Source organism: Xiphophorus maculatus, chromosome 19, assembly GCF_002775205.1.
Source record: "Xiphophorus maculatus strain JP 163 A chromosome 19, X_maculatus-5.0-male, whole genome shotgun sequence".
NCBI classification, from domain to species: domain Eukaryota; kingdom Metazoa; phylum Chordata; class Actinopteri; order Cyprinodontiformes; family Poeciliidae; genus Xiphophorus; species Xiphophorus maculatus.
The window spans coordinates 854,503-926,591 of NC_036461.1; the positions used below are offsets into that span (position 1 = coordinate 854,503).

Sequence of the window (72,089 nt, forward strand, 5' to 3'; positions counted from 1 at the left end):
CAATGTTTAAAAGTAAATAAAACTTCTTTAACTGACAGTTCTGTATTAACTGAATGTATTAAGGTATATGAGGAGTAGCTCTCCTGAAGTACTTCTAGAAGTGGAAACACAACACTGTACTGTTTTATTTCTGTTGTGGAGCAGGAATCCTGTCGTTTTTACTCCGTTTTCCATTCTTCCAATTATTATGTTTCTCTGCTGAAACTGATATTGCAGCCTACGCCCCAAACTTATTACAACTTTTATTTGGTATACGGGCTTAATACCCACAGGGGCGGGGGAAAAGTTAGGACAATTCCAAGGGCGGTTGACCAACAGGGGGCCACCCCACAAAAAATATGTATGTATATTTTTTACAGAAATAGAAAAAAAATTTGGGGTCCTGTCAGTTACTGTTATTGTGATTTTTAAAATTGTTTTTAGCAGTAAAATTTAAATGTTACCCCTCCCTGACCAAAAAGCACACATCCATATTGGCCCTGAATCCCCCTGCATTTGCAAGAAATGGTTCGTTCCTGTTTAGCACACTCGACGGTGACGGTGTTTAGCAGCAGTCAGAACAAGACCAGAACGACTGTGGTGGTTACTATGCTGCCAAGAAAAATAAGAAAGTCAGGTTTTCAAAAAATAAAGATGAGAGAGAGAAAAAGACAAGAGTGCGAATTTGTAAGTTTTTCTCCAAGAGAGGTGAAGGAGAGACTGTGTGAGATTATCAACCAGTCAGTATAGTTAGCTTAGTGACAGACTACTGCTTGTCTCCATTTTACTAACATTTAATGAATTAAGAAAAAGAAATACCAAGATATTAATATATTTAACTTGTCCCTGTACCTCTTACCACACTTAACAGATGAGTCAGTCAGCAGCAGCTCTAACCCCGATACCAACATGAACCCCTTACCTCTGTCCCAGTGATAAAGGTGAGCAACACTGTGTCCAATGACAAGCTAGTTCAGCTAGTTAGCGTATTTCCAGGGAGTCTACAGGGATTTCTCTTTGTCTTTGCTCTTTTTACTATTACACAACAAAAACAATACATTTGTTGCTGACAGAAATCCAAACAATCTTTATAAAATGATAATAAAAAACAGTCTCCTGTCTGGACTGCAGCCAGTCCACACAGATTTACCTAGTTGCTGCAACTAGTCTAGTTAGCATAGCTACCAATGATGGCAGATAAACATTTTTCCTGTAATAAATTGTTTCTCCACTATTAGCACATTTAGCAGTGAGTGAATGAGGTTGATTGACAGCACTAAGACCCTCCTCCTGGTTCTTATTGGTTGTTTTGGTCAGAATGTGGCATTACTAGCAATAGTAATTCAGGGAGCAGGAGGAGACTGATTGTTTTCACAGATTATATGTCTCATAACAAACTGTCACGACATGGTGACAGCTTTAACAAATATGGAGAAAACATATTTTTTATTAAAGTTATATACTGCAGCTCGTATTAAATCCAACTCATAGCATTTTTTGAGAAGTCTGGATTGCTTTATGTATATTTTGCATGTTGTCTATGACTGTTGCAAGTGGGGAAAGACATTTCAGTATCTAAAACTAATAATAAAAAAATTTAAGCAACCTATTTGCATACGGTTTGTGGACTGTTGCATGTAAAATTCACAAGCACTAAATACTGTGCTAGTATCAGTATTGGACCAAAGAAAGCAAGGCAGTTACAAGACTTTAAAATTGTGACGCTTTATATGGGACAAATACACTCAAGAAATTGTAACAGTATTTGAGCAGGGGGGGCAATTTAATTTTTTGTCATGGGGCCCAAGATTCCTGGCAGCGCCCCTGAACAGCCACACTGCTACTCAGATACAAATATTCAGGCAGGCTCACCAGTAGGTGGCGCTATGGTGGAAAATTTATAACTGAAAAACTGGAAGCCCCATTAACAAAATTGATGTCTGCAAAGTTTCCTAGAAAGATTCTCCAAAAGATCAGCCACTGTGCAAAGGATCAACTCTGAGCCAAATAAAACCTTGCACAATATACGCTGAGTAAGAAAAAAAAAGTTATGGTGGCAGATTTTTTCCCAATTAGAATGTAATAGCTAAATAAACAAATTGCTACGTAGCTACAAAATTAAACTGCCCTTAATTTTCAAATTGTAAAAAATTCCACAAATTCCTTAGCACCACCAGCTGCAAACACAATACTAACGATGTCCAGCTAGTTTTTGTCAACATCCACCACTAGATGGTGCCATAAAATTGTTACACAAAAACCACAGATTGTATTTTTGCCAAACTTTGCACAAACCTTCACTGCATAGGTCTTATCTTACCTATTTATTCAAGGTAAGCTTATTTACAAAATAGTGAAATATGCTTCATCTCACACTACTGAAATACATCAGACGTTCTTCATTCTTTAAAGTTTGGTAAGAATCTGTGCTTCTTTGTTTGAACAATACAAAATTAAACTTTTACACTGAGTGCTCTTGATGTTTAATGTTGTTTTGCATTTAACAGAACACCATGAAAAACATCCAGCATAAAAGAGAAGCGAGGGAATTTTAGCGACCTTTATAATAATGGAGGCAGGAGAATCATCCTTCCTCCACAGTGTAGTCATCTTATCTAGCTGAAGACACCGTTATCTGGGCCAGCAAAAGCTCTCAAATTTCAACCAAACTATGATTAATTTGAGCTCAAAGTGTGTTTAAACACATTTCTATAAACATTAATTTGGTTTTTCTACATGTACTTGATCGTGGCTCATCGACACACATTCACAATTGATTTTTAAAAATATATATCCTAAAATAATGCAGTCCTTTGCATTTTCCTTATTTGAAATGAGAAAAGCAGAACTCTGCCAGGAAATCTACTTTTTTAAATATGACCAGCCAAGCATGACTCTTTTCTCACAATAAAAAAAAATCTACTTCTTTCTATCGCTTTGACTGACAGTATAAGTAAGTATCTCAGTTGTATAACATTGAAAGACATTTTAAATGTGAATATTGCCATAAGTTAAAAAACTTTTGTCATGCTTTACTGTCAGTGGAGCTAAGCCTTGTCTGACTTTATCTGGGTGGAATTCCACATTAAAATGAACCATTTAAGCCACTGTGTCTAAATAAATGTTTATTCAGCCATTGTATAATTTACATACATGCAGTGCTGCCTGCATGTATAATGTTATAATGACTTATTATTATGGTTGTTTTTGGTACATTTTGTTGTGGTGTTTTCTACATTTGTTGATTTTTTGTAAAAAGTGCTTTTACATGACATTTTTCAACAGGTGAGGAACATCTTCCCACCAATCTTACAACCATAATGTAGTATTTCTTTTTGGCCACATGATGGAGCCAAATCTGGGTCAAAATGTTTCATTGGAGCTCAATGTGTGTTTATGTTAAGTCAACATCAGGTACAGATACTTGTGGCTCACTGCCATACCTTCACCATGAATATTTTTTAAATAAAAATGCTGCTTAAAACAATACAGTCCTCCACTCCCAGGCCACATGGGGTTTGCAGTTTCTTTTGTTGAAATGAGAAAGAGGAAGAACTCCAGAAGGAAATATTCCATGTCTGAACTGGGGAAGAAAGCCAGGTGGTTTTCTCCCAGTCAAAGCCCGTCCACTCCTTTCTACCTCTTTGACTCACAATCTGAGTCTCAGTAGTATAAGACCAAAAGTCATTATAAATGTGAATATTGTTAACGTTCAACAACTTTTGACATGCTTTATTGTCATAGTTAACCATTGTCTGACTTTATCTACATGGCTTTCCAAGTTAGATTGATAAATCAGATAAAAAATATTCACATTCTGCAGATTATTTAACCACTTAAGTTTATTTTTAAATAATTTTTTATGGGAAAATTAGCATCTTCATACTGAAAATAAATTGACAAAATAGTTTTAATGAATGCGTCATCATTCATAGCAAAGGATTTCTTTTCCTTACAGAATTTTAACAGGTGAAGCTAAATCTGCCACTAGAGGAGTTTTGTGTAGAGCAGATTGCAGACAAGCATGTTTTCTTAATCTAAAGCGAAAATGTTGTAGTTTCTTCTTAATTAGTGCTCTGTGTTGTTCTTTCGACAAATTGACTTTTAGAGCTTGTATACCCCAGTTAACAATTAATCACTTGCTAAATTAAGTAATGATTATTTCAATAATCAATTCATCCAATTAATCATTTTAACCAGTGTTGTATAAAGTACTGAAATCTCAGAGTCAAGTAAAAGTATAGGTACCTCTCCAAAATATGACTTTGGTAAAAGTCCAAGTCACTGACTGAAATGTTACTTGAGTAAAAGTCTTAAAGTATCTGAAACTTCTTGTACTTGAGTATGGAAATTACTGTAAAAATGGATGTACTCAAGTAATGTAATGAAAAGTACAAGTAAAAAGTAAAACAAAGCAAATGCAGTTTGAATGACATTTTTTATATTTTGGTAAACTTGTCAAATACACTTAAAGTAATGTACACAACCAAGTGCAGGCAAATTTAAACCTGCTAATAGATATAGCTGCAGGCATCATTTAGTTAAGAAAATTAGGTGCTTTACCTATAGCACAAGGTTAACTTAACCTGCTTTACAACTGAACCAGCTTCTTAGTAAACCCTCCAGGACAGAAAATACAAAGTTTTGTAAGCCTTAAGTTTTCCCTTCAAGTAAGGTCAGTGCTAAAAATGAGAAAAATAAATAGTACATAAAATGCGGCCAACATGAAGAAAAAGATCTGTTACGATTACTCTACTTCACAAATCAGTGAATCAGTCAATGCTACAGTCAGTAGGTGGTGCACACAACTGGTCATTATGCAGAAGAAAAAGAGAATTGGGAGGGAAATGCAGCTTATTGGCATCTGTAAACCTGGTTTTGAACTTGCATGCCTTTCCTATATTTGTTAAATTGAGTCTAAATTGCTATCGCTATGGCTTCTGTCCCCCCTTGAACAGAGGAGTCTAGGTAGCCTGCTACAGTCAACATTAGGCCTCAGCTAAATACACCACGTATGGAACTGAAACAATGCCAAACACAGTTCATTTATGGTCAACGTTTCACAATACAGTAGTGTCTAGTGACCAAGCTATAGTTACTGAAACAGGAGGATTATAACCATTTCATAAGACGTTACCTCGATGTGTTTCTTCAAGTTGGACGGGGAGTTTTTGTAAGATAGAATTTCCACATCTTCGGGCAGGAATAACATAAACTGCATGCGGTACGACGAATCTTTAACACCCACGAAAGAGTGTATTGTGTTTAAATAAGGCCATGGGCTCTCATCACCAGCTGGTGGTTCCCCTGGAGCCGTGTCCGACGTAGTTGCAGTCTGCTGCTGATTGCGAGACTTGCTTTGTGTTTAATGGGAGAAGCGAAACAGGTGTATCCTATTGGTGGTGATGAACAAGCCCAGGCAGGTAGTTCTACGGACTTTGTTCGGTAGCCTACTTGCTACTTGCTAATCAGTAGGTGGAGTCAAAACACTTTGTTTCTCTCTCGCTTTTTTGTAACGAGTAACTAAACCACACATTGAAAATGTATCGGAGTAAAAGTACGCGATTAAGTTCGGAAATATAGTGAAGCAAAAGTGAAAGTCATCAAAAATTTTCATACTCCAGGAAAGTATGAAGTACTCCAAAATATACTTAAGTAAAGTAGTGAAGTATTTTTACTTCGTTACTATACAACACTGATTTTAACCCTAGCTACAAGCATAGGTAACCACACTTTAATCATTTTCGTCATTTATTTTTACAGAGTTGATGGCAGTGATGCACAAAGTGTAACAAAAGTGGGTTGTTCTGTTATGAAACTATAAATTTGTTTTATACTGTAGATTTTTTCTTCTTTTCCACCCCATTTGGTATGGTTTTCTTAGTATCAGGATCACTCTCACAGCTGCAGGACTCTGTCTTCCACTCTGGTTGCTCAGTGCTATCATAACTCACACTGGTAGTGCCAACACGGTTTCGAGATTTCTTCTTCCAGCATACGGAGATGATGAGCATTACACACAGGACACAAAAAACAGCTAAAAAAGAGATAACTATAGCCTGAAGCCAGTTTACCCCACCCTCTGAAACTTTAACGTTGTACTGGATCACCGCCTTCTTGTGCTCTCTGCCTTTAACTACTTCCACTGTCTCACAGGTGTAAAGGCCTTCATCAGTGAAGGAAGGTGTTAAAACGAGTCCCTGGCTGAGCAGAATGTGTCGGGGACCGGGCTCAAGGATTTTACCAGAGAAGCGCCATCTCATGGGGAGATTGGTATCAGGGGAGCAGGGGAGGAACTGTGCGACGTCAGCTGTGAGGTGGATGTCGGTAATCTGCTTTGATACTGTGGGAGAAGCCAAAACAGACATTAAAATTATCCTACTTTTCTCCTCGCTAAGGTAAATGTGTGTAAAGAGCTTTATGTGGGGAATACTTGCAATGAGAGCTTGGGCACATTGTAGCATCACCATCAATGAGGTTCTGGATCCTGCCACAAATGAATTAAATCCTCTGATTATCAACGTAGCACATAATGAACATGTCTTGGTTAGTGTGACATACATGGAGAAGTTTGAAGCACCAGCAACAGCAGCACACAGGCCTTTGAGGTGGTCCCAGCCACAGTATGGATCTCTGGCTATAAGGCAGTCAGCACAGGATGTGTAGCGGCTGCAGTCCCTCACACTGAGCTGAGCAACAGCAGTTCTAGTTGCGCTGTACAGCTGACCCTGCAGATCATCAGAGTTCAAAGGTTAGCTCCAGGTCCATTTAGTCTACAGACATGTAGCTGTAACCTACTCTTCTAGAGAGCTGAAGGAAGCGAATGGGCTGAGGATCCTGAAACAGCTGCAACTCCTCAATGATTCGCCCTCCATCATCACCAGACCACACCGCCTTCTGCAGCCAACCAGAGTCTAGAGGACAGAACCAGATGTAAAGTTACAAAGAATACTAGCAGCAATGTTTTGGTTAAACACCCTCACACGAGGTTCAACATAAAATGAAATCCTTAGCGGAGGCCATTGTTTAGGGTGGTTATAACTGTGGGCATCAGGCTTCTCTCCAAATGCTCCCTTCTGCACCACAATGTCCTGTACCTGCACCAAGGGAACAGCAGTAAGGCTAAGTGTTCCTGTAGTGGAACGCTAGGACTTTTAGGATCCTGGATTGTATTGAGTTGTTATTGGGCTTGATTTATTCTAGCTGCATTATTACCTTATGTTCTATAGCAGGGGTCTCAAACTCCAGTCCTCGAGAGCCGCAGTCCTGCAACTTTTAGATGTGCCTCTGCTGCACCACACCTGAATAGAATAATTAGGTCATTAGCAGGGCTGGAGAACTGATCTACACAAGGAGGAGGTAATTAAGCCATTTCATTCCAGTGTTTTGTACCTGTGGCATATCTAAAAACTGTAGGTCTGCGGCCCTCGAGGACTGGAGTTTGAGACCTCTGTTCTATAGTCTCCTTCTTTGATTAGATCAGCCTTGTTTCTGTTACTTTAGTCAGCCTTCTATTTCCTGAAGAACATCTCCAGGATTAGAGATCTAATGTGTCGACAAGATCTAGAGAAACGCATCTATGTGTTTATCTTTAGTCACATCGATTACTGCGTCTTCACTGGTCTGCCTATCAAAACCTCCAACTGCAGCTGATCCTGAATGCTACTGCTGTTGTTCTGACTAAAACCAGGAAGATAGAGCACATCACCCAGTTCTAAAGTTCCTACACTGAGAGAACAGACTTTAAATTACTGTTGCTAGTTTATAAATTACTGAATGGCTCAGCAGCACAATTCATTAAAGATCTGCTGGGTTGTACCAACCTGTCAGACCCCTGAGGTTTTTGGTTCTGGTTCTGCTCTGAATCCCCAGAACCAGAACCAAATGAGGAAAATCAGCATTCAGTTTATATACACCACAAATCTGGAACAAACTTCCAGAATATTGCAAAACAGCTTAAACACTGAGCTCCTTTAAATCTCAACTAAAAACCCAGCGGTTTGGAGTTGGGTTTGAAATGTAATCAATTAAGAATTTAACGATGGCACTTGAATGTTTCAATTGTTGATTCTATGTTGCATGACTTTGCATTTTTATGATGTAAAGCACTTTGAAATGCCTTGTTGTTGAAATGTGCTATAGAAATAGAATTTGATTGATTGATTTAATAATTTAGTCATTTGGACCCTCTTCAATCTACACATCATGACATTGCCATGATGTGGCAATGTAACCAACATGTTTGATAGTAGTTTATTAAATGTTTAGTTTGAAAAATGAGTATTTGCACTGGACTAAATGTATAACAAATGAAATATTTACTTTGCAAGCTAAATATTTAGTTTGAAAAGTAAATATTTTTCATGTAAATTATATATCTGGTTTGGAAATATTACTTTTTAAAATTATTTTGGAACTATAAGCCTTTATTCAAAAGTGGTTTTGCAGGAAGGGGACAGAGAGAAGGGGAGAAAAACATGCAACAAAGCCACCGAAGAAGGGACTCGAACTCGGGATGGCCGCATTGAGGTCAGTAGCCTCATATTCAGGGTGCCCACTGTAACCACTGCATACATGACGTCATGAAACTTAGACATTTAGAAATTAATTAACAACACAGTGGAAATATGACTTTGAAAAATTTACAACCATTTTTTTCCTCTATGACAATATGTCCAAAATGTTGCTATTAGGTATTTACTCTTACATTCACAGTGAAACTGCATGTAGTTTTTTCCTGTTCATTGGTCAATACAGCTGTTGTCCAGTCTGATCCTGCCAACAACGCCAACATGTGTTAAGCCATTATATATGATCCAGTTACTTACTGTTGCTAATAAACATGACGTTGTGCTGCTCTCCATCCAGAGAGGTTACTTTGTCAACAACAATTTTGGAGAACTGGGCCATAGACCGGACCAGCAGGGGTTTCCCAGTGAGCGGCGTCACTGCTCCCTCCATCAGAGGATGGTTCTTCAGAAACTGCAGGGTTGAGTCTGGGAGGTCATAAGAGGTCTTCACACCACTGGCTCGCATTTCATCATTAATACACTGATAATACAGATCAGAGATCATATGAGGTGGATAATTTTCTTCACTACCATCTCATATTGTTCTGGTCTTGGTGCTTACTGAACGAGGATAAGGGGAAGGTAATGCTCCCATGAACCTCACCCAGGTGCCATAAGCAGTCTCAGTCATAAAGTTCCCCCTGAAAACTTGCCTGATGTCTGACAGCTTGTAGGCGCAGACAGCGGACTGACTGCAGGTACTGGATGGCTCCCTGCAAATTCAGAGAATCATACTTCTGAAAATGAAACGTATCAGCACCGACCCCAAACAACTGTCACAAATGGTGCAGGATTTCTCCCAGTGTATTATAAGCCTGGCTGGCCACTAGGCTTTACTGCCCCCCCACACCCCACCGCCAGACTAAGCATTGTTCGTTTCTGTTTTTATTTAAAAAATTCTTATTTTTATTTTTTAAAATAAGACAGCAAGCATCTTTGCTGCAGTGAGCATTTTACCAGCAGGGCAGAATTATTCCTGAAGGAAAGATAGGTATTGTTTTTTTTATAGTTTTATTAGTTGACGCATTGGACAGGGAGTGCAGACCATCACACCACCAGCGCCTCTGTGTGTTTACCGCCTCGCACTCTGTCACTGCTTGATCTCTGAAGTTTACCTTGGCATGGATTGCGCACACCTGCTTTCACTCAAACTGGACACAGGCTCATCTTTATGGACATTTACACCAACCCCGTGTGAGGATGAGGACCCTTGTTTCTTTAGGAAATTTATTAAGGTAGGAATCAAGTTTAAATTTACCGCATTTGCTATGCTCATGCAGCTCAATGTGAACTGCAAATGTTCACATTGAGCTGCGCTCAGTGTTCACAGGTGCGCCTTTAGAGGTGCACGTTGAGCATGCAGTCAAAATAATTGTTCTTTGCCTCGTAGTCGCGCAGCATGCTGGTTTATTTTTATTTTTTATTTTTTTGTGGCGACACAATCCCTATTGTCCTTCTATACTCAGCAGCAGAAATGAGCTGTGCAGTGGATTTAGCTAATTATGCAGGGCCGGTCCAAGGTTGTATGAGGCTTTGAGCAGAATTTAACTTAGGGGCCCCTCTTGCTGCTAAGAACATCAGAAACTCCAACAGCATTTCAACATGGAATTAGTAAAGTCTGGGACAGGGTCTAGTTTAGTTGGCAAAGTTTAAAAGCAGTCAGTGATAATTGTAGCTTACTCGTTTGAATTAGTGAACAAACAGCTAAAACTCAAAGATTAAACTCACAGCATCAGATTGTTGCTATGGTAACAAAACAATCTAACTATGATAATTGTTCTTTGAATTTTTACAAAGTAAACTTGCCAGCTCCTTAAAATCTTAAATGTAAAACACTTTAAGATATTTTAATTTATCTATGCTGAAACCATTAAATCAAATTTAACTGCATTGATATTCTCCTAAGTTCGTTTATGCCTTGGCCGGCTCTAAATGTGATCAGCATCACATTGTGTTTTTAGATCCACTGACTGATGACATAATTTGGATTTGACAGAAGTGCAAATAATTGATATTTTTTTAATTGTATGTTTGTTATTGCTTTCAAAACGGTATTTGTGGGTGTCAGTATTTTTGGCAGTGTCCTCCAGTAACACAATTACCCTCTAATGTTTTAGATTTCCTGTCAACTTATTATCTTTTAATACAAAAACATGGTGGCTCGCCTCGGCACCCCACCACCGGTTTTAGCCAGATTTCTGGGGAAATCCCTATGGTGGGTTCAGTTTTCAGAGATTTTTCTGTAGAACAAAACTCCAACCTATTTGTGCAAAATTTGCTCCATGATAAATCTGTGGTGAAGAATATCTAAAGTATATGAAAGAAAATGCATTTTGGTAAGCTGAAATATGGAGATATAATGTTACTTGACATGTTACTGGCTGCCATTTTCAAAATAGCCAATATTTATGCAATCTACTGCATAAATATTATGAATTGAAATGTGGGTTCATCTGTTCAACATCTACAGTGTGATCATGGATCCCAAACACATCAGTCAGACTGATACACATTGGCAGAGAAAAAAAAATGCCCTAGTCAAAGTCCATATGTCAGTGTGTCTGAAAATTATGTGGCGCATCTTTAAGAGAGCTGAGCAAAACCTTCAATGAACTAAAGCAACACTTTTCACAACATAAGCAGAACCACTGCTGAGTATTGTTGCTGCTGAAGGAGGTTCTGCTGCTGCTGGATCATAGGCTCTGCTTAGTTCTTCCACACAACTTATGTTTTGTGGAAATAAATGTCTGTGTTCCGGTTGGTCGGAGCGTTAGCGGTTAACGAACCAGCGCTAACCTCATCATGCAGGTTCAGCTGGTGAGGAGCTTTCGCTCTCGTCTCGTAGTCACGCATCATGCTGGTTTTATTTTATCATTATTTTTAGCATTATTTTTCCAGTTACACGATGCATCAAACCATATCAAATGCTTTGTCCACTTAGAGTTAATGAGCGCTGAGATCTGAAAAATTCGTCCCATAAACTGGAGCAACCAAAACAGTTTCTGTGTCTCTTGTTAAAAACTCAACAGAAAGAAATGTTAGAGCTGCTAAAGCCACATTAGCAGCACTGAATTAAATCTCAGCTTGTTGCTCATCTCTGCTCAGTGCAGCAGATTGAACTCATCCTGCAGGGCCGGTCCAAGGCTGCATGAGGCCTGGGGCAGAATCTGACCTAGGGGCCCCTCTTGCTGCTAAAACCATCAGCACCTCTAACAGCTTCTGGGTTGGATTTAATCTGGGAGAGAGAGAGTAGATTAACTGGCCAACATAAAAAAACAATAAGTTATTAATTGTATTTGTGAACAAACAGCTCAAACTCACAGCATCAGATTGTTGCTATGGTAACAAAATAATCTGAGTATGAAGATTGGTCTTTGAACTTTTACAAAGTAAACTTGCCAGCTCCTTAAAATCTTACATTTAAATGTTAAACAATTTAAAATCTTTTAATTTATGTTGAAACAAATTAAATCAAATTTAGCAGCATTGATAATCTCAATAAATAAATGTTACATTTATATATCTGTGTTAAAATATCAGCCTTTATGGCCCCTGAAGTCCTGGGGGCCCGATGGAGCCGCTGACTTCATTTGGATTAAACAGAAGTGCAAATAATTTATATTCATCTTAATTGTATTTTTTTATTTGTTGATTTTAAAACTAGCTGTGGGTTTAAATATTGTTTCACTGCCATGTTTTCCTGTATTATTATAAAAATATTACATGTTTTACAGTAATATTTTTACTTTTCCAACTTAACATCTTTTAATACAAAAACACGGCGGACGCATCGGCGCACTGACCAGCAGACTCAGCAGGTTTACTGGGGAACTCAGTAAACCTGAGTTTAGCTCAGATCCTCAGAACAGCAGCTAGCATCCAAGGTCTTTCTTGTCTTCATTGTGGGAGTTCAGCCAATCAGCATCAAGGAAAGTTAATAGCACTCCTTGACTGGCTGCTGTGTAAACACCAGTCTATATATTGTCAAGTAGCACAGCTCTAAGGTAATTCAGCTTTCCAAGCTGAATTTTCTTGTATCAGATGTCCTTTATGAAATAATCCCTGAACAGGCGAAGTTTTCCAAATATTTTGTCTTACCACAGAAAAGACAGAAGTGTTTCTACTCCAACATCATGGCAGTTGAGTAATAGAACTCAATTTATTTTATGAACAGCATAATCATAAAGCTGCAGATGAAGAGGTTAACAAAATCGGAATTCTTTGCACACTAAAACCTAAGGAGACATGACTTACGGGTTTAGGATGAATGTTGCGTAGAAGACGCTGTTCATCAAATTATTTTCATCTCGTAGAAGAAAGACATCCTGCACCAGAGAGGGAGAGCCTATGTCTCCGAACGGGCAGTCCAGACGGACTTTCAGGAAAGAGGTCCACTTTCTCCGCAACATTCTCATTCCTCCCACGTCACTCTGAATCGACACAAATGTCACTTTATTACTGATTCATGTGGTGTTTAAAGGGAGTTTAGGTAAGGAAAGGTAGGTAAAGTAATTTTATTTATGTAGCACATTTTCTGTAACAAGGCAATTTCACAGTGATTTACATGAATTAAAAGGAAATATAACAAAAAACAAACAAAAGGAAAAAAACAAAAATGTATAACCCTGTTTTGAATAAGTAGTCTGTGATTTACAAACTAATAGAAGTTTCTCTGGATTCTAAGCTTGTTCTAATTCCTGCTCTGGATTGAGTGAAATCCTCTGCATCTTTTTGTTCCAACTAATAGGTTTGATTCCTGTTCTGGGATTAGTTAATATATAAACTAGATGCTCCTGGTATAAGTATAAGTACTCCATAATTTATAAGCGAGAAGAAGTTTCTCTGGATAATAAGATAAATATTTGTCTAAAGTAACAAACTAGACAGAACGACAGACAGCGCAAGAAATTATCAGGGAAATACAGCACATGTAGCAACATTCATATACAAAGACATGAGCTGCAAAAGGCATTGAGGTCAGGGAGTGTGTGTTGTCTGTAACTATGGCGTGTTTGCAGATTAGCCCATGTCTCATTACAGCCTGTTCTCCCAAAACAAAAGTCCCTCATAAGGTGGTATTATCTCAGAGCAAGTCCTTGAGAGTTCAACCATAAATTTCACAGGTGACTTTGGGAGGGGGTGAAGAAGGGAAAGAGCAGCTAGTTTACATAAACTCCAGGAGATTTCAGATAGCCAGCAAGCCAAAGCCAGACAAGGGAGCCAGATTCAGAATAAATTCATTTTCTTTAGATCAGGCAGACTTAAAATGTCCATCTTCCCTAGAGTCTTAACTGATGCAATTTGTTATCGTTTCCAATGGGACAAAAACTAGCAAATTCTCCTAGATTGATTCCATTCGGCTATTGACTTTTAGCATCCAAAGTTTGCCTACGAAAGAATCGCATCCAACATGCACCTCAGTCTCACAGCATGTCAGTCTGAGTGTTCGCTAGTCGACCCAATCCATGACAAATTTGTCGATATGCCAGGTATCCACCAATTCCAAACAGCAGAAGTCCTGTTATCATGAATCCAAATAAATCCAGGATGTACACTCTGGGTGTACATCCTGGATTTACGAGAAGACTGGGCACAGGAGAGCCCACAGGACAAGAGGGCTCTCCTGTGCCCAGTCTTCTCATTGAAAAAATTTGATCAACTGCATTTAGAGACCAACTAAGCACAATTTGTAGATTTGGAGGATGTGCAAAAAAGGCTCCAAAAAAGCAGCAAAAACAGAGAGAGGAGGATGAGAATGGTTAGGAAGGCGTCCGCCTTCACCAAGAGCTGGAGCGAGAAAAAAGGTTTAGCATTCAGACGTACTTTACACACTCGTGCAACTCTCGACAGCCGCAGGTTGCGTGGTTCTTCAATACCGTTCTCGATGAGGAACAAGAACATGTTGTCGTCCTCATTGTTCTCTGAACTTTTGTTTATTTCAGCCATGTGCATGGAAATTATGGTGGGCTCTGAGTTCAGACAAAATAAAAAGTGAAGCGAGGTTTGACAAGAATATATATTTTAAAAGGGTCAAGTGGCCACCTCACCAAAGAACCAAATGAATCCATCTTCATTCTTGATCAGATTCTGTGCATGTTTTTGGAAAGCCATTCTTGTTCCCAGGAAGTTTAAGGAGCCAGCGGTATATAAAGTGTTTCCTATTGATAGCACAGGAAAATGTTTTACAATTTTTAAACTAATCATTACAAAACAATCCTTCAGCACGGGTGAGATCCACTCAAACCATTAACCTTGTTGTACAGATGTTCAGAACTGGAGAAAAAAGATGTTGTCTTAAACTGGATGTTGTGAAGATGTTTTCTGATGGATTAACACTTTAAAATGTTTAATTTATTTTAGTTTATTTGATTAGGGCAATGCACATTAATCAATATGACCACAATTCATGTAAATATGCAGAAGTTAGTACAAAAGCTCAGTTTCGTATTTTGTTCCAAGACAAGCGAGCACAAAAACAAAATACCTTACCATGCAATTCACTGGACAAAAGACAGTAACAGCACAAGACATTATGAATGAATATGAACTGGTTTGCATTCAACCAATGCTTGCGATGCTTTTTTAAAATTGTGTAGTTTTTACTGTCTTTGATGTAGGCTGATAGTCCGCTCCATGAATATGTCTAACAGACGCCACCTTCTGTCAAAACTGTTCTGTGCCTCAGCATGTTGCGGTCTCCTTTGGTTTGTTCTCTGGTTTTTATTTTGCTTTATTTGCCGTTTCTGAATAAAATCAACCGACGGTGGTGGGGCAAGCCCATTCAAAACTTTTAAAATAATACGGACTTCATGATATATCTGTCAAGAATCAAGGTTTAAAACATTATGCTTGTTAATAATTTTATAATAATGAAAATGGAACAATTTCTTGTCACAGGTTTTCATTGTCCTCTTGAAGAAAGACATGATGGGTTTTTACTATACTTACAGCTGCATATCACCAGCATATGAAAATAAAAATAATTGCAGAATGGGTGGATGGATGGATTTGGGTTAACAATGACTCCAAGATATTTACATTTTGCAACCAGACCAAGTCTCTCTCCATTAATGTTAGGTGAAATGTATATATTATCAAATATTTGTTGTTTCATGTATTCTAATAGTGTTGCTTATATAATGATCTGTCTTACATGCCTTTATTGTTTTCTTTTCTTTCAGCATAAAGAATGTTTCTGTGTTGTTGAATTACTTTGTTTCCTTTTTACAAGAGGGCCTCCCTGAAGAAAAGCAGTGACAACCGTGCTCACAGGGTTTATTACTCAGCAGGAACTTCTTCTTCTTTTGACCTGCTAGATAGCTATAAAACCGTCGCAGTGAAGATGTACAACTTGCTCTGTTTTACCCTGTGTCTGGAACCGAATAATCTAGTGCAAGATAACATGTGTTTAGTTAGTGATTGTCATTAGCACTGCAACTAAGTGATGAAGTGTTTTGCCCCCACCCCTTCAAATGCTTGACTCTGTGAAAATGTGAAAAGCAGTTCATTGATTCAGACAGCTTAGCATTGCCTTCAATCTTCAGGAGTTTTTCTTTTTTAAATTTTGTTCTTTCACACATCACACAAATTATCTACAAGTTAAGAATTGAGATGCATTTCTACTCTAAAATGTGCTAAGCAGAAAACAGAAAAGTCCCAAGCATTAGCGCTGTTTTCCCCCTCCCCGTCATGTAACAAATATAATCTCTTTTTGTTATTTGGAAGTTGCTCATCTTAAAATGTAAAAATAGACTTGCGTATTAAACAGATGTCAGATCTGCTTATTAACGTTCAAAGGCTAAAACAGGCTGTGCTTAACTTAGAGCTGCAGTGCTCTCTGTGATAGGGACTCCGAAAGTAATAAAAAGAGAGGAGCGGACAAATGTGTTTTCAGAGCGGTTGGAGATTTGTGACTGTAAACACATCTCTATCCGTTCTCCTCGCGAGATCAAAAGAATCTAACTCTCTTGTCTTTTCTGTGTTTGTTTAATTTGTCTTTAATAGGTGTCAAACCTGACAATTAACAATAATACTTGGTTCCTGGCCATCTGTGGGTGAAAGGGAAAAAGAAGCAGCAGGTGGGAGGTACAAAAGGTGCATAGAAGCATATTCTTTCTTTGTTCTGGCATGTACAGGTAACACTGAATCCTTTGCATATAACTGTACTTTTACATGCGAACAAAAGTCTGGTAGGTCATTAATGTAAAGACTGAATAGGCTGGGCCCCAAAATGGAGCTTTGTGGCACTACAGCAGAACAATTAAGGTATGTGAAGTTTAATTCTCCAGTATATATGGCTTGAATTCTATTTGACTGGCATGAGAGAGCAGCATTTGAAAAATTAAAATTAGACTGTTTTCCCAGCAACAGTTCATGGTTAATGGTGTCTCTTCAAATCTAAGAATATGGCCCTGACATTACCACCCTCGTATTCATGATTTCTTCTAGCTGTTACATGAACTATTCCTATGTACTTGTGAGTGCATGAAATAAAAAGTAAAATAAAATGTGAAAAGAAATTATTGCTGTTAATTATTGTTAATTACTTTACAAATGGAATCTATAATTAGGGTCATAAACATGTGGTGAACTAATAAACAGCCTGAGTTTAAAAGTTACTCTGAGTATCTAATCAACTCTATTTGTTTTGTCTCTTGCTGCTGTTTCCTCTGTTTTTCAACTGGTTACAATCCAGCAGCCCAAAACCCATAAACTGCTAACTTTTTTTACTACTCTGAAGGCTTTGAAGCATAAAGAGACTGAAATCTCTGAGAAGGAGAAGCAGTGCAGGTTCACTGGTTGATGCTGTATGTAGATCCAAGTAAATGTACAACCATGCAGATGCAGGAGAACAACAAAACTTTTCATAGGATGAGGTTTCTTAATGCTCACCTGCTGCTTGGTCAAGAACTTACGAATTTTAATCCAGAGAATGAAACACTGAGATACTGAGCGAAACGTCATTAAGCCTCGGATAAAAAGTGTTGCACCAACCATTCATCATGGAGGCAAATTTTTCTTTGGGGTCAAAGGGAATTTTCCCTCTGCCACTCTGAGTTGTGTCTTCCATGGTGACATTTTCTTCGTCGACTATCTGAAGAAACATTGAAGAATTTATAATAATTTAGAAATTATGTTACTTACTCTTCCATGCATCTGTTTTAATTCGGAGGGTAAAATGAGAAAACAATGCAAAACTCTAATACCTTAGTGCTCCATGATTTTACATCCTTTCCTGTTTTATTGCAATAAACTAAATTCTTCCTACACAGTACTGTAAATGCTCAGCCAGTGGGTCTGGTCCTACAGGACAACAACTCCAGCCCTAGTTATGGGAAGAACGTACCAGGTGTGTGCAGGTAGGGTCGAATGCTCTGGTTCCACAAACCAGTATTCTGCCATCACTCAGAGTGTGCATCATTGTGATGTAGTTGTCACATTCCTGTTAGAAGAACAGCTATTTCTACAAACAGACTATTTTAATTTAATGAGACTAATAAAACATTTCTTTATTTTAATGTGCTGTAGTGTACCTCTTTACTCTTGCCTTTATTCTGGCACTGGGATTTGTCTTCAGAGCTCACCGTCCAGTTAGTCTGACAGAAAACAAACCAACAGACCATGTGTTTATGAGGAGACGTTTGTGAAATTCCTTTATGTCTTTTTAATATGAAAAGTCAAATATATATCCGATGGGGTGCCTTTTGTAAAGTTACACAGCCAAAAATGAACAGAAATAATAACAGTCATTCAGTTAGTAATAAGAAAAAATAAACGGCTTCATTTTATAAAGTGACAGCTTGAAACTAAATATTCATAGGCTACATAGCATACTGCAAATGCTATGTAGCTATATTTATTTATGTATATTTCAACATGTATTTTGTCAAGTAAATGTTTTAGCTAGCTCAGAACTAAATATATTTAATTTGAAATTATTTCGTTTTGAGCTCAATATTCAAAACAGATGCTTAGAATACATAAATGTGTGGATGTGCCAAAACTTTCTCCAGCTGAACAGAAACAAAACTGAAGTTATCATTTTTGGACCTAAAGAGATATGATCTACAGTTATAGATCTAGAGTTATGGATCTAGAGTTATAGATCTAGAGTCAATGCACAGCTTCAGTTATTACAATTAAAACCAGCGATCAGCCCGAAACCTGGGAGTAGTGATGGACTCTGACCTGAACCTCCAGAGCCACATAAAGACAGTTACAAAGTCGGCCTTCTGTCACCTGAAGAACATTTCCAGGATTAAAGGACTAATGTCTCAGCCAGATCTAGAGAAACTCATCCATGCGTTCATCTTCAGTCATATTGATTATTGCAACAGCGTCTTCACAGGTCTGTCCAACAAATCAATCAAACAGCTGCAGCTGATCCAGAATGCTGCTGCTGGCGTTCTGACTAAAACCAGGAAGATAGAGCACATAACACCAGTTTTAAAGTCCCTCCACTGGCTCCCTGTAGCTCAAAGAATAGACTTTAAAATCCTGTTGTTAGTTTATAAATCACTGAACGGCTTAGCACCACAATACATTAAAGATCTGCTGTTGTTGTATCAACCTTCCAGACCTCTCAGGTTCTGGTTCTGGTTCTGCTCTGCATCCCCAGAACCAGAACCAAACGAGGAGAAGCAGCTTTCAGCATCTTTGCACCACAAATCTGGAACAAACTTCAAGAAAACTGTAAAACAGCTGAAACACTGACTTCCTTTAAATCTAGACTAAAAACCCACCTGGTTAGTTTTATTTGAAATGTAATAAATTACAAATTTATTGATGTAACTTGACTTAATGATTGATTCTATGTTGCATTGTGTTTCTGTGTTTGTTATGATGTAAAGCACTTTGAAATGTCTTGCTGCTGAAATGTGCTATACAAATAAAATTTGATTGATTGATTTGATATTTAGTTAATAATTAATCTTTAATAATTAAGCTTCAGTCTAAATAGTCAGTTAGCAAGCTAAATAATTGGCTTCAACCTAAACATTTAACTTCAAATTAAATATTTTTAAACTAAATACATTTATCTCTGAGCTAACTAAATATGTAGTTTGTACATTTCACATTAATCTTTCTCTGAGCTAAATTCACATCTTGGTCCTAAATATTTAACTAAATTTTACCATTTTGTTTTAGATTAATATGTAAATAGGAGCTAAACATTAAATTGGTAAATTAAGCATTGTGTGTACTGTCCAGGTTCTCCAACCTGTTCCACCCAAGCCCAGTTCCTACCTCGCTGGTCTTTTCAGTGATGTCATTCAAACTGAGCGTTATGACCTTTCCTCTGGCTCCGACGAAGAGCAGACCGATGTCTTCTCTAACCAGCAGGGAGCTCAAACCGTCAAAGTCTGGCTCCTTAAACAGCTTCAGGTTAATATCTGAGGGAAAGAATCCAACCGGCATCCTCAGGCTACTTTTGAAATCAGAGAATTTTCATAAACTTCTGAATTTAGTTTAGCTCTCTGCATTTTATTTGGAGATATCAGAGTAAGAGGGGGTAGACAGTGTCTTCATGCTACACTCGTATTATTTCCATCTTTTTAATGCACTTCTTTGTGTTTGTTTGCCATTCAAAGTCAATGAAACACTAGAGTTTGTGTTTGCAACATGACAAAATGAGGAAAAGTCAACAAGGTGTGAATACTTCTGCATTGGTCTGAACATTTCACTGCTGCTGCAGAGACGCCTCACCTGAGAAGAAAACGCTCCGGCGGGCTTTCAGGCTTTTTGCTGATCCTTCACTCATAATGATCAGGACACAAAGGAGCGCTACCTGACTCTTCATCATGACCTCACAGGAAATAAAGAAAAAAAACATGATTTCTATGACAGCTGTCATAGACAGCAGTTTATTTCTTGCTGTATAAAGATGATCTAGCTATCAGATAGTCTAGCTTCAGCTGAGGCGCTCAAGCGTCTCAGAAACATTATGGATTCATACATTATGAAATGAGTCTCAATTAAATTATTTTATTTCCCTCAGGTCTTTCAATTAGCATCTGAAAATGATTTACAGCTCAGCTTCAAGCACTTTACCATAAAACATGCAAGTCATGGTTTACATATTTTATACCACAAGGGGGAGCAAAGACACCAAAATCATCTCTGCACGAGATTCAAATGTGGAAAACTAATATATAATTCACAAAAAGTTTCTCATGTCGGAACATTTTTGTAAACATAAAGATGTTTATCTTTACAAACATGCATTATTTAAAAAAACAATAAAAAGTGCACTATCAAATACAGTTGATTAAGACATTTAAGATGTGATTGCTTACCTTTAATGGTGGTTATGTAGAGGCAATTTACTTCTGATAACTATGAGAAACCAAAACATGTTTATTTTTAAAAAACAAAACATTCCAATATTTAATGGTGAATAACTCTCCTTTCCAGTTGATACAGAAGTTTCGGTTCAGAACTAGAACTTTGTTGCAGTTTCTGTTTTCAAAAATGTTATCAGAAGTAAATTGCCTTTACATAACCATCCATCACAGGTAAGCGATCACATCTTGTTTGTTTTTAATAATTTAAATGTCTAAATCCAACATTTTTGATAATGCACTTCTTAAATATATTGATGTTTTCAGTAATGTAATATTTTATTGACAAGCAAACAGCTTAAATCCAAACAAAAATCTAAGGCTTCGTTCACAATGCAGCCTGAAGTGACCCAATTCTGATCTTTTTGATGTAATGCGACCCGTTTCCGATCTTTTCATGACAGTCTGAGCAGCACAGGTCGAATTCTTTTCAAATGCGACCCGGGCCACTTGGGTATCTGATACGTATCCAATTCAAACGCGACCGAACGTCCAGGTCGCATTTATCCGACCTGAACGTCACTGATACTCAACAAACGTCACCATTCTGCATCCTGATACGCGCAAGCAGGAAAATTAACAAAAACCATGGCGGACTATATGAGGATTAAGTTGTTAATATGCTGCTCTGATCAGACAACCACTTCAACTGTGTAAGCTATGCTCCACTGTTAGCATCCATGTTTACTTCCCCAAACACTGAGCACTTCTTCTTTTCATAGCGGTTGGCAGAAGACTGAGAACACTGACGTTATTGCGCCCTCTAGTGCGCATGCCGGACACTTCCAGGTCGTTTGCCCGTTCAGACTGCAGAACACATACAGGTCGCATTTATTTGGAAGTGGGAACGGCCATGGGACAAAAAATCAGATTGGACAAAAAATCTGAATTGGGTCACTTCATGTTGCAGTGAACACTTTTTGGCTGCGTTAAACCTGCAGCTTGAAGTGACCCAATTCAGATTTTTTGTCCAATCTCATTTTTTTGCCATGGCCGTTCCCACTGCTGTTTCCATAACAACTCTTATAGAAAATGCGTTGTTTCTTCATTTCCTGTGTGAGGTCATGATGAAGAGTCAAGTAGCGCTCCTTTATGTCCTGATCATTATGAGTGAAGGATCAGCCCAAAGCCTGAAACCCCGCCGGAGCGTTTTCTTCTCAGGTGAGGCATCTCTTCATCAGCAGTGAAATGTCCAGACCAATGCAGAAGTATTCACACCCTGTCGACTAAAATGTTTTCTACTTTTATTCTAATCTCAAAGTGAAATACAGGGACTAAACTAAACTCAGAAATGTCCTAATTAGTAGTCCTAATTTTAGACATTGTGACAATGTCTAAAACATTAAGAATGGCATACAGTAACATCAGTGTGATGTTACTGATATCTGATTTCAAAAGTAGCCTGAGGATGCCGGTTGGATTCTTTCCCTCAGATATTAACCTGAAGCTGTTTAAGGAGCCAGACTTTATCGGTTTGAGCTCCCTGCTGGTCAGAGAAGACATCGGTCTGCTCTTCATCGGAGCCAGAGGAAAGGTCATCACGCTCAATTTGGATGACATCACTGAAAAGACCAGCGAGGTAGGAACTGGGCTTGGGTGGAACAGGTTGGAGAACCTGGGCAGTACACACAATACTTACGAATGATGGAGGGTGCTGTTGGTAAAGTAATGAGTTATTAATCCTGTTTTAACAGAAAAAAAGCATGTAAACACTTAAAAATTATGCAAGTGACGCAATAACAAACACCTTAGTGCCAGCTAGCACAACAATTAACCGAGTATCTCCATCATACTTCATAATAAGAGAAAAAAAACTTTTAGATTCCCAATAGAGGATGAAATGTTGACTATTTACTGATGTTTATACAGTTTGTTCATAGGAGGCATTATAAGGTCAAAATCTATATCTCGATAACATCTTCAGGGATTTTGTAGTTGCTCATTCACTGCTACCCATAAAGCTTAATGCATTGTAAAAGGCAGCACTTTTAAGGTTATGTGCTTTCCAGCCACATAGTACCATTTTATAGCACAATTAAGTAATTATGTACTTCGGTTGTTATAAAAATGTTGTATATATTTCAAACATGACTTAAAAAAAATAGACTTTGCAACTGAATAGAGCAAACAACTGAATCTCCTGATCTGTTTTGTTTCAGACTGAATGGATGGTGAGCTCTGGAGAAAAATCAGAGTGTATGATTAAAGGCAAGAGCATTGAGGTACATTGCATTCACATGAGGAAATATATTTCCTTAAAATGTTCTGTTTGGAGAAATAGCTGTTCTTCTAACAGGACTGTGAAAACTACATCACGACGCTGCACAGTCTGCATGACAGCAGAATCTTCACGTGTGGAACCCGTGCATTCAAACCTCTCTGCACACACCTGGTACGTTCCTCTCTTAACCAAGGCCCCCGGGACACAAAGGCAAAAGCCTTTTGTCATTCAGGCAGTGGATCTATACAGATTCAGTGTCTTGGGAAACCAGAAACAATAATTTTTGAACCCGATTTCCACCTTTCAGAACGCCAGTTTCCGTTTGGACATTGCAGCAAACGGAAACCTTTGCTACAATGTTGTAGCTCCATCTTGTTCTCCATCCCGCATGCGTTTGAACTGGATATACAGTACAGACCAAAGGTTTGGACACACCTTTCTAATTCAATGGGTTTTCTTTATTTTCATGACTATTTATAAGGCAAGAAATCCCACTTATTAACCTGACAGGACACACCTATGAAGTGAAAACCATTTCAGGTGACTACCTGTTGAAGCTCATCCAGAAAATGCAGAGTGTGTGCAAAGCAGTAATCACAGCAAAAGGTTGCTACTTTGAAGAAACTAGAATATAAGGGCTATTTTCAGTTGTTTTACACTTTTTTGTTTAGTGCATATTTCCACATGTTATTCATAGTTTTGATGCCTTCAGTGTGAATCTACAATGTCAATAGTCATGAAAATAAGGGAAACTCATTGAATTAAAAGGTGTGTCCAAACTTTTGGTCTGTTCTGTATTTACACACATGCGTGAGGCGCCCAACACATACACATGAGGCGCAATGTAATTTTAAATCATGAAGCAGCACTGGGATTTCTGTTTTACAATACCACTATCTAGCGACACCTAATTGGCCAGTTGCCCAGGCATACTTACTACACCCTTTTTATGATGCTGTATCATGTCATGTGGACACATTTTTCTTAGTAAATTACAAAAATATACAGTGCTTGTTTCCATGTATGCGAGACTTAAGGCTGGAGTTGTGACACCAGAACCGTCAGCTGGGAAGATGCGCTGGGTTTTTACTGTGTTGGCAGAATTTTGTTTATTGTAATAAAATAATGGCATTAAAGGATTTAAAACATGCAGTACAGAGATTTTAAAGTGTTGCACTGGTTTTTTGATTCAACTGTCAGAAATAAAACAGATGCATGGAAAATAAGTAGCATTATTTCTAAATAATTCCAAATTATTAATGTTTCTTCAGTTGTACAAAGGAGGAAATGTCACCATGGAAACTACAACTCAGGATGGCAGGGGGAGAGCTCCCTTTGACCCCCATGAAGACTTTGTCTCCCTGATGTATGGTTGGTGCAACACTTTCTCTCATGTCTCTCAGTGTTTAGCTCAGCATCTTAATGTTTCCTTCCCTGGATAGCTAGTGTAACGCTGAACTGATGCGGTGAAGCTACTAGTAGCAGGAGAACGGAGCTGTGCCAAGAAGCTAACAGAAACACTGAACGGAAGAAAAGCTACCATTGATACAAGCATGATTTAATACTGCACACAGTTTTAGCAATTGCTCAAAGTCTCAACAGGTATTGTCAAGTTATTTCTAATCTATGCAGCTTCCCCACTTGAGAAGGGATGGACAAATCAATGTAAACTTTTATTAACAGGGATTTTACTCAAAGGACCAAGCAGTTTTCTTCATTTTTTATCCTCCATTTATTAAATGTGTCATGATATTCCATGAATGGTCCAAAAGCAGGTAAAAACCTTTAAACAAACCCAAAAGAAGAAAAATAATTACTAATCTGCATGTAAGTTTACATAAATTAATTCCACTCAAACTACAAAGCAAATGATGACAAACTATATAAACAATACTAAGCAAACCACTGTGAATCAAGCCCACAAAGTAATTAAAGTTAAATGAACAAGTAACTAAACTTAAGTTCTCTAACTTTAAAATACATTCAACATTAATATTTACAATTACATAATATTTAAATTTATTTCAATATACAAATATTCACCTTTCAATATTAGTCATAAATATTTACTTTATAAATATAAACAGCTAATGCTACATTGATTAATAGTTAACCTTAACACCCAATAACAACAACAATCAATTCAATCATTAAAATCAGTCAATCAGTTCCAGACTTCACCACCACAATCCACCGCTTCAGTTCAGACGCTGCGGTTCTAGGCGTTAATTTGCCGGTAAAGCTGGCAGCCTGCTGTCGGGATGTCAGTAACTTTGCAGTCCGATCTGTCTTACCGGCTGCCTCTCCGCTCGTTTACAGATTTGTCCAGATCTGCACAAATTCTGGGATTTCTGATGAAGCGTCCCCAAACTCCAGTCCTCTCTCTCTGGCTTTCTTTTCCACCTTTTTTTCTTTCATTGTCCGTCCCTCTTTTAGGTCCATATGGAACATAGTGAGCGCATGTGTTTTTTTTTCTTTCCTTTTTCTGATTTGACTTCACAGGTATTGTTGTGCATATGAGATGTAAAGTTTACCTTCGAGCAAACGTCCCCCAAAGGAATCGTAAATTTTTCTGCCAGGGCCCCCTGCTGTCCTCTGAACAATGCCTGAACTTTTGAGTTTTAAACTTTTTCATCAGCTGCTAAAAAGCCTATTTGAGTTTAATTCCTTTGCTCTGTTGCTCACATTTTGAAGCTCTGCCTCAACCTGGCTTTGACAAACAGAGGACGTCCTCACCACATTCAGTTCTGCCACTGTTGTCAGTTTACTAAACAGCTGCAGGTTCATTGTTTCAGTAGATCCCACCCATCCTGAAGGAATGTTTTTGTAAAGATCGGTTTCAGAAATTGTAAAACTTTTTCTTCTGCTCACAACAGAAAACACATTTTATTCGGCTGTTTCTGTAGACTTCATGGGAAAAAGAAAGCTTTTCCTGAGAACCGGACGCACTTCTCTCTCTACTGAGGACAAAATATCTTGGTTCAATGGTAAGGTGACTGCTTGACCCTGTTAAAGGTTCTTTTACTTCAAATTCTATCCTGTAAAACATAACCCCATAATTTTAAATGTTATGAACTCAGAGCCCATCATGATTTCCATAAACGTTGCTGAAACCAAGACAAGTTCAGCGAACAAAGAAGATGACAATTTGTTCGTGTTCTTCACTGAGATTGCTGTGGAGGAACAACGCAGCAACCTGCGTTTGTCGAGAGTTGCACGAGTGTGTAAAGTAAGTTTTTTTTAACATATTTCTTAAAATTGTCACCATGTCGTGACAGTATGTATGAGAAGGATAAGCTGTGAAAAGATGGATCTCCTCCACCTCTTTCCTGTGTTACTATTGTTATCTGAAGAAATGAACCGCTAATGAGCCATCCGGATCCAAAAGAACCAAATGGAGCCTGGAGGAAGGTCTTAGCGTTGCCAATCATCCTCATTCACATGCTCATCATCTACACCCATGCTTACTAGCTCATGGGCTAAATAGCTCAGCTGCAGCACTGAGAGCTGCAGCACAGCAGAGAGCAAGGAGAGAGGGTGGGCTTTGCTGCACCACACAGAGGGGTGACTGAAAGCACCAAGACCCTCCTCCTGGCTCTGAGCAGTTGTTTCGAGTTAGCAGTGGGAGCATTGGCAGAAGGTAGAGGAGTTTGTTTTTTTAACCTCCATCCTTAAAAGATAGGATGCAGCGGCTCATTCGAGATACAGATTATCTGTAAAATATTTTTATAAAAATTACATACTGCAGCTTTAATGTGTGATATTTGTGTTGATTCAGAGAGACATGGGAGGCTTCGTAATTTCGGAGAAAAAGTGGACTTCTTTCTTGAAAGCCCGTCTGGACTGCCCGTTTGGAGACACAAGTTCATTTTCTCTGTTGCAGGGTGTCTTTTTTCTCAAAGATGAAAATAATGTGACAGAGAGCCTCTTCTACGCAACATTCACCTCTAGCCCGTAAGTCATGTTTCAATGTGCAGAGTTCAGAATTTTTTAACTTCGTCATATGTAGCTTTGTGACTGTACAGTGATTAAAATAAATTGATTCTGATTGTTCAGTTGCCACAAAGTTAGAGTAAAAGACCCCCGTCGATTCTGAAGCATTTGTAGAAAATTGGCCTAATCAAAAATCAAAATCAAGGATTTTTCTGTAGAGCACATCTGAAATATTTGAAAAAAAAATTAAACTTATGAAGCTGAAATACCTGGGAGCAATGCTACTAGAGAGGGTCTGGACTGTCGGTTATGGAGAAACAACTGCTTCTTGGTGGCATGGACAACAAGGACCAAACGGCTTCCTTCATTTCCTCCGCTGCCATTACTAAAACTAAAAAACATATTTGGAAGTAAAAAGAGTGTACATACTTATAAAGTTCTACTTTCACTGATAAAAATGGTACTGTTTCTATTAGTTTCTTATAAAACATGTTCAGAAAAACAGTCACTATTAAAATCATATGAAGTTGTGTGGAAAAACTAAGAATAACCCCTGAACTTGCACCTGCAGAGGAATCTCCTTTGGCAGCAAGAACCCTATTATAATGTTGTAGAACGTGTTGCTTTCAGGTTTTTGCTCACCTCTATAAAGGTCTAGCCACATCATATTCAGTCACATTCAGGTATGGACTTTTTTTAGGCCATTGCAACTCCTTGGTTCTTTTTCCTCTGCCATTCTGTTGCAGATTGGCTGTGGTGTTTGGGATCAATGTTCTGTTGATGACCCAATTTGGTCCACACTTCAGATATTAAACAGATGGACTTACATTTGAATTTAATACTTTATACCGCAGACCCCAAATTGGATGCCAGTCAGTAAGGTGTCATGTAACATTCTACTTCTGTATTTCAGCTTCCTGAGATAAATTTTCTTTCACACATTTTAGATATTCTTCACCATAAAACCTACTAGTGGGACCATTTTCCACAAATGTGTTGGAGTTTTGTTCCACAAAAAAATCTGTGAAAACTGAACCCAAATGATCCACCTTCCTTCATCATGTTTTGCAATTGTTTTGGGGCTTTGTGCTGATATATGTAATTTTCAGAAGTATGGTTCTCCAAACATCTCTACTCTGGTCTCATCTGTCCACAGGACATTGTCCCGGATGTCTTGTCTTTCATTCAGATGCAGCTTTACTAATCTAGAGAGAAGAAACTTTCTCTTCTCTCTCCATACTTGCTAGGTCTTTTTCTAACTATTCTGTCATAAACTATAACCCTCCCCTACTAACTAAGACCAGAGACTGAAATCCAGCTTTACCGTCATTTCTTTGGATATTCCAAACTCAGACCGTTAGATTAACTTTCTGGAAAATTCACTCCTGGGAAGATTAACAGCTTATTTAAACGTTTTCCACTTGGGAATAGCTAATGCATATCATGCCCACAAGTGAGAGGTAGAATGGAGGGTGAGGGGAGATCTCTAAAGGTCTCTGGCAGAAGTTAAAGGTAGGTTTCTGTATAAACTGGGTAAGCACTGACACCCTTTATTCTGATGTCAGCTTCCACAGTGCTCCAGGGTTAATATTCATCAGGTATATTAAGGACACAAATGGGTCCATACAAAGATAATTTAAGAAAATTAAAAAAGAAAATCACATAAAAAGATAATAATTACATATACAAGTCACTGATTAACAGACAGGCTAGACTGCTAGTGATCCCACATTCTGGACTTAAACCTGACTGAGCTTTGTGAAGTATCTGGATGATTTTGTTTGTAAAAACACATAACCTCCACATAAACCTGTACAGAAGGTTTTGTAAGACAGCATGAAAAGTGGAGACACCAACAAATACCTGACTAGCACTAGTCCATCTTGGCATCCTGAGCAGCATCCTCATTCCGTCATTATATGCCACTTTGAGTTTCTGTAAACTGCTTTGTTTATATTGTCTCCATAAGTGAGCAGAATACAGAGGAGTACAGTATGCTTTAAAAAGAGCTACTTTCCAAAACTTGCGTACCAGCATGTTGGCTTGTGCATTAAACAACCTTGTCTGTAAATGTCCACATCAACAGTCAGATCATCAGTTATATAATGTCCCAGGTATTTGACAGCATTACACACTTTAAGGAAAACACCAGATAAGGAGAAGTCAGGAAATACCAACTTCTGATCCTCCTTGGTTTTTATAATCACGTTACTTTTCAATGCATTGTACATAATGTCATATTGCTGACCAGATTATGAGCAGGTCCTCAATAATTGTTGAAGACACGAACTACAAGGACTAAAAATAATTAAATCATCAGCATACATCATATGGTTAATTATAGTCCCACCAACAACTCATCCTGTCTTACAGTGCTGCAGCCACTTTGATAAATCATCTATATATACATTAAAAATAAGAGAACACAAAATAATTACCTGTCTAACCCTGTTCCTTATTTTAAAAGGAGCTGACACACAATTACCCCAATTTATGTACATTAACTGATGCGTGTACCAAAAGAACAAAATTCTAACAATAGATCTGGAAAACCCTCTATTGTGTAGCTTATAAAATAATGTTTCATGATTAACCTGATCAAAAGCCTTTGAGGCATCAATAAAACATAAAAAAATTGTAGAGTTGTGCCTATTATACACATCTAAAATCTCTTTCAAAGCAAATACACACATATCTGTGCCATGCTGATTTAAAACCAAACTGGTTATCTGAAGTAAAGAGAAAAGGTTCTATCTTACTTAATATAATCCTCTCCAGAACCTTGAATAGTATACTGGCTAAAGCTGTGGGCCGATAATTATCCCTGTTATTTATTTTTCCAGATTTATCCTTTATAATAGGCACTAATATAGCAGCTAAAAGTGAATCAGGTGAAATGCCACGGACTAAAAACCCAGTAAAACACAGAGCAAGCAAAGGAAAGAGTTTTCTGCTTGAACATTTGAAGTGCTCTGCAGACATCTCATCCACACCACAGGCCTTATTGTTCTCTAGGATCATGACTGCATTATAAATTTCTTGACCTAAAACTTTCACGTCTTCATCATGTGTAATACTGTCCGCCATAAACTGGGAACTTTTAACACAGTTAAATACTTCATAATAATGCTTCTGCCACATCCGAGTAATTTCCTCTGCTCCATTTACGCCATCAATAGACTTAGACTTAGACTGACGTTATTGTCATTTTTCATGCACAGGGTGTATACAGAACGAAATTTCGCTGCATACGGCTCAGGACAGTGTTTTGAGCTTTCAATGTTGTGAGGTTACTCCAGAATAACATAAAATACAGTATAAAATATGAATATAAATATAAATATAAAATATAAAGTGCAGGACTGACAGTAAAAAGGAAGTTATTTAGCTCTGTACATGTGCAAGGTATAAAGTGGAGACCAGATTTTAAGTGCAGTCCAGTTAAGAGTTCAGCAGTCTGATGGCAAGTGGGAAATATTAGTTGGCAGAACTATTTTATAATTATTAATATTCTTTATTTCCTTCCAGAAATCATGTGTGCAGTTATTTTGCATTTTTCTTGCAAGCAAATTAGACTTCATTGTATTCTCATTTCTTTTAATAAAACCTAGGGCATATTTAAAATTTGCATTTGCCTTACTAGATAGAACCAGACTACTATCAAGGCAGAATCGCATCAAATGATTCGCAAATATTTTTACCTTTAATCAGAAATATCTGCATTCACATTGCCCACATTTAAAAAACAAGTGATAGTGTTTTCCTGGATGACAGACATAAGATAACCTATGAAGATATTCGACTTCATTCCTGTGACAGTAATAAGGTATTGAGAATGATGACCTTCTGATCACCATCATTAACTCAATTCCAGTGACCCAGTCAACGTTTAATCTGACCACCTTAACCAGCTGATCATACTTTTTATGCCATAAAGTAGCAACACCACCAGGTATTCTGCCATAAACTATTTCATCACTCAAATCAGTGGTAGATTCGCCCACACCACAGAAGTCTTCATGCAGGAAATTAAGTCCTTCCAAGTCTTGCTTCAGCAGAAAAGTCTCTTGAACACACAATACATCACAGTTCACCAAGAGAGTATTTTGTAGTTCCTAGCTTCGCCACCAGGTGGCGCGGCCGTGTGTGGGTAGTATTCCTTTTTCATATACCAAAACATTGAGAAACCGTGCAGGTCAGTGGACGTGGTGTTTGAGGGTTGTTTTGTGATTTTGTTCAAGTGTGCGTCCATATGAGTGGTAGGTTGCAGTGTATTTATATTTGAGTGGCATATGTGTATTTTAGTACTTCGAACATTTTCTGTTAGATTTTTTTAGAATAAGCGAAGGCTAGGCTAAGCTAATTTCTATTCTAAAATGGTAAACCATATTATGTTTAGTTGCTTTCTTTAACTTTATTTAACTTTAATAGTAATGAAACAGACAAATAATATGATTATAATATGTTTGTAATGAGTATCTGCGTTCATAGTGGATTGTAATTTGTATTTATTCATTTCTTTGTAGAACCACACACCTACACACTTCGTTCCACGCAAATCCGGCCTGTGAAGTAGTTGTAACCGGCTGATTAAAGAGTCAAACCATCACCTGGCTTCATTATTGGCTCGGGGTCATCTGGGCATCTAATCGGTGCACATTCTGCGATCACCATTTTCATTCCGAACCCCAGACATGCAAACAACATTACAACCCAGTTAAACGGCGCAAGTTATTCGATTCTTTAGTCCTAACAGGTAATCTGTGTACATTGTAAGAAACAATGTTAATAGTCATTTAATGATATTGACTCAAGAGTTCAACAGCTCTCCGGCCGAGCGTCAGACACAGTAGGCATCAAAAGCTGAGGCTCACCAGTACACCCATCCTTGGATTCTCTGGACGTACGGGCCTCGTAGAAACGACGAACATAAATGCCAGCTGGCCACAGCTTTGGGTCACACATCCATCCCGTCTTCACATTCAACAGTGACATGAAACAAGCTGAACCTTTTCTCAGTGGAATCGATTTTGCGACATGTCACCGGTTTCCCCAGTTTATCAGCCAGATAGGAGCATAAGGTGTCAGTGTCAAGATTAGGTGAAAATCATGTTCCAAAAACACTCATCACCCTAGCTTTAACCACTGGGATGTTGTTATCCGCGCTGGTGCCAGTTATTGCGATCTTTTGGCTCTGTTTTTGTGATCCACCGTCACTAAACTCTCCGTTCCTGGGCTTTACAGCTTTGTTTTGATATTTCCGAGGCTTTCCTATCCCTTTCCTATCTCTACCACTTTGGTCCAGGGCGGGGATTTCGGCAGGTCCTTCAACAGCTGGACTTGCGAGTGGTGAGCAGATGTCCTCAGCTCCTGTGACGCTTCCTTGCAATGTGCTCGTATTACACTGGTCCGGTGCGCTTGACCGGGCGAGTCACACTTCTCAACTGCAGTCATCCGGCGATCCAGAGCTGTCACTACCGCTTCCAGGTTCTCATTCACAATGGCCTGAGGTGCCAAGATCTTCCTTAGATGAGACACCTCCAGGCTCACGTGCTCCACTCTGCTGAGTAGGGCAGAGGCATCCATGTTGCCAAAACCAACTGGTGGAAGTACATCCAGATAGTGCAAAACAAATCTTGGAATGTTTTCACCACCCTCGTTAAGCACCCTGAGATGGTCCTTTATGTTGTCAGCATCCTTTTGAGGGCCTCTGTGTTTGATGCAACGAATCGAGGTCATGTATAATTCAAACAATTGCCGCTTTGACACCTCAACCCACTCAGAGGAGAAATTGTTTGAGGCTAATAAAACAATTTTGCCCTGAGATAAAGTTATCATTTTTGTAACAATGAAGCTCAAGAACTCATCCTCCACTATCACTTTCCCATCACCAGTTTTATAAATGTAGATTTCGCATTTTATTTGAGAACCTGTTCCAGTACGTGACACACCCCAATATCGCACCACAGCCTTCTTTTCACAAAGATGCCGGTCGAGAAACAAAGTTTCTCACCTGGAATGAACAAGACTTCATTCACAGGTCATTCACCTCTACATCCAGTTCCTGCAGTCAGTCCGCTGTCTGTGCCTACAAGCTGTCAGACATCCAGCAAGTTTACAGGGGGAACTTTCTGACTGAGATAATTCCTGGAGGTTGGGTGAAGAACATAAGAAAAGAGAGCTACACCTACCCTCGTTCAGTAAGCACCAAACCTAAACTAATATGAAATAGTAATAATGAAAATGATCCACCTCATGTGATCTCTGATGTGTATTATCAGTGTATTAATGATGAAATGAGAGCCAAGGGTGTGAGGACTTCTCATGACCTCCCAGCATCAAACCTCCTGTTTGCAAGGAACCACCCTCTGATGGAGGGAGCAGTGACACCGATCACTGGGAAGCCCCTGCTGGTCCGGTCTATGGCCCAGTTCTCCAAAATTGTTGTTGACATAGTAACCTCTCTGGATGGAGAGCAGCACAACGTCATGTTTATTAGCAACAGTAAGTAACTGGATCATATACAATGACTTAACACATCTTGGTGTTGTTGGCAGGATCAGACTGGACAATGGCTGTATTGGTAAATGCAAAACTGTTACATTCACAGCTTCACTCTGTGAATATAACAGAAATCATTGGGGTTCCATTCATTACATTATATTCGTTAATTTAGTCAGTCATTGAGAAAAAAGTGGTTAATTTTTCAATGTCATCTTTTCATCATGTTATTCATTAATTTTTAACTGCCATAGTTCCAAATTAAATATTTAACTCAAAACCTAAATATTTTATTATCTACAATATCTACTCTTTAAATGGAGGGATCCATCCATTGCTTTCAATTCTTCTGAGGCACCCTAAGTTTTTTCCATTCTTATATAATTGCACTAAAGAGTAATTATTTGAAAAAGGTAAACAGTATGGTTTACAGATTGATGGCCGCTGTTAGAAAGAGAACGTGAAGCCTATTTCACTTGCAAATTTGTTCAAAAAAGTTTTGCTATGACCAACTTTTGAACCAAGTGCACCTATCACTTTAACACCCAACTTGAGATTTGAGCAACAAAGACAGTTGATGTTGCAACTTGAGCATGGCGAGTTCAGAATAAAAGTTCAATTGAATTCAGGTAGGAAATTAAATGCACATAGCTATATTTGGTCAAGTGAAGTAGCGCAGCTGGGGCTACACCACACTCTCCTTCAGTTAATTATCATGATGTGGATGTGGCGTGTGGTTTATTTTAATTTTATTTTTGTTTAATCAAAAACTTAATTATTTTTTTAATTCTGTGTCTCCATTTAATTTGGACCTAAACATTAATGATGTAAATATTTAGTTATTCATTCACTAAATATATGAATGAATAACGTGGTGGTTGTAGAGTTTCTCTGATAGGCTAAATAACCCAAAAATATTGCTGTTAATTCTTCACTGTAACTTTCCAAATGGCATGCAGAGTTAACCTCTGGTTCTGTCCTCTAGACTCTGGTTGGCTGCAGAAGGCGGTGTGGTCTGGTGATGATGGAGGGCGAATCATTGAGGAGTTGCAGCTGTTTCAGGATCCTCAGCCCATTCGCTTCCTTCAGCTCTCTAGAAGAGTAGGTTACAGCTACATGTCTGTAGACTAAATGGACCTGGAGCTAACCTTTGAACTCTGATGATCTGCAGGGTCAGCTGTACAGCGCAACTAGAACTGCTGTTGCTCAGCTCAGTGTGAGGGACTGCAGCCGCTACACATCCTGTGCTGACTGCCTTATAGCCAGAGATCCATACTGTGGCTGGGACCACCTCAAAGGCCTGTGTGCTGCTGTTGCTGGTGCTTCAAACTTCTCCATGTATGTCACACTAACCAAGACATGTTCATTATGTGCTACGTTGATAATCAGAGGATTTAATTCATTTGTGGCAGGATCCAGAACCTCATTGATGGTGATGCTACAATGTGCCCAAGCTCTCATTGCAAGTATTCCCCACATAAAGCTCTTTACACACATTTACCTTAGCGAGGAGAAAAGTAGGATAATTTTAATGTCTGTTTTGGCTTCTCCAGCAGTATCAATGCAGATTACCGACATCCACCTCACAGCTGACGTCGCACAGTTCCTCCCCTGCTCCCCTGATACCAATCTCCCCATGAGATGGCGCTTCTCTGGTAAAATCCTTGAGCCCGGTCCCCGACACATTCTGCTCAGCCAGGGACTCGTTTTAACACCTTCCTTCACTGATGAAGGCCTTTACACCTGTGAGACAGTGGAAGTAGTTAAAGGCAGAGAGCACAAGAAGGCGGTGATCCAGTACCATGTTAAGATGTCAGAGGTGGGTGGGGTAAACTGGTTTCAGGCTATAGTTATCTACATTTTAGCTTCTGTTTGTGTGCTGTGTGTAATGCTCATCATCTACGTATGGTGGAAGAAGAAACCTCGAAACCATGTTGGCAGTGCCAGTGTGAATTATGCTAGCACTGAGCAACCAGAGGGGAAGACAGAGTCCTGCAGCTGTGGGACTGACGCTGATACTAAGAAAACCAAACCAACTAGGGTGAAAGAGAGTTCAAAATCTACCGTTTAAAACAGGTTTATAGTTCGATAACGGAACAACCCACTTCTGTTACACTTTGTGCATCACTGCCATCAACTCTGTAAAAATAAATGACGAAAATGATTGAAGTGTGGTTACCTATGCTTGTAGCTAGGGCTGGGAATGAGGGCTGAAACTTTAAGACTGAGCAGCAGGTTAATATTAGCCACTAAGGCTATGGAGATAAGAACAGTGGCGATATTTAAGAATAAACTCACTTAAGAATACAATGCAAATGGTTGACGGACATAAAAGGCAAAGAATGAATAAAGAAACAACAGTGCTGAAATAGTGTTCCCTCTCGTGTATTTTTAGTATTAGAATTTTTTAGAAAAAGTCCTGCAGCCTCCTCTCTGGAAAGGAGGCAGAGGAAGTGAAGTGACACAGGAGGAAACAGACCTGCAACTGTAAGGTAAGTAAAGAGTATGATTTATGTCTACATTATCTATCCAGATGAGAATACTATCACGCAGATGGTGAAAGAGGCATTGGGCTAAATATAAATACTTGTTTTACTCTGCACTTTTCAGTGAGAGCAAAGGAAAAATTAGAAAACTTAATAAATGTACTTTTTAGCAGGTTATTGGCCTTTATTACAACATTCTACTTTATCTCTGATATATAGCACTAAATGGTGAGGAGCTAATGGCTGTTCTTGCTGAATTTTTTTAAAATACTGAAAAACTAGATGCTGCCACAAGATGGCAGTAATAGATAATTAATAACTTATTGGTAAACTTGAAATAATTGTCTTTGAAAAATACTGAAGAGTATATATAGCAACATTCAGAAAATTTTAATGTCAGTATGAGCATCTTTGGAAAACATGTATTAGACTTGATTTATTATGGCTGAATTTCTCAGTTAAAATATTTTTTATTGATTTGATGTAATATGTTTATCTTAAATATGAAATTTTAACTGGCTGTCCACCCATCCATTAGTGATGTTTTTGGACTTTAGGAGGAAGGAGGTGTACCTGAAGAATGGGTTTAAACGAAAACTGCACAAAACTAACTTTATTTTGTCAAAAAGCCTCCTATTAAGCACTTTTTGCTTTCAATTATTAATCCAAAAATTAGACAGACCTGCCATACACTGTATTGAAGAAAAGTAAAACAGAAAGAGCTGAGTTTTTCACATGATGTTAGAAGTATTTTTTAGCTGCAGAGGGGTCCGTTGCAACAGATGATCAAGCGTTCACTAAAGAAATGCTGTCATTGCATTCTAGGCAACAAAATGTTTATTTATAAAACTTATTACAATAATTTTCCTGTTTCTGGCTCTTTACAAGTGGTTTGTAAACCAACACTGCATTAATGAAAGTCCAACTACAAAAATGGCATCTTGAAGGTTCTTTCAGTATGGTTTGAATTGTCTAAATTTGAATCATTGCTAAGGTTTATCATAGCTCTTTTAGGACAGACACCAGGTTATCAGATAGATAGATAGATAGATAGATAGCATTTATTGTCATTGAACAGAATTCAATGAAATTTCCATTGCAGGGGACGTCTGCAGCCATGTGTCCCTGGCAGGTCCCCATGGGCCTGTGATAAGGGTCTGCAGATGGTTCCCCAGTCTAAGCTGAAAAGAGTGAGTTGTGACATCAAAATAAAATAAAGTATCCTGTGGAAAAAAGTTAACCACAGAAAATAAAACATAACTTAATAAAATACAAATAAATTGTTTGTATTAGTATATGCACAAGGATGTCTTGTATGTATTTGTTTTGTGTATAAAAGTTCACGGAATAAAAATATCTGGGTCACAACTTTTACCCAAACTTATAAAGAAAGAGACAGGTTTGAGTGGAAGGGGGGGCGGCAGGTGCACGGTGCAAGGAGACGCCGAACATTGGACTGGTGGAGCTCCAGAGATTAGCTCGGAGAAGCATTTTCTTGGATTGTTGGGGGAAAGCTCGACCCAATGCTGATGGAATTAAAAGGACTTCTGGATGAAAAATAAAGGCCACACAGGGAAAGGACCGGACCCAATACCTGGAGCAACTTGGGCGAAGGACGCTCCAGGCCTGACGAAGGAGACCATCCCGGTATACAGACGCCGACCCAGTGAGACGTTTCCATATTTTGCTTTAGTTTTCTGGACAAAGACTGATGAAATATTTGGGCCCCAACGGCATTTTTTTTGCGTGTCCACAGATCCTTATTTTTTGAGCGCAAAACTGCGGACTTTACGTTGGACATTATTATTGAAAGGTCTCTTTTTGTTTTGTTTCAGAGACTGTGTTTTAGATTTGGTTGGGTGTTGTTTATTCATAAAGAAATACAAAAGTGACTGATATAATACGGAGATTCCAGTGTAACAGCTGATTTTTGTTTATTAAATATAGTGTGCCACTCCCATCTGAACTCTTATACTGACGTGTCCGTTTTTTAAAATTTCATTCACATCGTTCTTCCTGGTTGTAATTATGATGGGCAACAGACATACTCATTTCTAAATATTTATAAAATAATTAAAAGAACTCTCTTTCGTTTAGACGGTGATTTGTTACAGAGTGATCAGTGGTTCGAAAACACTGAAATTCTCCTTTGGACTTGAGATTGGTGGACTCTGTGGTCTTTTTTTAAATTAAGCTCAAACAGATCTCTCCTGTTATTTAATGCATTGTTGGCTGCTGTGTTTTTTTGTATTTCTTTTAAAACATCTATATGAATGAAGGTTTATTTTACTTTTTATTTATTTTTAATGTCAAATGTTTTCCTTGCACTCTTCTGCGGTTCCTCAGCATTTTAGTGATAGACCAAATCTTCTCTCTGGCTTGTTTTTGTGTTCCCTGAAGTTGTAGTTGTTGGAACTTTTGTCTTGCAGTGGTTCAAAAACCAGCCTGGGTCCGTTACGTTTTGTCGTTAATGTCTTCTTTAGATATGTCAAACTCATTTTTTTACTGCTCAGCACTTTGGTGTAACTTAATGTTTTTTTTTTAAAAATGTGCTTAAATATAATGCTCTGGACTTGTCTTCTAAGTCCGTCGTCCCAACCCCCGGGCTGCGGACCGGCATTGGTCCGTGGACCAATTGGTACCGGGCCGCACAAAAAATAATTAAATATTTCTGTCTAATGTATTATATGAGTCTGAAGGATCTTTTATTTTGAAAATTCTTTAACCAAATTCGGTCGGTTACATCTTGCGTGCCAACATTGAGCCCACAAGCAGCAAAATGAGTAAGAAATAGATCAGATGTACCAGAGTTAGAGAGCGTTAGGGTCGAGACGAGATGAGAAGAGTAGAGCTTGAGTCTTAAGTCTGGTTCACACATCCTGACTTAAGGATTGTCGGCCGATTTTCCAAACCTCTGTGACCAAGCAGGAGCTGATAAAAGTACAACAGGTTCGATTGGTTCTTATGTCCATCCACATGGCAGGAGCAACACACCACACAAACCAATTCCACTCACGAACATCCTGGTGACAGAAGAAAATCCCATAGGACCCCCAACATACCATACATGAATTTAGAATAAACAAACACGGATGAATGACGATGTAGAAACAATAACGATAGTCTGTGGACTCATTTTAAGCGATAAAAGACATAACAAAAAGAAAAAGAGTTGGATAAATGATGGAGGGTGAAGCTGCTCTATTTGCTGCATTAAGCACTAGACTGGGCTCTTGTCAACAACTTGCACAATGTTAACTGTTTGGGATTCCCCTCCGTGCTTACGTCACGGCGCTTTCTGATTGGCTACCTGTCACATTCAACAGGCTGCATCCTAGTCGGGCCAAGACAATGTTGAATATACCCAATTTTAGATTGGAGCGCTCCCAACCTTCTACCGACTGAACCAGATCAGTCATGACACACCTCACAGTACAGGAGGTACTGAAGATTGTCGCGCACCCCCCGGCCCCCCAAAACTTGACTGGACCGTGGTGATATAAAGGTTGGGGACCACTAACTGAATCACATCATATGTAAAAATGAGACTGTGACTCCCTCCTTCCCATGTATTGCCAGATGAAAAGTACACAACTCCACCAGGTGAGCACAGCCATGTTTACAATTAATTGTGAACATTTTTTTGTTTGAGAAACATTTATGTCAGAGCTTGTTGAAATGAAAGGAAATGCAGAAGACAAGCAGAAATAATGATGAGGAAGAGAGTCAGTCGAAAAGTTGGCGTCTGTGCTGCTGCTGCTGCTTGGAAATGGCAACTTGAAAGGAGGTCGTATGCTGCAAAGAGCTCTAGTTTCTAACTCAAGCTTTCTATGATCTGCATTGGCATAAACGTATTTTATCAAATATATCACAATGGTTGATTACAAAGACTAAAAGATGCTACATTTTCACCTTAAATGTCTATTTTAGTGGCTCTTTGGTATAGTCGTCTTGCGATCAGAAGGTTGTAGGTTCAATTCCAGCTTCCTCCTGCCACATGTCGATGTGCCTCTGGGCAAGGCACTTAACCCCAAATTGCCTACCGGTCTGCGTATCGGTGTATAAATGTGTGTGTGTGTTTGTGAGTGCGACTGGGTGAATGTGACTAGTGTAAAGCTCTTTGAATGGTCAAAAATGACTGGAAAAGCGCATAAGTTCAGTCCATTTACCATTGGAATAAGTTGCTCTTCTAACACAACCAATAAAAAATAAAAGTACCTTTTTACCCATCTACTGACTGAATGTGAGGACCCTCTTTAAACTTGAAAAGCAGTATACTAATTACTGATAAGTCTGAACTGAATCCTTTGTTGGAATAATTTTTCTCCCTTCGTCTCTGGACTCTCCTTGAATGTGTTGCCCTCCTTCTGTCCCACTTTTTTTCTGCTCTCTTCAAAACCACAACTCCGTCACTTTGATCCTGTGTTTGAAGTCTTAATGTTCTCCCACTTGAATCAAGGGCTCGCTGTAACCTTCTTTTAAAGTGATACTCTTAATTTCTAAAGAAAGTGCTCACCCATCTCCAACAGACAAAACCTCCAGCAATGTTTGAGACCTTGCCAAGAGTGGTTTTAGGTGCCAATACTGAGCTTGACTCCTAATTGATGCATTTCCTTAATCTTTAAGTATACAATAAGCAGCAGATGAAGTGAAACATGTTATGAAATATACTGCTAGTATTTCAGGTTTAGCAAACCTGAATTACCACAGTTAAATGGTGTAAAACCAGTTTTAATATTTCTTTTTTCCATCATATTTCTTCCTCATGTCTTGTATTTTTACAGCCTGTATTACTGCATCAGGACCAAGATTTCTCTTGAATAAATAAAACAAATCTCCAGATTTTCTACTACACAAGATGTATTTTGCAAAATACAGTCTCAGAGAAAGCAAGCACAAAAAAGGTCAATAAAAAGTCTGGAGCTTATCCCTTAGAGGTAGGGGAGAGATGATGTAACTCCTGGACATACCACCATCATTCACAAGATTCAACATTAAGACACACAAAGATAAAAAAAGTAAAGAAAAAAGACAATTTCTAGTACAGTATCTGAATTTAAAATAAAAAATTATACAAGATGTGATATATATATACTGCTCAAAAAAATAAAGGGAACACTTTAAGTGTTAAACACTTGTTTAAGTGTTCCCTTTATTTTTTTGAGCAGTGTATATATATATATATATATATATATATATATATATATATATATATACCACACCAGACAAGACCCAAGGTGCAGGTTGTGCAAGGAGGCCCCTGAGACAGTCCAGCACATAACAGCAGGGTGCAAGATACTGGCAGGGAAAGCGTACATGGAACGACATAACCAAGTTGCAGGCATAGTGTACAGAAACATCTGTGCAGAATATGGACTGGAAACCTCGAGATCAAAGTGGGAAACACCCCCAAAGGTGGCGGAGAACACCAGAGCTAAGATCCTGTGGGACTTCCAGATCCAGACAGACAAAATGGTAATGGCGAACCAACCAGACATTGTCGTAGTGGATAAACAACAGAGGAAAGCCGTTGTGGTAGATGTAGCAATACCAAGCGACTGCAACATCAGGAAAAAGGAGCACGAGAAACTAGAGAAATACCAGGGCCTCAGGGAGGAACTGGAGAGGGCCTGGAAGGTGAAGACCACAGTGGTGCCTGTAGTCATCGGGGCCCTCGGGGCAGTCACCCCCAAACTGGACCAATGGCTACAACAGATCCCAGGAACAACATCAGACATCTCAGTCCAGAAATGTGCAGTCCTTGGCACAGCCAAGATACTGCGCAGAACCCTCAAGCTCCCAGGCCTCTGGTAGAGGACCCGAGCTCAGAGGATAAGAACCACCCGTAATAGATGTAATAGATGAGCAACAGCAGTGTAAATATGTCTGCAAATCTTATGTAGAAAAACTCAGTCAATACCAAAATCCTATCAATTGGTGCAGAACATTGTTTACAAAGCTAAACTGCATGGTCATTTAGGGAAGAGTGTAATAAGTTAAAGTTCGTAGTACTGTCAGGGCAGTGTGTGTGTTACAGTTAGCTGGTGTTTTCAGCCAAGATGCTAAAGGTTGTAGCTTGCAAATAACATTTTTAATAAGATTAATTTACTCAATCAACTGTGGAAAAAGCATTGCATGAGCTAAAATAAGCTAAGAAACATCAAGCTAGCTAAATTACTGATGACAGCAGTTATGCTATAATTAGCATGTGGACCTGGAGTAACATACTCATGTCAAATGATAATAATGCATCAATAGCATGTGGGCTATAGCTAGGATGTTATAACTAACATGATGTCTCTATTCAGCTTGTTTAGATTAGCTTTTAGGTCAACATTAGCTGATGTTAGCTAAAATGTTCTCAACAGCATTATCACCAGCATGTTGATTAAGGTTAGTTCATTCCATTCAGCCTGTTAGATGTAAGGTCAGAGGGTCAGACTGGGCCCCCACACCTCCACTGCTCTGAGCCTGAACACTGGATCGCCACAGGGTTTCGTGCTCAGCCCACTTCTCTACACCCTCTACACTCATGACTGTGTCTCTAACCACCTCAGCAACAAGATCATAAAGTTTGCAGATGACACGACTGTTGTTGGTCTCATCTCAGGCGGGAAGGGGGAGCTGGAGTACAGGGATTAGGTGAAGCGGCTGTCAGAGTGGTGCAAAGTCAATAACCTGCTCCTCAACACCTCCAAAACAAAGGAGCTGGTGATCGACTTCAGGAAGAACAAAACGGACATCCAGCCTCTCACCATCAGTGGGACCTGTGTGGAGAGGGTCCCAGTGTTCAGGTTTCTGGGCATGGAGTTGGAGGACAAGCTAACCTGGAGCACCAACACCAAGGAGCTGTTTAAGAAGGCACAGCAGAGACTGTACTTTCTGAGAATACTCAAGAAGAACCGTCTCCCCTCAGACCTGCTGCAGGCCTTCTATCACTGCTCCATAGAGAGTGTGCTCACGTACGGTCTGTGTGTCTGGTACGGCAGCAGCACATCTGTGGACAAGAAGGTGCTCCAGAGGGTTGTTAGGGCAGCAGAGAGAACCATAGGCTGTCCCCTCCCCACTATGGAACAGATTTACACTTCCAGGCTCCACAAGAAAGTTTTCGACATTTTAAATGACTCTTCACACCCTGGCCATGGTCTCTTCCAGCTGCTGCCATCAGGCAAGAGATACAGAGCAATAAAAACCAGGACAAATCGCCTAAAAAACAGTTTTTACCCGATGGCAACCATGGCACTAAATTCAAAGGCATAAGAACTTCTGCTATTGACACCACTTTGTTAAAAATGTCAATTCTGTTGCGACACCTCCAGGCGCTGCAACCATCTTCTGATGTCTAAGTTTATTTCTCATTTTGTACTACTTATTTCTTTATCTTTGTATATTATGTATATGCATAACCTGCATCTTAACTCGAGTCGAGCAAATCTCAATCTCGTTGTAATCTGTTGATGACAATGACAAATAAATCTTATCTTATCTTTAGCTTCAGTATCAAAATCGGCTAAAATGCTAATTGTTGGTAATATGCTAAAGTTAGCATTTAGCACATTGATCTGCAGTAATATTCTCAATTCAGCAGGCAAAAACATAAAACCAGCTAAATCTAATGTTATCTTAAAAGCTAATTTTGTTAGGTGGCTAACAGTAGCAAGTTGGCTAACAATGAAATGTGTTAAGACCTGGATTGCTTTGGGCTTTATTCTTTGTTCCTTAGTCTCTTTCTTTAATTACATCACTCTTGTTTCTGCTTATTTTAGTTGAGTCCTTCTTAGTAATTCTAGTTTATTTCTTGTCTATTTATTCATTGTTACTCTATTTTAATTGTTTCCTACATCTAACTACTCTTCAGTGTTACATTTATTTCCTAGTCCCCTGTGTACTCTCCCTCACCCCCATTCCTCTTTCTCTCCTCTTCTTCTTTTATACCGTTTCTTGACAGTTTACAAACTTTGTGCATTACCACCAACAACTGGACAGAGATGAAATTCAGAAATTCATTTTTCCTATATATTTTCAAATCTTAAAATAACTAAATGATATACATACTTATACACTCTCATACACACATACATACTAAATCCTCTTGGCTAATTTTGTATCTTTTAAATATTTAATAAGTGCTTGAATTATGTCATACTTTATCTCTCTCACCTCTGCCTGCCTTCTGCACTCTCCCCACATCTGCAATCAATTAACCAATCAGCCCAGGTCCATTGTTCCACATTCACTCTCCCAGTACTTTAACACTTCTGCTGCTCTCACCCTTTGCTGGTTCTTCCAGCTATTCCCACGTTATCTCTCTGTTAAACAAAGTTTTTTGTTTAACATTTTCATTAAATCACCAAAAATCTGCTCAACACCTCTGCCTACTGCATTTGAATCCTTTAACGTAATATGACAACGTTCTCCATTTGTAGGTCTTTCAAACAGTCTGTATCCAGAAGTCTGTAACAGTGCCCTTTAAAAATATTTACTGTTGTCCAGGCGTTTGAACTGGAACAAAAGGACACGGCACAAATTGGTACCTATTTTTATTTTTGAAATCAGGCATAGTTGTGTTTTAAGGAGTGCATCAGTTCCATTAGTCATTAAGAAGGCTCCAAGCAGTGTGTTGAACTGTACAATAGCAGCAATAGTTATATTAATTGCCATTATGACCTTAAAAAACTGCATCCCTTCTTGGGACAGCCACTCTTCTGTTACTATGGTCACCAGTCTTTAAATAGACTTGTACGTGTCTGATGGTCAAAGTCTACAACAGGCTGCCACTTTAGTCTGTTAAACTACAAGACTTTAAAACAGAAAATGATGCCTCTGAACAGCTTTGAATATCTCAAGAATCGGAAGGGCTGTGAGCATTATACACAGACCTTTTTTATCAGACCATGATTTATGGGATTGTTCCTTTCCAACTTCATTTTTTGAAAATATAACATCACGGGCACAAAGTTATTTCATACTATTTGATACCATTTTATGCTCAAATTTGTTTAGTAGAAATTTTTCTCTAATTGTGACTGCTGGCCAGCCTCAGCGGGTCTTCAGGGTAGAGGTTAAGTGTGCTTAGAGCAGCAAGAGGAATGCCAGGTTGTAACATTTGGCACTGCTCTGTTCCCTCAGGGTGTTGATGATAAAGAGCTAGATTGCTCTTTTCTCGTGTTGATAAATATGAATTTGCCACACAATTCTGAATGGGCCAGCTGATGCTTACTCTGAGATTCTGATGATGATAGGTGCAACCCCAGGAAATGAATTTCCTCTAGGATTGTTTAGAAGAAAATAATAGTAAAATTAACTACTTGACATCTCTTAGATGAAATTTTGATGATCTTAGTTAAAGAGGCTTATTGTGTCTCCAAACCTCTCTGCTGCAACTTGCGTCTCTGTTTGTAAATCCGTCAGACACTCGCTATATTAAACTTTCATGGCTGCTTGGTTTTGAGCTGCTCCTTTCCCCTCACAGTGTATGAATAACTTCAGTGTGTATGTTTGAGTGTGTACGGGTGCGTTCAAGCGCATGAGACAGGGTGGGTGAGGACGGCCGTGCATACTGGCCTTGTTAGAGTTTGTGTGTGTACATGGCAGTACCAAGTGAGAAGGGAGAGTGTGTGCTATGAATATTTGATGTGCTGCTCAGTATTCATGAGGGAGAAAGATAGAGAGAGGCAGGGACACAGAGAGGTGGAGGGAAGCAGGCATGTAAATCACTCTGCTGCAACACACGGTCACCATCAACACAACAATGCTGTCCTTTAATGTGATTATGGCTTTTATAGATTATGGTCATTCAGGTCCTGCTGTAGGATAACAGGAGGAAATGTTTCTGCGTTATCGGTGAATGGCTAACTTAGCAGGGTTTTATCGCTTTAAATCAGGAATTCAAAGACCTGGTCTGATAAGGATGTAATTAAATAACTTTGGAAATGTATTAAATTAAATATGGCTAAGCATGAACTGCCTGCTGAATCATTCAGTCTCGTTACATAACACTGCAACTCAAAATCTAGCTAGTGGAGCTAAACTAAATGGTTACAATGCTCATTTGTATGTTTTCAATAGCACCAGGAATTTAACACATTTGCTTTAATTCAAACATTATGTAGGTTTTAATGTAATTAATTGCATTTTTTTTAGATACTAAAGTCCTGAACCAGAACCTTTGTATTGTGTTTTCTGGTGTGCCAGTAAATCCGACGCACAAGTGACATCTACGCACAAAAGCAATGGATGACAAAGCCGTTTGTCTCTGCCCACTGGGGGTTCAGTTTTGGTTAAAAAAATATATCTGATGGGACTCTGAAAAAGACTATTGTTGTGCTGAAGTTGTGCTAAAGAGTTTGCTTTTCATAGTAACTATTCAAGCCTAAAATACCATCTTGATGCTAAACATGTTGCAGCAGCATAGATACCCACAATACTAATGTCAGCACCCACAGTCCACATTTCTTAAGAATTCCTCAATCCTTGGGACAAGATTAAGTCCCAAGTATTAAGTCAGTCTTACCTCGCAGGACCACCAGCGGCCTGTTTAAGCCAGTTTGCTACATGCATCATCCATTTCTCACTTTCTCCAATATGAATGTCACATCCTTCCTAAGCTTATTATCTCGGAGCTTGGACAGTAAGGTCCAAAGGTGTTTTAGTATTTTGACTAAAGCCAACCAATAAAAACCTCCAAATCTTTCAAGTCTCTTTAGTCACCCTGCTTACACATCCAAGGGAGCCAATGTAGTGACTGTAAAACTGCTGTGATGTGCGCCAACTTCCTGGTTTTAGTACGAACGCGAGCTGCAGCATTCTGCATCAGCTGCAGCTGGAGGATCAAATTTTTTTAGGCACTGGGGGTTTCATCTTATAACCCAGGTGTCAGGTGATAAAAGCATGGATTAGAGCCTCTCGGTGGCATCTAAACATGAGGAGCTTGACTCTGAGTACTTAACATTGAAATGTGAGTTAACCCGCTTGGATTTTTCAAGCGAGTTAAGAGAAGAAAGATCAAACAAATGTATACAGCAGGAGCTGCTGTATCTAAAAGGATCCATGATTTGTTGTAACACATTATTTAACAAATATTTATTTCAAAACTAAAAACAGTAACAGCAAAAAATCTAGTTTTAATAAATTTAAAGTATTGTCATACATATGCCCCCAAGTTGTCTACGTTGCAATGTATTCCAGATAGATAATGTGCGTGAGGTATTATGAAGCTAGTGCTGTCCAGCCAAAAATAATTTTTACACAATATTCAGAATATGAACTGAAACACATTGAAATAGAAGGCAATCCAGAAATAAAGATGAAGAGAAAAGACTCAGCTGAAAAAGTTGATGTTTGTGCTGCTGCTTGAAAATGCCAACCAGAAAGGAGTTCTGTTGGCAAGATCTCCAGTCCCAAAATGTCATGAATTTTAGGACTTATAACTAGCAACAGGATTTGCTTAACCATATTAAAAATGTATAAAATACATTTTCTTAAATATATTAGAATGATGTGTTACAATGACTTAAAGTTGCTTCATCGTCACTTTAAACATCTAATTATTGCCTTCCAATTTGTTTTGATTTTGTGATAGCTCTTGCAAATGTTGCTAGCTCCTGATAATGGTGTTAGTTGTAGCTAATGGTTGTTAGCTCTAGCTAACGTAGTAAACTTGTACTTGTGACAGTGCAATGACAATAAATTTGAATTCTATTCTATTCTAAACAGTAAATCACGTTTACTTTTTCCCCAACAGAAATCTCATGTATAACATCACATAAGGCAAATGTTACGAGTTGCCTGACTTCCAGTGTTTTTACCCGCGTTATTAGCCTAGAATGCATTGCATAGGTGAAAGTACATTTTTGAAATGTACTATTTTTGAAGAAATTAATTTTTACTTATCACAAGTAGCAACTTTTAAGTCAATAGTAAAATCAAAACATATTAAAACATTTTCAACTAGTTAGGGACCCCTTTAAAAAGTATGACTGTAGTCTTTCTTTTCATCTTAATAAAGGACATTTAGTGCCATTGATCCCCTGATGTTGGACAATCAAGGAGAGGCTAAAGAGGACAATGTATTTCCAAGATAAATAAACCAGACAGTCATTAGCACATAAATGATGATGGTGCTTTAAAAAGAAATAGTGCCAAGTTGAAGCAAATAAAGAGGACATCAAGCATGGAGCCCTGAAGTTCCCACTGGGGCAATAGAAGCAGAAATTTCCATCAGAGTTGAACTGATGGCCGTTAAAATACAACCTAGAAGATGTTCAGGAAATGAAGGAACTACAGCGAATCCATAAATATCTAGATGACTGAACTGGACTGGACTTCCCTGAAGAGTTCTGCTTGAATGTAAACGTGGCACCCAGTGGTGCTGTTTTCATTAAGCAAACAAGAACAAAAAATCTTACTGATCAGAACAGAACAGTCAACAAAGTTTTAAATGAGGAGGTAACTGTCTGATAGTGGTTCCAAACTAAGATGGGAAAACCCTAGTTTTTTCTGGTAGGAAAAAAACTCCAGCACATTTATAAGTATATGAAGCCTCAGCTTTCTATTATTTGTTATTTTTGGCCAAAAAAAAAAAAATACAACCAGAAATACAAATGTGATATTAAAATTTTCACTGTTCAAACTGTTAGCTACATATTTTGGGTTGTTAAGTATAACAAGCCTCTCCTTGTTCTGACCTATAATAGGATTAACATTAAGACGTCAATGTCTTTTCTTCTGCTGGAAATCCTTTTTGCTGGTTCAGTAAAATTAACAATCAGCATAAAGCTCAGTTTCACTGCTTTAACTGCTGAACATACTGTAGAAGAAATAAAAAGGTCCAAATCCATTTTTAATGTTCCCTGTGGGAGGATTGGGTTATTACAACGTTAGAGTCAGCAGAGCTGCAGAGAAAATTAATAGAGGTAGAACAGATTGGATGTAGGCATCTAAAATGAACTAGTTTAGGAATTAAATGTTTTTGGTTGAGCATGACAGAGTTGCTGATTGATGGAGTACAGTTCCTGTCATTTAAAGGTACTTTGAGTTGATCCCAGCTTGGTGGCTTCGGTTTCTTGTCTTCATGGGGCTCTGATCTGGGAGTTTGTTGTTCTGATTTCTGAGCAACTTCTTTGACACTATGATATTGTGAAATGGTGTGCCATTCTGCTGGAGATTCTTTTCTGTTTGTTGTTGAACTGAAGAGTTTCTTCAGTGACAGACTCCTGTATCCAAGATGCACACAGGAATGTTATAGGAGGTCCTTCCTATCAGCAGATGTCTAGAACCATCACTGTTCCAACAAACTCAATAAGGGTGTTTTCAAATTTGATAGTCTGGTAGACCCCATTTGTTTAGAGACATTGCAATATTTGTTCCATTTTCAGTGGCTGTGGCTCACCTTCACACTGTACTGTCAAACGTCAAGCGATGTAAGATTTCTCTTTTCTGACGAGTCATTTCTCCAACTAGCTCTAGACTCACACATTTATTTGCTTGTATTTACCTAGAATGCCATGCGCTAAAGACCCAAACACTGGGTCTGGTATCCAAAGCAGAACTGATGCAGGTACTAGAAATGCTTAAAACAAACACAATGTGGAGAAAATGAAGCAAGTCACCAAAAGTGGAGGACAAAGTTCTCCATTTACCAATGATCATGAGACATAATTTGGAATCAAAAGAACAAGATCCTAGAAACAGGTCGCAGACTTGAACTTCCTTTGCAGGGTGGCTGGACCTTAATCCTAAGACAAAGGGTGAGTAGCTACATCATCTGGGGTGATCAAGGGGAGGGAATAGCAATGTCTCCTTGGAGTTTCCCTTTGATGGTTCTCCAGGCATTTCACACTTTAATGTGCCTGGACACATTAAAGTAGACACATTAAAGTGTCCAGACAAGTGTCCTGAGGTTAACCCAAACCCACATTAAAGTGGACACAGTTTAATGTGGTTTAGGGTTAACCTCAGGAAGAACCAACTCCCTGGAGGTACTCTATATGCCATCTGACCTGGGAACGCCTTGGATCCCCAAAGTACAAACTGATCAGTTATTGCAGTAAGGTTTAATCAGTCTTTATAGTTGAAGCAGAGCAAACATTGTATATTTTCAACAATTGTTTCCTAAAAGAATGGGCTCTTTGCACCTCAGCTTCCGCGTTCGGGGAAAAGCGGTTCAATCTTTTCCGATCTATTGAAAAAGGCTCTTTACACTGGGTATTTGCAGGGCTTGTCCAAGGTAACAATTAATGATGAACATGGATCCGAAGCCCCGACAAGTAGCTGGAGAAAGGTTTTAAGATGTTCGCCTCGTTATACACAAATACGAAGGTGAGTTTTACTTTCTTTAAACTTTGTGGCTAACATTAGCTTTAGCTAGACATTTTTCTTATAAAAATGTGCTATTTAAGTATCTAAATATTTTCCATCATTCATAAACGGACAATGTTTTTACCTTGTGTTCAAGTATATTACGTGGTTTATTGTCAGTGTCAGAGACCAAGTAACGGGGATTTTACGGTTCAGGCTTTTTGCTTCTGAAGCCTGAGGAACAACAAGCCCATAGCTTAACAGTAGAGCAGCTCTGGTGTCGGAGTTCTAGTTCAGCTGACTGTTCAGGTTCAAAGTTGTTGCTTTTAGAAAAATATAACCGTGTTCCTTAAGGTCGCTGTTACTTCGCTTTATTAGTTTTGCATGTTTCTTGTGAAGCAGGACGGTGTTTACAGCAGTGTGTACAGGCGGATCAGTTGCTCGGCTGTCTGGTTCTGGTCTGTTCTCTGGTTCCCATAAACTCTCTTTCAGGCTGAATACAAAAGTGATTCCATGGAAATAACACAGGAGGCTCCTTTACCTTCTTCTTTAGGCTGAAGAAGTTGATCCGGAGTGAAGTGAAGGCTGCAAACTTTGCTGTGCGGCGTTAGCTTTAACTGGTAGCTACGAATATTTACAAGACATCTTCTTCTTAATTCAGGACCACTTGGAAATCCATGAAAACTTAAAAGCACATTATATTAGGAAGACAATAAAGTTCATAGTATTGTTTTATTTGCGTCTGAAATAAGACTTTGTCTTTTCTAGCTGTCATGGTAACTCAAAGCGGAAAAAAGAGCCGCATTTGCGCATGCGGTTGTGACGTCAGCGCGGCAGGTGCAAAGAGCTCATTTATTTGCAAAACAAAATCCTAAACAGTCAGATACAAAGGCTTAGGAACAGTGAACCACATAGTTGTGAACAATTTAAAGTGAATTTAACCAAAACCACCAGCTGTAGGACTCTCTTTGGACCTCTACTTCCAGTGACGTACCATCACCATCTGACGATATTACGCTCCAAACCAGTAGATGACAACAAACGTAATTCACTTTTTGTTTTAAAAGTTCACAGGACAGTTGGATAGAAAAATAAAATCGCTATAGTGTTTGATGGCACAATCACTGAAAGGATGTTCTCTCAACTGTGCCACACACTGTCATGTTTCAGCATCATCAAAGTTGATTATGCTGATCTAGGAAAAGGTGAAGATCTTTTCCTATATCTTCAACTTTCTAGGAAAGCTGAAACAGCAGGTATTCTGTTAATTGACTAATTATAATCAACATTCTGATTTCCAAAATTCTGGAACTTGCAAGCCAGACAACTAAAGTGAATGTTTAGCAGCTCCAGTCAGACTCCACAAATAACGGCTGGCTTTTTCACCCTGGCTGTTCACCCTCCCACTCACGAACACACAGAGTAAACCAACAATGAAGTTAACATGGCAACCTTGTCAATACAGGCAAAGAAAATGGACATTTAATTGTAGGGCAATCAAGCCTCAGAGCTTAATGGGACTTTTATAGCTTTCAGCTGCTCCACCATCCTCCCTCCTTTCTTCCTCATCCCATGTTTTTTTTTCTCTTCCTTTTTTATTAAACAGCTACAAGACGTCGGCACTGCTCTTTTCCACCACATTTCCATTTCATCCGCTCCTCAAACTAAAATGACTAAACATCAAGCATCTATTTCCCATTAAAAGCAACTGTTTCTTAGTTGCTTGTAGTTCCTTAGTTTTCGAGGAACTACAGAAAAACTGGGCCATTGTGTCAGTACCTCTGACTCGTTTCTCAGACCTTCCCCTCATTTTATCAGGGACACTCACGGTATGGACACTACCGGATATGGTCTTGTAACACAGAATTTACATGGAAAATGCTTCTAAAGAAACAAGCCAAGAGTCCTTACTATCCTTCTGGCACCCTCCTGACTTCACCATGGTTGCCCCCAGCTCTCAATTGGTCTTTAAAATAAAAGGAGAGGAGAAAGAAGACAGATTTCCGCTTCTATTTTTTTTTTTTTTTACATTTACTACCAGAACCAGAGACTGTTTTTATTCTCTTCTGTAATTGTACAATACGTGTCATTCAAAAGAACGTAATCAGAGCTTCTTTATTGACCTCAAAAGCATGAAAATATTTAATTGGTAAACATCTTATTCGTAAATCACTGAAGCATTTAAGACATCAGAATGAAGCACCATGGCATTCATTACAGGAACTGATCTAACACAGCGGATACATTCACACCATCAGTACAATACATCTGTGGTGATAAGCATGAATCCAGTCAGTGCACTTAAAACAATTTATGCTCAGTAATTGTTCAGACAAAACCACTCACTGCTTTGACATTTTTATAATTACCTTTCTGTTATGTTGCCATTTTCTCAGGCGAGCTGCCTTCAGGGACTGAAGGGTTTTTCACAGAATTAAGGTTTTTCTTGGCTGCTGCTGCAGTGAGGTGTAGGAAAACCAAACAGTAAGTTTTCAGTTTGGAGCCGAGATGCCTTTTAATTGAGGAAAGTTTATGTTCAACAAGCTAAGACGTACTGCTTTGGTTTGTGTAAGCAGAACATATAAAGATTTTATAAATATCTGTGTAAGTGATCAAGAAAGGTAATAGACCATTCTAACCCACTACTTGTTTGGATTTACTTGGTCTCTTTCTCTCTCCATGAAGCTATCTGCCATTGGCTCCACTTTACCTTCAGGCTTTGGACAGTCCTTCACATCGCCACCATGATGTTTGAAAGAAACAATTGCAGTTTTACATCCATCCATGCATCCATCCATCCATCTTTCCATCAATTCATCTATTCACTCATTGGTCCAATCATTCATCTATCAATTCATCTATCATTCTATCTGTCTGTCCAACCATCTTTGCAGAGTTCCAGGGGGCTGCTGTCTATGACCAGGGGTCCTCCCTGCATGGGTCTACAGACGTCTTAAAGCAAGTTATATATTCATAACTGAAGTAATAAATATTACTCACACAGATTTTATGTTCAAAGTCACATTCCTACATGAAACATACAAGCCTTCATTATAATCTAGGTGACATCTAGAGTGGTACATTAGCTTGTTCAACCTGTCCCACCCACAGCCATAGTAAACACACAGCAGGACAGACGATCACTGTGCTGCAGAGTCCTGACTTTGACACAAGGACATGGCAGGCACAGATTTTTCACAGATGCAGCATATTTCTGCTTTGTTGATCCTTTCACATGTAATAACATCAGAAAACCTCCACAAAAATGAGAACAGTTTTATAGCTTCCATCTGAAAGTAAATCCAGATTCTGGATTTTAGTGATGTAACAAAAATCATTGTTCATTAACATTAAATATATGTTTTTAAACATATTTTATCAACTACTTTGCACATTAATGCCTCGATTTTATATTTACTGTACACCAATATCTAGGCATTTACAGAGGTCTTTAATTCCAAGTTTTAGGTGTGTTTCTGCTTCAACACACCTGAGTCAAATAATCAGGTTATTAGTATAACCACTACTTAATTTAATTAGCAATAAATTCAGTAGGAAAGTTACTTTTGTTCTAGGGTCACACAGGAGGATGATAAGCATATAAGTTTTAACAACTTTAATGTGGAAAATAAAATCTGATTTTCCAGCCCATTAATTATTTTGTCCTCTTCCTAACTTGTAAAAGTTGTTCATCTGCCTTGATCACTGTTTACTATGCTGCTGTAAATCACACGACAAAACACTATCCATCTCCAAAACAAATAGCCACCCTTCTCAATACTCACATACAGATACACTCCCCCCTTTCCCATACAAACTCACACCCTTTTGTCAACCCTCATACACATACTGTACATGCATACATCTCCCCACAAACTGAGGACTTATTTACCTCAGTTTCCATTTTGATAATGCATATTGAGCATTCCTTCTAATTTATTTTACCTTGTACTTTTATGAATCCTTTACATGCTCCCTTTAATTTCCTTTTTTGGATAAATAAAGGTCTTTAATTTAGTTGACTTCTGCTAAAAGGGCAGCATGATTCTCATTCCCACAGTATGATGGCTCTGAATTTTGCTTTGTCCAGTCCTACAAAAATGTTATATCTAAGGGTGAATCTGTTCAGATGAAGTCATGGAGTTGCTCTCTAGGGTCTTAAGGTGGTTGTTTCTGTATCAAGACATGGGTGATACATCACTTCCTTCCTGGGCCTTTGTGACCATGCCTGCTCAGAGCACACAAGGGAAAAAATGTTGGGATGATAACTTGTATAACACTGACCACAACACAGTAGGGTAGATAAGGAAGAGGTTTCTGGCATGGTCAGTAATATGAAAAATGGGCTTTAAACCATCACAGTGTGTGCAAATCTAACATTGCTTCCTAAAACAGCAAACTCAGTCAAGTACAGACATAACATTCTTCCTTCACCAGGAAGGCCCTCCTGGAGGTTTCCTTATTTAGTTATGCGTAAAAGAACCACATTCAGCAGCCATGATTGCCAGCATGCATTCTCTGTGTGGAAAAATCTTTACTCCCACTTCTTTACCATACTCTCTGAGTGTTCCACTGGATCACCTCAGTTCTTCATTCAGCTGAAGATCTGCTTGGATCATTGTCCTGTAATTAGAACTCTGAACCACCTTTAGGAGGTCATTTATCCCCACAGCCATCAAAACACAACTGTGGACACCCAATAGCCTGGCTGATTGCACTGCTCTGCTTCTTGTATGTTACAGACATGGTAATTTCTAGTATTTGCATTTATTCAGTTTCTGTATTTTTTTTGAATAATTTTTGTGCTATTTGGACAAAATTTAACAAAATAATCTTGAATATTGAACCTTGAAGACAAGCACAGGTGAGGAACTGTTTACTAAAGCTATGGCTAAAGTCTAACAAGTTGTTCTAGTTTTGGCTACTTCATACCTTTCTGTGTTACCCGAAACCCTATCATGAGTATGGAATCGGGTAACACATACGTATGTGCTATAGAAATCTATAGAGTGCCATTTGTAAAGTTACACAGTCAAAAATTAACAGCAATAAATTGGATTATTTAGTCGATTATGAGATAAAAAAATGAAAGTTCATTTTTCAGTCATATTTTCACCAAGTTAATCATTTATAAATGTCACAATTACAACTAAATATTTAGTTAGCAAGCAGATATTTAGCCTCAAACAAAATATTTAGTTAACTAATTATTTAGCTTGCTAAACGCATATTTAGTTTGAAACTGTGACATTATAGCCAAACAAATAATAAAGAAAATCTGACTGAAGAATAAACCCAAGTTTCTCCTATGACAGACTAAATAACATAAATTATTGCTGTTAATTTTTGTCTGTTTAATTTTTTAAAAAACGGCACCTCATAGATAGCTAAAGTAGTCCAAGAGTCATTGTTAAATGAGCATCACAAATTTACTTCCACAAAATTTTCCATCAGTTCTGCTTTGATTGATCAAAACAAATGAAGTTTCAAAAGATTCTTCCAAGCAATCCAATTCTTCAAGGGGAAGGTGGGAAGCAAAGCAGAGAAGATAAAGAATTGTCTGCTTGCATCAGTCACTGCCAAATCTCACAAACAGGCATGTTTGAAATGTTGCATTAATAACTTGGTTATCTTGTGAAGCTCTAAGGACAGACAAGGTCCTAATGTCAAGCCTGGGATGAGTTCTCTAAGCAGAAGTCTAGTTAAAGAATCACTGCACAATGAACATGAACTGGTAGAAGTGTGTTTTCACTGACTGTTCCTTTACGTTTCCCTATCAACCATCTGGAAACAGAAGAGGACATTAACCACAAAATAAATGGCTCCTTTATATCTGAAGAGAAGAGAATGAGTTCAGGTTGGTGCTTGAAAGACAGGAGGCTTTCCATTTTCTGCACCTGGTCAGTGTGCAAAAGCCCCCCTGAGGGGATTGAGGTCTAAATATAATGTGCGACAGCCTTCCTTCTTAGGACCAGCCTTCCTTACAGCAGCCCTTCATTGTCACCCCTGTCTTTGTCTAGGCAGCAACTCTGCGGTGTCATTCCCCATAGCTGTACATTAGATTTAGTCCAAGTCCCAAGGTGCAAGGAAGCTTGGTGGGAAAAATCAGATTTATCCTGAATTAAATGAATCTAATTGGTGGAATATTTTAAGATTATGTGTAATATTGTATCCTATGTTGTTTTACTGTCTTTTAAACTGTAACGCATTGCAAATTAGCAAAGGCTATATAGATGTTATAGTATTCGGTATTAAAAACTAATTTATACACTAAGTAGTGTTCTATAGAAACATTGAACTCAAATACATTCATAAAAGATCTTAATTTACTAAATTTACTGAATTTAAGAGACTTTGAATAACAATATTTATAGAGAACTAAAAAGAATAAAAACAAAGATAGAAGACAGAAAGAAAAAGTGAAAAGATACAAAATGGGAAGAAAAAGACAGACAAAAATAGTATGGAAATAAAAAGAAGGGAAAAAATGTTTTTTTTTTTATTAAAGCAAGGCAGGATCGATTCATTTCAACCACTCAATGTGCCTGAGATATTAAAATCAAATTTAAAATCAATTTCTCGAATGCAAATGAAAACGAGACTGATATCATCTATTGTTGGAAATTTGTAGCCTTTTATATTCTTGACCCCTTGGCTTCATACAGCTGTTCTCATAATAGTGCTTTTAAACTAGACAAACAAATGTTCTGAAATTTTTTCTTCCCCAATGTGAATTTTTTTCATTTCAGTCTCTGTAGACTGATTTTGAAAAGCCCCCCTGAGGGGGGCAATCTATTCCCTTAAAATTAATCCACATGTACATTTTGTCTGCAAATGTCTATCCAACAAGTCCAAAATTAGCTTTATGTTCTCCAAGGAAGGTTTGTTTCAGCCTTTCCTGCAGCATGAAAACACCAGCTTTCCCCTCACTCACTTTGTGATGCCAGTTTAACCACTTGCCAATTTCAGAGCTTAAGAAGCAAAACCTCAAAGACTCGTGATGAGAAACTTATGAAACCAAACAGTGTTACAGCATTTTAAGTCCTGCAGGGATTCGTATGGGATTTCCTGAAACTCTTTATGCAAACCTTCCTCCATTTTTTAGCACAAAATATTACTTTGGTCCTGGTGTGTGTTTTATGCACATACATTTGCGAAATGTTTCAGTTTGGGACGTAATTCAGCCTAAAATTTCCAAGAAGAGTAATTTTAGAAGAGAAAGACTTCAGCAAGAGAAGAGCTCTGTGATCAGATGGGAGGTTAAAATTTCAGTTTGCTCAACAAATCAATGTTAGACAGAAGTCCTGGCTCTTGGCAATGACTGGATATGAATTCAGTCATTCATCGGCTTATACTGAGCTCTAATTTTCCCTCATTAAACAAATGCTTTTATTTAAATTTTCATCTGAGCATTTTCATCTAATGCAAGCAACCTCATCAATAATATAGCATCAGTTCACAACTCACATCAATGATGTAAAAGTTATTTAAAAATGCAACATAACCATTCAGATTGCAGATAATTTTAAAACAATGGGATATGATTCATCTCCAGATATGGAAGTGGCAAACATCTTGACTTTGTGGTGGTGAAAAGATTGGAAACGGGCTGTTCAGGCTGCCATGAAAAAGGTCAGATTTGAATCTCCTGCTGTGTGAATGTACTGTAACTTCTACAAACCAGAGAAAACCATGCAGCCACCTTCACTGTACACAATCTTATTAGGTCATTCACAAATATAAGTCTGACATAAAGCCCTATCAAAAACTCAATTTAATAATAGTCTCAATATTTTGTTATGTTTGTTAAATAAAAAACCCTCATCACATATACACCACAAGTACATAAGTGAAAAGAGTCCTGGACTTTGTGAATTTTTTTACTATCAAAATCACAGATTTTATGGTGCCAATTTAAAAATATTTGCAAAATATTTTGCAATATATGCTAGAAAAAAGATGGGAAAAATAAAGAAATTGACTCATTTTTATTCTTTAAAGAACTTAAAAAGCTCAATTTTGTTACTCGCCACATCGATCACGGATGATAATTCGACATCAAGTAAGAATGAGACAGCAAAGTAATAGAAGTAAGAACTACCGCCACCTGCAGGTGAGATCAGTATCACTTAAATCCAATGTTTGGAGGAAAACCTCTAAGCATTAGTGCAAAAAGATGAAAAGGAGATTTGCTGATTTTGCGTGAACAGCCACAATCGTGGACTGTTTATGGTCATGTTACAGATGGACAAAAAAATTGTGAAATTTCTTGTATCTATTTGTTTATTTTAAAGACAAAAATATTCCATACCCCACTCTGCAGAAAGAGCATGATTAATACATAATGCCTTCCAGACATGAAATGATTGTGTATTACTCACAGAATGCTTTAGAAATCTTCAGTTCTTTGTATGGTTGATAAAAAATTCATGGAAGTACCAGTAGACAAAGAAAAAAAGTATTGAACTTTCTCCTAAAGCTTTATTTAAAGGGTGCACATGTTTTCAGTTAGTTTTGTTGTGGTAGATACCTGATCACAAAGCCAAATCATTCGGTAGTGGTAATCAGAGCCAGCGACTCTAATAGACTAGACAAAATCATCAGGAAAGCTGGCTCTGTACTGGGACTAAGGCTGGAGTCCCTGGAAACTGTGGTGGAGAGGAGGACACTGAAGAAGGTTCTGTCTATGATGGACAATAAACAGCACCCTCTCCACCACATAGTGGACAGACAGCGGAGCTCCTTCTCACATAGGCTGCTCCAGCTCCGCTGTCGTAGGGACAGATACAGGAAATCCTTCCTGCCACATGCCATCTCACTGTACAATAAAAGCTAAATCATTGTTCTGCACAAATCAGTCCAATTTCACACAATGCACTGTGGCACACTTGCTGTACATATATTTACATATACATACTGTATCTGCATTTTTGAATCTTTGCAAGGACTACTCTAAGCTGCTTTTTATATTGACAGCATGTTATATTTTATTTTTATTTTATCTTGTCTACAATTGCTACTCAGTGGTGGATGTTGTGTGTCTTGTCTCTATGCTGCTGTAACTGCGAAATAATTTCCCTGCTGGGATGAATAAAGTAATTCTATTCTATTCTATCAGAACTCAAGATGCAATGTGGAATTGGCCAGATTATTAAAATTGTCACCGTGGGAGGGAGGTTGGGGGGTTTTCTGCAGGTAACAGCCCACCTCTACCAGAAAGAAGGGCAAGGAGATGGGGCTGAAGGGGAGGACGAGAAAGGGACAAATTTGAGTGTTCATGATGGTCCGCAGGCAATGAGTCAGATAGAAATAGAAACAGTCTCGGAGCTGAAGAGCTCACATGAGCTGCGCTAAAAGACCTTGGAGAAATATGGCCACCTATTATGTCTAAAAGATGTACCTCCAGGGGAAGGAGGAAGGCGGCGGAGCAGGGAGCACTTCATTCTGGGAAAAGTAGCTGTTGAAGGCTTTTATCTTGGTAAAAAATATCGACCCGTTCAGCACAGATTTCATTTTGGCTCTGGGGGAGAAGGGCAAATTGTTGATGTTGTTCTGAAACGTCTCCACGGTTGATTCACCACAATGACTTACAGTCCTGCTTGCATGAGACAACTCCTGCAGCTCCTCAGTAGAAACAACGTTCATGTCCAAAGTGTGGGATCATTTGCCTCTTTATGGAGAATGATGACCTCACTAATGTGGCCAAAAAAAGACATTTTTAAGTCCTGTAGATGGCAAATCTAAACTGCCACTGTTTTTACATTTGTATTTCAGATCAGTTTCATAAAATAACTGCATTTATTTACATATACAGTACAGACCAAAAGTTTGGACACACCTTTCTAATTCAATGGGTTTTCTTTATTTTCATGACTATTTATAAGGCAAGAAATCCCACTTATTAACCTGACAGGGCAGGTTGACCTATGAAGTGAAAACCATTTCAGGTGACGACCTCCTGAAGCTCATCAAGAAAATGCAGAGTGTGTGCAAAGCAGTAATCACAGCAAAAGGTTGCTACTTTGAAGAAACTAGAATATAAGGGGTATTTTCAGTTTTACACTTTTTTGTTTAGTGCATATTTCCACATGTTATTCATAGTTTTGATGCCTTCAGTGTGAATCTACAATGTCAATAGTCATGAAAATAAAGGAAACTCATTGAATTAAAAGGTGTGTCCAAACTTTTGGTCTGTACTGTATAGACTTTAGGAATATTAAAACTGTAACTGTAACTTTACCTGCGAAAGCCTGAAAATAAATTCAGAAGAATCTCATATCACGAAATTTTAATGTTTTAAAGAGACATAAAACATGCTAAAACCAGACATTTTCTCATTTTGGAAGTTCAATCAGTGGTGAGGAAAATATGTGGCACTCCTAGATTGATTGCTTTGCCAATAGTTTAAGTAGCATTGCACCTAGGTATTTCAGCTTCCCCAGCTATATTATCTTTTGAATGCTTCAGATTTGATCGATGAAAAAAAATTCATGAATAATCTTGAGTTCCATAGAAAAGCATGAGAAAAGCGGTGGTGCACTGTAGTTCATAACTTCAATTACATTAGAAATACTTAAGGAAGAAACAGCAATTTGTTCTACTTCTATGTGTTTATTACACATAGAATAGCTGATGCATCCTCAGTTTAGACTAGAACAATGCAGCTCAGAGGTTAATGATCAAGTTAACATCTCGTTCTTGCTCAGTAGTGGATCTGGACGGAGGGTTCCTGCAGCCTGGCTGGGTATTTTCACACTGCTTCCCGTGGTGTCAAATAATCAATGTCCGTCAGTGAGAGCGAAAGGTTGATTTATTCCTGCTACCTGTACCCAGAACTGATGTGAGGAAATGCTGCTCATATTAATTTGTAAATACAACTGAACATTAACTACATTGATGGAGTTGTTGTTTCTGATAACCTGTAACAAAAATCTGGTAGGAAAATTATTCTGTAAATGTTGATTTAATATTTAGGTGTTGGTTTGAATCATGTTAAACTGTAATTATATTCTTTTAATTCATTCAATCCTTCCCTCAAGATAGGTGTAAGTTTAATACAAGTATTGGACAGAACCATTCTCCCTCAATTCTCATTTCTTCTTCTTCAGTCTCATTACACCAGCTTTGCCACCTTATCCAAGGTGAATGGGCAGAGGTCCAAACAATTATAAGGATGACCAGCTCTGAGTGGGAAGGTGTCATCTCAAAGAGCATGGTGCCTCAGCAGCTGTGAAAATGATGGTGTTAGAGGAAACTTCACATAGTCTAAAACTCAGACTATTAAAGTTTATACTGCCTCTACTTATGAATCTAGCACATAGATGTAAACATACATATGATTAATCTTAATCACTGTTATGGTTTGCAGCAATCTTCTGACCCACATGTATGAAAAACTATCCATCCATCCATCCATCCATCCATCCATTCATCCATCCATCTTCTTCCGCTTATCCGAGGTCGGGTCGCGGGGGTAGCAGCTTCAGAAGGGAGGCCCAGACTTCCCTCTCCCCGGCCACTTCTTCTAGCTCTTCCGGGGGAATCCCGAGGCGTTCCCAGGCCAGCCGAGAGACATAGTCCCTCCAGCGTGTCCTGGGTCTTCCCCGGGGCCTCCTCCCGGTGGGACGTGCCCCGTGGTGAGGTATGAAAAACTAATGCTTGAATAATCTGAATGGTTGAAGAGGATTAGTTTGGAGTCAGAGGGGAGTGTATAGAGTCCAGGGGTTGGTCAATGTGGGGATCCTATGTTTCTGTGTGAACGAGTCCTGACTCCACAGTTTCTATTTCATTCTACCACAGTTGTTCCACATCTATGATTAGCTCATCTGGTTCTCATGTCATTTCCACCTCTACGAGTTCTTAACTTGTGTTGTTCTTTGCTGGATTCTTCCATAACTTTCAGTCCGGTTACCTTTAAGTTTTCAGTTTTAATGGTTAGAACTCTATTTCCTCCGGTTCTGTATGATTTTGGGTCCAACTAATGTTTAACATGACAATCTACATTTTCTGAACTGTCTGACCTCTTTAATTAGGGGTGGGAATCTTTTTCTATTTTCATTTCAGATATTCAGTGATTTCTATAGGTCTATAGGTCTGCAAAGGATCTTCATGATCTATTACTCTGCTTTGCAAGGCAGAGTGACAAATGGAGTCAAAGTGACTTTTCCACTCCCTCAATGCATCCTTCATTTTGCTTTTATAAAGAGGTCACAGAGAGTGACACGTAAACATTTAGTTTCAAACAAATATTTTTTAAACTAAATATTTAACTCCACACTAAATAGTTAGCAAGCCAGATATTTAGCCTCATACTAAATAGTTACCTTACTAACTTAATTATTTAGTTTCCAGAAAGAAATTTAGTTTGAGAACTAAATATCCTCATTTTTTCCCTACATAACTCCAGTTTTTGCTGGTAACTTGTAACTGCAAATGGCACCCCACAGTGAAACACCATGCAGAGAGTTTCTGACATTGATGTGATACAGATGTTTAATCTGTTGACACTTCTCTGAATATTGTCAGTTCTTGGCTCTTTACCTTTAAGTATATTGATTTTGTGTCTATGTGCAATTTCTCTATTAACACTTATTATAGTAGTGAGATTACTAATGAGTTCAGTATGTAATTGAATTTCTATTAGATTATTAATAGTGATTTGGAAAATAAACATTTTGTAGTAAAATATATTGAATCCTTTCAGAGAAACATGCAATGAAGACTATAATTAAAACAATTCCTTGTTATGAGTTGATTATAGATTAGACTAATAATATAACCGATATGCAAATTTGATGAAGTTGCCTTCTCAATCACAATGACTCGCTGTTATTATTCACTACATCTGTGTGGGCAAAGCCTTCAAACAAAGGAAATTTGAAATTTTCTCTCTACTTTCTCAGTCAAACCAAGTTCAGTTTTCTAAAGTGTCAGGGAATAATCTTTTGAAGGTTTTTTGTTTTGCTGCCAGAAAGCATCAGCAGGTAGAAATCAATCAGAGCTGCGTCTCTAAAGAGACACCACAGACTGAGGAGGTGGGCGGGTAGGTCATAGATCAGAGCACATGGATTAGAAGCAACTGTGCTTTGTTCTTTGGTTTAACTATATGCAGACCAACAGCTCATAGCACTCTACGGTTTAAAGGTTAGCATGTCTAACTCATTTCATATCTGAAATTCTTTTCAAATCTCCCCATCAACTTTGGAAGTAATCTACCATCTACCAGATCCTTCCATCCCTGTTCCTCAGATAAATACCAGCCAGGTTCACTTTGACTTTTACCTGAACTAGTTTTGTCTTTACCTCACATCCAAGTTCAAGCCATCAATAAGATTCTTGGCTTTGCTAACACTTAGAAGACAAAACAGATAGATATTTTTTCTATACCATTCTGATAACAAACCAGCATAACTTCACTATGCTTACATAAAAACTGTTAGGTTCCACTTTCAAAATCACCCACTTCTTAGATTGTAGTCAGCAGCATTTTATGAGTTGAAATCAAACTTTTTAAAAAATAATCTGACCTGCATAAGTGTCAGGATAACCCTGACTGTAGTCAATCACACATACAAGAGTTGCTCCAGGTGAAAAACTAACAACCTTCTAGTGAAGTGACAGTGCAGATCACTGCACCATAAAGTCGGCTAAATAATTGGTTTCTGAAACCAGTGAAAACTTGCTTGCAGCACAGTCTGTCTACACTGTAGATTTGTTATCAGATTAATAATAACATTGTACAGCATGAGCTTATGAAGCCTGATGGGAATTCAACAAGCTTATGAAAGAATAACTTTTCTATGATGGAATAAACCCCAACCTCTGATTAGACTTTCTCAAGAATGGGAAAACTATGCAGAGAACACTTGTACACTGATACCACATTCAGGTTTTGAGCATTCAAGCTTATTCTGGGCTTTAATAGGGGGTTATGAATATCAAAGTTATTTTCCTCCAGTAAGCCAACAGCTTTAACAGCTCCAGGAATCACAAGGACCATGACTGGTTGTTAATTTAGCCAGGCTTTGCAGCCTTGTACTATTCCCTACATAAAATTGATAATGAAGTCATAACCAGCAGCTCTGAAAAGTCAAAAAGATATGTTACATAATTTTCCACTTTATCCCTGAATGAAAAAAATGTTTTAATAATGTCATGTGTATTGGTCACATGTTTAGGGGATACCCTATCTCGTGTCTAATGGCTGCTTTTAATGCACGATAGATAATGGAAGGATGCTTGTTTGGTTGCATGTTTGTCACCATGTACTTTAACAACTGTGAGCCAAAGTTGACTAATTACAGACCTCAGAACAGAATAACAAACTGTTCAAATATAAATAAATTCTTAAAATGAAATAATATTGAATATTATTTATTCAATATTATTTGCCATTTTGTAATTGTTTTCGGGAGTTTTTACAATGAAAGTCAAAGTATTGGGGATATTAATTAAGAAATATTTGCACTTATGTACGATGGGAAATGCAACTTTTTATTACTCGTTACTCATAGAAGTAAGAAACTTCTATACACCTGCAATTGGAAATGAAAAGTACCTTGGATCCATTTTTGTGAAAATTCTGCAATAAACTCAATTATTGGCACAAAGAAATCCAGGGATTTGTTGACTGTGTGAATTTCCACAATAATTTGCAAAAAGTGGGGGGACTGATTGATGTAATTCGGCAGATAAAAACAGCTGTGATTTGATTGATTAAATCATTTTTAACCACACCCTTATCTTAATGGTTCTATTTATGCATCCCTTTAGAGCAGTGGTCCCCAAACTACGGCCCGCGGGCCAGATGCGGCCCGCCTCCACATTTGGTCCGGCCCCCTGAACAATACCAGAGTATTTTCATATATGTGCATTTTTATTTGATAAGTTAGACTTTTGCAATAAAATAAATGTTCCTTAGTAATGAACTTTATTTATTATTAACTATATTTTATACATGCATATTATTGACCCTAACCCTTTTTTTATGTGGAGAACCCAGTGTTATTTGGTTATTATTTATTTCATAAATAGTGTTATTTCCTGACTTTTGTTCTCTGAAGAATCCAGAAAAGGTTATTTGATTGTGCTTTCTGAAAAACAATACATTTTTATGTTTAGCACTCTTACAACCGTCACACTTTTTCTGTTACAAACTGACCCCGGCCCCCCATCAGAGAAGGGACAAGTTATGTGGCCCTAACAGGAGAAAGTTTGGGGACCCCTGCTTTAGAGTCTAGAGGGCCACATAAAAAGCTATGGCGGGCCAGATTTGGCCCCCGGGCCTTGAGTTTGACACATGTGCCTTAGAACTAAATTCACGATTGATCTTTTCATTGCAGATGTATTTTTTTGCTTTGCTAAAAGCAAAGTTTGGGATACTGTAGTTAGTTGCAGTTTTCTAAAGGAAAACAATGTAGAGAAACATGATTATGTCAGCAAATACATACTTTCATTACGCCAAGGTAATTTATTGCCGTTCTATAGGCTTCAGGGGAAACAAGATTACTAACGATGCTGTAAGCCTGCAGAGACAGCAAATCACAAAAATCTCCTAGTTTTTATCATGAATAATTTATCCCTCAGACAATTTTTTTATTTGAAAATTGTGATTCTGATTTAAGAACTTTCATATAAACATATATAGAAACATACAGAATTAAGAAACAAATTAATTGGTCCTGGTGCAATTAATTTGGTGCAATCAAATGAACAATGCTTCAAGGATTTCTGAGCAGCCACAGGAATTTCTCTTGTATATTTTTAGCCTAATAAAACCAGAAATTAATTCACATCAGATGATATGGGAGAGGATTATACAGAGGGGAGGTATAGAGATGGATACGCATAACAAACCTGATATTTAGGTGTGTGTGAGAAGCAGGCATATGAATGTAATCATAACCCAGACTTCTCCCACATTTAAGCAGAGGTGATCTCCATGTTTAATTAGTCTAGAGCTGTCTGGATATATACTACTATATATGGATATATATAAATAAATATATATATATATATATATATATATATATATATGTATATATATGTATATATATATATAGATTACTTGCAATGGTAAAACACAATTCATGCTCTGTACACAAAGTCCCTGTACTTGTCTCTGGTGGATTCCCAACATTGTTGGCTCACAACAGGCCGACTATGTCCGTCAACAGTGAGAAAGAGAGTTTGTGGCAAAGTGTGAAATGAAAACAGGTAATCTCGCCACGAGTCTCTTCCCAGGTGTTGAACGACTCAGTTCTGTTAGCGCACAAATTATCATTATTTCTCTGGTATCTAATCACGCTGCATTACAAGCAGCAAAACTATCATCGTCGTACACCAATTACATCACTGAAAGTGAATGGGAAGCCGAAAGATACCGCCGAGGATCAACGAAACCAGGTTAACAAACTAGCTTGATACGCGGAAACACAAGTACAGTACAGTAAGGTCACAGATTATTGTGGTCTTCAAAATCAGTGACCAGTGTGATCCTGGTTATTTCAGAGTTAAATATTGTTATACATACATTTAGATAGTGGTGAACAGGTGGCAGAACTCTGAAAACCAGTTGTTTTAAACTCTGACATACTTTACAGTTCTGTACAGTAAGGTCATGGATTATTATGGCCATCAAAATCTGTGACCAATGTCAATTTGGCTACTTGACTGGTTATTAATTTGCTATTTGGCATCAACTGTATCGCGTCAATTTCGCACGCACGAGGGTTAAGGCTTTTTATACCATGTAAGTCTATAAATTTAACAAAATCAATTTAATGACTTTCAGTGCTTTTTTAATGCCCTGCAGTAAACTTGCACTCCATAAAAAGGACCTGAACGATCTATTTTATAAGTAATTGAACTTTGCTGTATATTAATATTCTTAATGCATACTATATGAACTAACTGCCTTAAGGCGTGAATATGAGTTGCAATATTTTTGATGTGTTGGAAAGGGGAAAAAAACAAGTCAGTCAGTCAGATTTAACATTGCATCAGACTAATCAATAACACCTTTCATATCATCTGCTGCTCCGCTGCAGGAGCCACAAGTGGAAATGTAATTAATCTTAGTTTATTAATATTAATGCTGCCCAACAGCAACATTTCTGCACTCCTACCTTATGAAAAAGATCAGAATATTTGACTAATTTCACATATTGCTGGTTGGAAAAAACCTAAGAGTAGGATATGCAAGGAGAGTCAAACAAAAAATAATTACTCCTAAAGATATGATTTTTGACCACTTTTCCAAGAAAAATATTTGGTAACTTTGATTGCTGATGTGTTTAAGTTTCTGGATTCTTTTTAAACGAGTCTGCTTTCACATGTATCTAAAAGTCAAAAGCGGTGGATCAAATTTTTTTTAAGTGCAAGACAGACCAAAATTGGTGTGGAGCTCATGCAGTGCTGCTCTAGTGACAAACTGGCTGAAAATCTAGGTGTATAATTTACGTAAAAACACTGACACTGCTTTCAAAGAAGCTTTTTGTGGAGAGCTAATGCTGCATTATTCACAGTCTGTGTTGCACAGCTCTTCCTGTTGGTGTTTTCATGCTCCCGCCTTTGTAACCCTCTTTGTTCCAGCAACTATTTTGCTTCTGGAGGCACATTTTGTTCATTACAGCAATGTCTGAAGTTGGGGAGATGCTGTCCTGGAAGGAAAATGAATTGTCAGAGATTCAAGAGCTGAGAGTCAAGCCCCTCAACCTGAATCTGTCAGGTCGAGGGGATGTGAAGAACAAATTTTAATTACCTGCATGAAAACCTTTTTCTATGGTAAACCTGAATTATTCAGACAGTGAATCAGGCCTCAGATGATGGCATGTTCAAGAGGATGAGTGTATTTGTATTATTGTGCCATGTTATATGAAAGAAAATATAAATTTTTTCATATGCAGCTAAAGAGTGGATTCCTTATCTAGCGATTCATTAAGATGATTTTTGATAAAGCAAAACATATACATCTTCAAATATTTTCATCAACTGAAGGAGTACTGGACCTATCTGAGAGACTTCTGCTCCACCTCCAATAAACCAGACCATGAGTGTAATGTTTGGATACTAAAAACATTCAGTTTATACGAGAGAATTGGCATATCTTAATTATAGAATGAAATGTGTGCTAGTTGTCCAGAAATGTGTGCCATCTGTTCATGTATTAAGAATCCCATTAAAGAGATCCACGATTAGTTGTAACTAAATGATTTGGGAAATATTTATTTTAGATGTAAAAACAATACAGCAATAATTCTGTAGACTATATAATTTTATACATTTTAATAAAATACTCACATAAACGTCGCCATGTTGTTCATGCTGCAGTGCATTCTGGGTAAATGACATCTAATGATCCAACTGCCTGGTTTGTCCAACCAAAACAGTGATAAATAACATTATTAAGCCTTTTCAAATTGAATCGGAGCGCATTGAAATAGATGGAACGTAGAAATCACAAGAGTTAATGAAGACGAGGAAGACCAAACAGAAGAAGAGGACAGAGATGTCTGTAGGAGCTGGTGTTTCCTGCTCCTGCTACCTTCAGCTTCATAAATGAAACAATGAATGACGCGTACCTCTTGTTAGATTGTGTGATCCGGTAAGTAGTTCTATATTTTCTGGAGAAAGGTCCAGGTAACAGATTAGGTCCTTTGGAAGTTCTCTTTCAAGCGGGAAATTATCCAGATTCACCACACTTTTGTTTTTTTAAATTACAGCCAACAGTGACAGTGTGGCATTATTTAAAATTACACCAGTCAAACACAGTATGATAAACAACTACTCCTAACAAATAAAGTTAGCCTTCCTGTGTTTCCTCTGTAGATTCGATGGACGTGTAACAGTCCATTACGTGTCCATGAAGCGAAATGGATGTTACGCATCAAGCCATCGGGTGAAAAAATGGTGACCTTGATGGATGAAAAATATAACAAAAGATATAAATTTTTGAAGTAATTATGAATTTTAGCAATTTTTAGTTAAGAAAATTTGAACATATTTAGGCCAACATCCATTCATCCATCTATATTCTGTACACCGTTGTCCCTAGTGGGGTCGGGAGGGGTGCCGGTTGCCTATATTCAGCGAACGTTTCGGATGAGAGGCCAACATGTTAAACTAATTCTGAATCACTTTAAAGTCTGGGTAAATTTTATTTATGTCCAACTTCCATTTATATTATCTCTTTAACCGTAGAGGGTGGCTGATGAACAAATGAACACCCCACAAAGGGTCCAACCGCATGGGCTGGGATGTGTGAGGAGCAGGAGCAGCTGGCACAGGCAGGACTGCACCGTCCAGAAAGCATGTGAGAAAATCATAAACAAAATGCTCTTCAGTTTGTGTGTTTTTTTTTGGTATACTTATCTCCTGTTTTTCCTCAGAATACTCTCCTAAAGTGATGTATGTTGCGTAGGCTACCAGTCAGTGATTGATCTGAAACAAAGCTATTATACTGTAAATCTTTAAAACTAGATGATATTTCAACATTGTCATTGTTTTAATTTGTAATGTAAAGTCAAATGCCAAATGACCAGTTTATTTTTAATATCTGTTGACTGTTTAAAAATTGTTTTCCAGTTTCTTTTGGTACTTTAACTTATAATTATAGCTATTAGCAGTTTAATTGGTAGTGCTTATGTGTAGGTGTCCGGGTTTGGATTGAGGTCTTGGTATGTGCCCTGGGACATTTGGACCACATTTGGTTATTCCCTAATGCCCCTCCACTGCTCTGATCTAATGATTAGTTGGATCTCTTGTAAGTTTACAAAATAAGGATTTAAACTGAACATATACTCCTATAGTCAAAAGGTGAATATCTTCACTGCAGCAGTAGTTTCTTCAGAGTAAAAGTAAAAAGCCACAAAGTATTAATTGGCTTTTCTGAATCAAAGCTCAGAACAAAAGACTGAGGAAAATAAGGTCGCGTGTACAAAAAAACTTCACCCCTTTCATGCAACTACAAAGAGGGAAAAAAATCTTACTCAATAAAGAAACACAGAAAGGTAAAGAAATGAAACAAAAGTTTAGGCCAAATCATCAAAACAGTAATTGCCGAGAAATAAAAGAAAGCAGATAAAAAAAATGGGAAAAATGTATAAAATACAGGGACTGTAGCTTCAGATCCAATGAAGTAATGAAGTTGAGCAGAAACTCAAACCACAGAAGCTGCAACTACATGTTAATGGTGTACAAATGAGGGCTTGGGGGCGTGCCGTGGTGGCGTAGTGGTTAGCGCGACCCATATTTGGAGGCCTTCAGTCCTTGACGCGGCCGTCGCGGGTTCAACTCCCGGACCCGACGATATTTGCCGCATGTCTTCCCTCTCCTTCCCCATTTCCTGTCAGCCTACTGTCATATAAGGGACACTAGAGCCCACAAAAGACCCCCTGGAGTGGTAAAAAAAATAAAAAACCAAACAAAAAAAAACAAACGAGTGTTTGGAATGTTTGTATCTTTGGAAAAGATGAGAGCTGAGTGAACAAAACCACATCAAAGTGAAGGTGGCAGACCATAGAAACATGTTGTGCTGAATGTGAGAACATGTAAGTCTTCAGGATTTTATTCTGACTACAAAAACAATGGAAATCAGAAAAAAATTATGTCTAATCCTACGGTATTTTTGGTGACAAGTAGGATAACATATTTAAATAAAACTGCAAGCAGCCTCAAACGGCCCACACAGCTCAATGCCGCTCTGGCCTTGTGGCAACCATAGGAGCTCCCGAGACGCCGCCCAATCGCCGCCGTAGACGCTCTCGCACCCATCCGCCAGGCGATACGCATCAGTGCGTTCGGCAGCGCTCCCGACGACGTAAGACGACCACGAAACATCAAGGTGCAATAACTTCTACATGCAAGGTCAGAGATTCATCAAACTTTCTATGTCTCATTACAGACCGGCCCTCATCACATTCACATGATTAATTGATGATATCACATTAGCCCCGCCCACTTCCAACAGGAAGTCACCCGTTTTTTCTGGTGGATGTCTTACTTTCACTCTTTGATTCATATAAGTTTAAACCTATCCAAGTGACAAAAAATGACATGATGATGAATTCTGTCAACACTGGCTGCTGGCTGAACCACGTGGGCGTGGCCGAATAGCAAATTTCAATCCCTCGCCGTATGCATACGGTCGAATCTAAACCATACATGAATCATCCGATTTGCACCAAACTTTTTGTGATTGACTGCTGTGAACCTCTAAAGAGCCCAATAGCATTAAATTGTAATTTGACTCCACTGCGCTACCTAGGTTATTCCATCAGCTACATCTCCTCACTACATCAGCCGATCTGCACCTGAAACAATATCAGGCTGCTGTGACACTGAACTCCTTAAATTTCACCCAGGCTCACTTTAAAACCACATAAAGCAAATGGCACAAAAGGCAAAATGCCTGAAGGGTCTTTATCTTCATATTATAACAAGTTGATTTCAGTGATAAAATACAGACATGATCAATAAAATGCTCAAGGGCAACAGTGAACAACCTATTGACGATAAACGTCAAAATTGTAGAGAAGCTGCTGAACATAATTTATCTTTTTGTGTGTTTATTGAATGAAAATCTGTAAACTTGTTTAAAATGGGTAATTATTAGGTAGACCTGTTAATCAGTCAATGACAGCAGCATTCTGTTGATTTTAGACCTCTAGACATGATGAGTACAATTTGCTTAAGTTCAGACTGGGAATCAGAATGAGGAAGAAAAGGGACTTCAGATAGTCTGAATGTAGCATTGTGTTGG

At 38.3% G+C, this 72,089-nt stretch overlaps 3 protein-coding genes across 8 annotated transcripts; 2 read left to right on the top strand and 1 right to left on the bottom strand.

Moving 5' to 3' along the window:
• Positions 1–5,712: 5,712 nt before the first annotated feature.
• On the bottom strand, positions 5,713–21,653 carry LOC111612253 (semaphorin-4D-like). 6 transcript variants are annotated; one of them, XM_023352853.1, is made up of 13 exons: positions 19,797–19,886; positions 18,083–18,145; positions 17,896–17,991; positions 17,442–17,643; positions 14,597–14,707; positions 14,373–14,518; positions 12,804–12,979; positions 9,112–9,262; positions 8,808–9,030; positions 6,778–6,893; positions 6,541–6,707; positions 6,417–6,466; positions 5,713–6,322 (listed from the first exon to the last, which is right to left on the bottom strand). In XM_023352853.1, exons 5-13 carry the CDS (start codon positions 14,658–14,660, stop codon positions 5,811–5,813), a joined length of 1,605 nt encoding a protein of 534 aa, XP_023208621.1. In that variant the 5' UTR covers positions 14,661–14,707; positions 17,442–17,643; positions 17,896–17,991; positions 18,083–18,145; positions 19,797–19,886; the 3' UTR covers positions 5,713–5,810. The 6 variants fall into 6 exon arrangements, with proteins under 6 accessions (XP_023208621.1, XP_023208622.1, XP_023208624.1 ...); XM_023352854.1 differs by having other exon boundaries at positions 17,896–18,012; XM_023352856.1 differs by lacking the exons at positions 14,373–14,518; positions 14,597–14,707.
• A 645-nt stretch (positions 21,654–22,298) lies between these two features.
• LOC111612215 (semaphorin-4E-like) lies at positions 22,299–26,115 on the top strand. The gene is made up of 5 exons (XM_023352688.1): positions 22,299–22,469; positions 23,050–23,112; positions 23,187–23,282; positions 24,383–24,482; positions 25,988–26,115. Exons 1-5 carry the CDS (start codon positions 22,299–22,301, stop codon positions 26,113–26,115), a joined length of 558 nt encoding a protein of 185 aa, XP_023208456.1.
• Positions 26,116–33,415: 7,300 nt separating this feature from the next.
• LOC111612216 (semaphorin-4E-like) lies at positions 33,416–35,051 on the top strand. The gene is made up of 4 exons (XM_023352691.1): positions 33,416–33,548; positions 34,531–34,646; positions 34,717–34,883; positions 34,958–35,051. Exons 1-4 carry the CDS (start codon positions 33,416–33,418, stop codon positions 35,049–35,051), a joined length of 510 nt encoding a protein of 169 aa, XP_023208459.1.
• The last annotated feature ends 37,038 nt before the right edge of the window (positions 35,052–72,089 follow it).

What these genes read in the sequence shown, in the direction of transcription:
- LOC111612216 (XM_023352691.1), top strand. Translation starts at nt 33,416, where the DNA reads ATGGAGGGAGCAGTGACACCGATCACTGGGAAGCCCCTGCTGGTCCGG. An exon ending in CGTCATGTTTATTAGCAACA is followed by an intron (nt 33,549 to 34,530) that starts GTAAGTAACTGG and finishes TCTGTCCTCTAG; the next exon opens with ACTCTGGTTGGCTGCAGAAG. An exon ending in GGTGCTTCAAACTTCTCCAT is followed by an intron (nt 34,884 to 34,957) that starts GTATGTCACACT and finishes CATTTGTGGCAG; the next exon opens with GATCCAGAACCTCATTGATG.
- LOC111612215 (XM_023352688.1), top strand. Translation starts at nt 22,299, where the DNA reads ATGCCGGTTGGATTCTTTCCCTCAGATATTAACCTGAAGCTGTTTAAG. An exon ending in TTAAAGGCAAGAGCATTGAG is followed by an intron (nt 23,113 to 23,186) that starts GTACATTGCATT and finishes TTCTTCTAACAG; the next exon opens with GACTGTGAAAACTACATCAC. An exon ending in AACCTCTCTGCACACACCTG is followed by an intron (nt 23,283 to 24,382) that starts GTACGTTCCTCT and finishes ATGTTTCTTCAG; the next exon opens with TTGTACAAAGGAGGAAATGT.
- LOC111612253 (XM_023352850.1), bottom strand. Translation starts at nt 14,753, where the DNA reads ATGATTAGTTTAAAAATTGTAAAACATTTTCCTGTGCTATCAATAGGA. An exon ending in CGTCATGTTTATTAGCAACA is followed by an intron (nt 6,894 to 8,807) that starts GTAAGTAACTGG and finishes TCTGTCCTCTAG; the next exon opens with ACTCTGGTTGGCTGCAGAAG. An exon ending in GGTGCTTCAAACTTCTCCAT is followed by an intron (nt 6,467 to 6,540) that starts GTATGTCACACT and finishes CATTTGTGGCAG; the next exon opens with GATCCAGAACCTCATTGATG.